The sequence below is a fragment of the Ctenopharyngodon idella genome, chromosome 1, assembly GCF_019924925.1.
Source record: "Ctenopharyngodon idella isolate HZGC_01 chromosome 1, HZGC01, whole genome shotgun sequence".
NCBI lineage: Eukaryota > Metazoa > Chordata > Actinopteri > Cypriniformes > Xenocyprididae > Ctenopharyngodon > Ctenopharyngodon idella.
This window is the reverse complement of record NC_067220.1, coordinates 18,291,088-18,363,176: the sequence shown is the minus strand read 5'-3', so window position 1 is coordinate 18,363,176 and position 72,089 is coordinate 18,291,088. Positions and strand designations below refer to the sequence as shown.

Genomic DNA, 72,089 nt, shown 5'->3' with positions numbered 1-72,089 from the left:
TTATCTCTACAATAAGTAAATCCACTTCTACGACAGCAACGCCATAGAAATATACAGAGCTACCACAAAAATGGAAGTTCAAAGACAAAATTCTAAAGATAGCTGCACGCTTGTTTCTCAGGCGCATAAGGTCTATAGCTATGCAGAGAGAGAGAGCTGAATGATAGCAACACTTTAGGAAGAACCAAAAAAGCTTCTGGTGGCAGACAAGCAGTTCCGTTACCTTGACGCCAGGCTCGCAAACACACACACACACACACACACACACACCTGCTGGTGACAGTCCAGTCAAAATACCCCCACGAACAGCTCCCCTACAGTGCAGTTGCGTAAGAGGCTACATTTCACCATAATGGCTAACATGCCATACACTGGAGCCAAAAACAGTGAGCTGCTCAAAGCAGCGTCCCAGTAGCTGACTCAAAGCAATTTGATTTTGATAGAGGATATCTCACTTACCAATAGTTTTTTACTGAGATTGTGCTCTCTTTTGTCAGTCTGTCACACTCACTTATTGAAATGCCTTATTTTGGTAGCCAATTTAAAGCTCACTGAAATAAGAAAAGGAGTACCACACTAACACTAACATAATTGTACTGAATTAGTATGTAATTCATGGTCTAGATGTGAATGTGTGATTGTGTTTTTTGTTCCATAGTCATTTAAGTGTAGAAAAACCTGCCTTAAACTGAAATAAATATGTTAAAGGGATGGTTCACCCAAAAATGAAAATTCATTTACTCACCCTCAAGTTGTTCCAAACCTGTATAAATTTCTTTGTTCTGCTGTGCACAGAGTAATAGTATTTTTTTTTCCTACTATGGTATTAAATGGGGGGCAAGATCTGTTTGGTTAAACATTCTTCCAAATATCTTCCTTTGTGTACAGCAGAACAAAGAAATTTATACAGGTTTGGAAAAACTTGAGGGGGAGTAAATGATGACAGAATTTTCATTTTTGGGTGAACTATCCCTTTAACTTCTAAATTAAGCACTAAAATTACTAAAAGTAAAACTGAAATAAAAAGCTATATAAAAATATATATAGAAAAAATAAAATCCCACAACAAAAGGATTAAAACAAACTGAAACTGGAAATATAAAAATCAAAGCTAATTCAAAACATCAATAAATACGATAACAGTGTATAATACTAAAATAACACTCGTTCTGAAACAAACAATGTAAATTACTTGGGTATGAAAATCAGCTGAAAAAAATGGCTTGTGGGACATCAATGTCATGCAAGATCCTGTCCACTCCCAGAATCCTATCCCAATTCTTTAATACCTTAAAATGTAGCTTCATATTCGTGAACAGCTCTTTCTAACCAGTTAGCTTAATGCTAAGTTGTTAGCTTGCTAAACCAAGGCTAACAAACTAAAAAAGGGAAGTATAATAGGTAATAATGTGATATGCAATGCAAATATAATGTAATATGCAATATGTAATTTAAAAGACATTTATTAACACATTTTCATGATTAAGACTATAAAAAGTTTGCTTGAGAATTTGCCCCATGACATCATCATTAAGCCCCAACACACAACACAGACCAAAATAGCACTATACAGGCGCTATTCCTGCTTATAATCACCTAAGCAACAGCCTCAGCAGCAGAAAGCAGGGCTACTCTCACTGAGGCAGAAACAGACAAGGGATGATGTCTCTCAGGACATACTGTCTTAAAATACATCTGAAAATAGGCCACCTGACTAGGGCTGTTTGAAATAGACAACTCCAACTCATCCGTCCAGACAACGACACACACAGGATTAAAAAGCACTCTCTCTCTCTCTCAGCACTACTCTGGCAAAATTAAAAGCTGTAAAAGAACAACGGATAATATGTGGGCAAAAGCGGATTTAAAAATGTTATGCTCTTTTATCCATTTGCTCATTGGAATCTGACCCTCACCAGATTTTGCGAGTGAAAATTATTGTGTGCCAATGTGCAAAAGTACTGATCAAAACTTAAATATATTGAAATAAAAACACTAATAACTCAAACTTCATATGCAGATTACCTTTCACACTAATATTGGCTGCTTGTTAATGCTTTCCATCAAGCTGTATGAAACCTAGTGCTGCTCGCGTGACGGTCAAAAATGACAGAATTTTAAGGTTTTAAATTTTATATGAAATATATATTTTCCAAAACATGTTTTACTTTAAAACTGTGTTAAAATCAAAGCCATAAATCTAAACATGTTGTGCTCCAAATTTGAGGTTTGACATCTCAAAGATTTTGTTTGGGCGCAGTACCAAACGTTTCCACTAGATGAAATTCGTCTCCCATTCATTTCCAATGCGGTAGCTTTTGACCGTAAAAAATACAAGTGTGACTATTTTTTTCAGGACTATTTAACCTTATACCTGAACTAAACGAGGGAACTAATGAGTTAATTAACGAGGAACAGGTGAATAGGATGAATCAATGTAACACATGGGGAAACTGGGTCAAAGGAAAACAGGCAAACAGAAACTGAACACAATAAAAGCATAAACAGAACATAATCCTTACACCTTCATTTAATCAGTTAACTTATAGTCATGATAAATATTCATCAGCCATACAAGAATTAGTTAATTCACCATCTTATTAATGCCCAGTAACAACACCTGCCTTTCTTTTAGCCAATAAGCTTCTGCTACTGGGTGAATGTCATAAAATGTAATTAATATTCATGAGCAGGGTTAACTGATAATAGGCTTGTTCGAGATGCATCGGCGTCTCGAGCAAGTCTTATATGAAACAAAATGCTCCACAGACATTTTGTATTGTTGTTAGACATGTTTGGAGAATTAATATCAAAATATATGTTCACATTAATTAGGAAAAAACCTTTTTTGACTTTGCTAGGGGCAAAAATTAGTGCTCCTAAAGAAAAATGTAAATGTCAATCTCTGCTTAGAGAGAAGGACACATAAACAGGGAACTGGAAGTGTGTAAAGTTAGCCAAGGTTGTCAATGTCAGGACAGTCATTTACAGAGGGATGGACACATACAGACACACAAACACACACACACACACAAGTATTAAAAAGAACTGAACAGCTGTAGTTAGCCTATATTTAGATGGACAGAATGTGGGTGACTGGAGCATTTTAAAATAACCAAGCAAATGACATGTGTATGTGGGACAGGGGCAGAGGCACCAAACACCCACAAATCAGCACAATGCTATGTGAATAAGAGAAAATTCATCCCTTCACATTAATTCCATGAATTTATTATGTTCTGTAGGAACTATTATTCACACAAGTATGTGTTGGGACTGTTTAGTCAGAAAAAATGTTTTCTATAATCCATCCCACAACCGCATGGCAACCATAGTTTCTACCAAAATACCACAGTTACTGCAATTACTGTTACTAGGTCTACAGAAAAACATTGAATTCATTCTGTTAAAACCTTCCAGAATACATTTTCATTGTGGTGAATACCAGGTTACCACAGTTTTATTGTAGGAGCAATAACTGTAGCAACTATGGTATTTTTGGCAGAAACTATGGTTAGCTAAGTACAATTTTGTAAGGGTAACAGGAAACACAGCTCAAAACATCACATTAAGCAATATTTCATTCCAGTACAAGCTGGATGTATTATCAGTTTAAACATTTTTTATCATCTACTCTCGCTAATGTTCATGTTCAGATGTTAAGTTTTAATTAAAATGTTCATTTTTAAATCTGTGAAAGAACAATGATACCTTTAAGAATTTATTTAATGATACAGAGTAAAGAAATTATCTGATAACATTTTGGATAAAATGTCTTATGGGTTGTGGGCCAAGAAAATTTTAATAACTCCTGATTTATAACAGCCACCGGCAGAAGCTCAATTTTCACTGAAAGATATTTTCCACCGCTCTACCTTATTCTCAGAGCATCTTTCCCTCAGATCCTAGAAGTGCGTGTATGTGCACGTGTTTTTCTATGTCAGCCAATCTCTCACTGTTTGTGTGTTCATTCACATGTTAATAATCACTCGGCTAATTGGTTGCTTAGACACTATGCGATAACCACCTCAAGACTAGCTGAAGTGCGTGAAAATACATGCACATCAATATACACACACTTCTTTTGTTAATATAGACTCGTTCCTCTCTGGAAGACTGAGGTGTTGTGATTCATTTCTCTATTAATCCATCTCAGTGCAGTTTTGTTGTCGAGTCATAATGTAGACGTAGGGCTCTGGGGATGGGGAGTGCTTTAAAATGATAATATTGCATATTTTTCTGCCATAAAGATGCATTTGGCAGTAAAACATGTCATGACTTTACATTGGGATGCGGATATACATTTACTGATATTAAACAAAACATATGTAAAATGTTTATACAGCTGGAAAAAAAATATTCTGATAGTGGGACTGAGTTTCTTTCATAAAACTCTTGCAAACAAAAAACATAAATACAGTTTGTGCTACTACAGTAAATGTGTGGATCGAAAAGCCTCCTAATTTAAGTCTGCTCATGGTACAGCTTTCTCCTGTTGTTTACAATGTTTAACATTGTTAAAGCAATTTTGAGTATGCACTGAGGTCTGAAATAAAGAATTCTGTGTTGAATTCAAATGGATCACGCTGTGCAATACTCATTGGTCAATTTGGCAAACAAACCCGCTTTGCGATATAACAGTGGCTTGTGCCACATTGTCCACACTGGGAAGCCCAGTTTTGTTTTGTTTAGCTTTTGGTGTTTCCCATAAAAATATAACTTATCAGTGCATAAAGAAAAAGACCCAGACCAATACAACTGCTATCAAAATTTAGCCACACCAGCAGAAAAAAACCTTTTGAGGTCAGAAGCCAAAACTACCACACACATACTCACACACAAAGACAGACAGCCACACATACTGTCTGTGGCCAAATTCAGAATAGCATAAAACTCATCCTATTCCTGCTATATCATTATATATCTCTTCTCCTCTCCTATATAGAGCAGCATTGAATTATGGGAGTTATGCTAAATGTTCCATGGACTCTTGCAGATTGAAGACTGCTTTTTCCAAGATGAGTAAAAGCAGTGTTATATAACACTGCGTTTAAATGATTGCAAAATACATGAGGATTGTGTTTGCTCTCAAGGGTGGGTGGTGAAGCTGGAAAGCTTTTGATGCTGGAAAGAACTGAATTTCTTTACATAAGCTAAAAGACTCGTTTACACAACATGAGCAATTGTGTTAGAGATGAGATATAAGAGCATTGGATTAATGGGTCTTCATCAAAAGCTAATCAGAAGCCAGTACAAACCAGAAACAATCCTGGTAAGGTACCGTAACACAAACATGACCAGAGTTACAGCTGAATTTGTGACTAAAATGCTCATAAATGCATCAAAAATTAAACAATGGGTGACAATAATTTAATATTTAACACTATTTTGTCAGATATCAAGTTGTTATACAGTCAATGTCAAAAAGATTCATGAAACAGACTCGAACTTGTTTGAGTTAGCATTTTGAATCACTGACTCACTCGGTCAGTGAATTGTTTATAGAGAGCTGTTACTGAGTTTCCAATTGACTCCCTCGCTGAACCATGAATCATTTTTCGGGTATTTCTGATTCTGCTTTGTGTGGGTGACATGTTGGAACCATAATCAACACTTTTTTTTTTTTTTACCAACGAAACAGACGTAAATATTCTTTTTACCAACGAAACAGATGTAAATATTCTTATGACACAAATACCAGTAACAGCATCAAATTGGAAGACTGCAAATTAATACTAAATAAAACTACATCTAAAATGTAATTTATGTGATGGCAAAGCTGGATTTTCAGCAGCCATTGCTCCAGTCAAATCAGAAATCATTCTAATATGCTGATTTGATGCTCAGAAAACATTTCTTATTATTGTCAATGTTAAAAACATTGCTGCTTAACATTTTTGTTGAAACCATGATAGATTATTTTTTTAGGATTCTTTGATAGGAAAAAAAGAACACCATTTATTTGAAATAGAAATCTTTTGTGACATTATAAATGTCTTCATAATGTTTAGAATTTTACTGACCCCAAACTTTTGAACAGTATATATTAAATGTCTTTTCATCATGGCAAGCACTTCAGAACAACTACCTTTAGTGATCTAAACTTTACCAACCAAACAATTCATTTGGTTCCAAACTGTATCATTTTAGGAGCCAATGGCGCCCTCATAATGTTTTGCCTTGAGCCCTGTATAACTATAGAAGCGTCACACCAAGTGATGTCATCTCAAGGCAGTTCAGTTACAATTAGATAGTTTATTTTGTCAAAGGGGATCAATTATGCAAAATTCACTTTGGTGTTTGAACACTGATGTGTGTCAGCAGTGTGTGAGAACGACCAGCATATAATGGTAAAAATCTGCTCACTCATTTTTTTTATAATTCCCATAAATTCCCTTCAAACGAGCTGATTCAGATTCCCCCCTACAATGACCGCCCACAGCCAGTTACGATCTGTCCCAATAGCATAGACACAACCCTGAGCGAGAAGCACAGAGTCTGCCATTTCTGTATCCTCGCTGTAACAGCTGGAGTTGTACAATGTCTTTTCACCTTTATTGCAATACAGTATGAAAAACAAATTCAATAGCATATCATAAAAATAAGATGAAAACATAAGTTATAACCATAATTAAACTAAACTATACCTGTTCTATCTCCATGCAGCATATATTCTCTGGCTCTGTAGGCATCTTACAACAGCTCCTACACAAGCACCTGTACAGCGGTTTATAGATTATCACAATGGAACATGCTACTTGATGACTTAAAGATAGTTAACTCCACATCAGCTACAAAAATTCATCAAGTAACCATTCAGAAACGAACTGTTGCATTCTACATGTTGTCACTTCTTGAATCTCTCCATCATTGTCCAACTCCGGTTCGAACATATAAGACTGAAGACCGCTACTGACAGTTTCTGACATTTTCAGTGCGTGAGATTGTCCTGTTTTGTTGTTGTTGGTATGCCAGAGAATAGGGCTGCACGATTATGACAAAAAACATAATTGTCAATTATTCCCTTGAAATTGTAATTACAATTATCACAATTTACATTGAATGATGTATTGAATAGCTTTATACCATTGTTTGAAGCAAATGCATGCCATATTTTTATGTAAATTTTTTTATTGTTTTTCTATAGCATTAAACCTTAAACGTCAACTATATATTGGTTTGGTTTCTACTTTAAATAAAAAAATGTCAACATATGCATTGTATAATAATAGGGGCTTTTGCCACCAGTGTGGTTTCCCGAGAACTAATGTTCCCCTAGGGCCTGAAGTGACGTAAACTGCGCTTGTTGTTGTTACTTTTATTTTGACGGCTGAGAACAGTTCAGACACAGATCCTAGGCACACAGTGCTCGCATTCTCAAGGATGTCTTATTTAAGAAAAGTAACCATAATAAAATTTGTGGTTATTCTTCGTGAGGTGTAAAATACTGTATTTTCTTTCTTACTTTGCAATCCAACGGTTATTTTTCTTAAATGAGCCTCAATGACGTATGCAGCCTTCAAATGCGACCTCCGGAGGATGCAGCCTTCGTAATGAGACACGGCTTCAGTCTTCATTAGTTTACAATCTGTTTCACAGTCCTGTCTAATACGTCATTAGATAGAACTGTTATACAAAGAAAGTAGACAGTATATGAAAAAGTATTAGCTTTTGCCATGTGGTTGATGCCCAATGTCGCTAGCTTAGCAGAAATACATAATCATGTTTTGCTTTGTCTGCTCAAAGTCGCCCTGGATTTTCTCCTTAGTGTAACGGTTGAGAGGTCCATCTTTCACTATTTTCCATGTTTGTAGAGTTAGTTCGTGGAGTAAATATATAGGCTGTGTACACGGCTTTTTAAAAATGCCGGGTGCTGGTGTTTCGCGTGCGTTCGACATGTCAGCGTACACCTACATCACTGGTAGCTCCTTTTATGCTGGGTTAGACCTTTTACATTCTGAAGTAGTCGTGATTCACCTCTCACAACGTGACATGCTTATAACACACCTCTTAAACACGCAGAATAATGTAAGTGGATATTTTTCCTTGTAATCGTGCCTTTGAACGATTACGAAATTGTGGCATCCGTAATCGTAATCGCGATTAGAAATTTGATTAATTGCGCAGCCCTACCAGAGAATGAACACTTGAAGCTCTGCCCTCTTCTTGAAAGGGGGCAGTGAGCACCATCTCATTTGCATTTAAAGGGACACACACAAAAACTGTGTGTTTTTGCTCACCCCCAAAAGTGGCAATTTTAACATGCTATAAAAATGATCTGTGGGGTGTTTTGAACTAAAACCTCACATAGACACTTTGGGGACATCAGAGACTTATTTTACATCTTGTAAAAAAAAAAAAAAAAAAAAAGGGGGTATAATAGGTCCCCTTTAATAGTGCTGCAAAGCACAGAACTGATTCTGAACAGCTCCCAGTCTTTGTGAGTAGAGTGGATTTTACCAGGGCTGCAAAATCTCACACATTCAGTCACGCAATTGACACTGTTCTCATGCCACACATCCATATTCTCACGCTGTGAAAAAACATCACGGAGCAAAGAGGACACGGACAATTCACTGACAAACAAGACAGAGCAGATTACGTCTGATATGAAACAAAGCCTTAACTTTCAAATTTTGTAAGTTTTGTTAAGAAATGCCAACAATAAATACAAACCCGATTCCAAAAAAGTTGGGACACTGTACAAATTGTGAATAAAAAAGGAATGCAATGATGTGGAAGTTAAAAATTTCAATATTTTATTCAGAATACAACATAGATGACATATCAAATGTTTAAACTGAGAAAATGTATCATTTTAAGGGAAAAACAAGTTGATTTTAAATTTTATGGCATCAACACATCTCAAAAAAGTTGGGACAAGGCCATGTTTACCACTGTGTGGTATCCCCTCTTCTTTTTATAACAGTCTGCAAACGTCTGGGGACTGAGGAGACAAGTTGCTCAAGTTTAGGAATAGGAATGTTGTCCCATTCTTGTCTAATACAGGCTTCTAGTTGCTCAACATATAACACCTGATGTACTCGTTACATCAGAAGAAGAATGGCATCTACGCTAATATTAGTCTTTCTGGTTATCCCGAGGTTCACCGTAGTCAACCGGATCCGGGCCGTATCCAGGTGAGACCAAGGACCTGCGCCTTGACACGACCACAACGCAGCCCTGAAGTATCAGCAGAGATTGAGTCAACTAGATCATCCACTCTGAGGGCCTCATCGACACGACAGCCACGACACAGTTCCTCAACAGCCGTGATGAATACAATCCTCAATTGGATGGAACTGGAATAAATACTTTGAATGTTGCGATCCTGTCGGACTTATGATAGCTACCTGAATCGTAACAAAGCACTGTTGGCCAGAGGAGAACTGGCCCCCCGACTAAGCCTGGTTTCTCCCAAGGTTTTTTTTTTCTCCATTTAAACATCTATTTGCCACTTGTCTGCCACCTGATGTCACCTGATGGAGTTTGGGTTCCTTGCCGCTGTCGCCTTTGGCTTGCTTAGTTGGGGACACTTGACATTTGACTTGACATTTGATATTCAACAGTGCTTTGATCTGCCTGCATTGACACTATTCTTTTAAGAGCTGCTGTGCAGCCAAATAATGTACCAGTTATCAATGTAAAGCTGCTTTGACACAATCTACATTGTAAAAAGCGCTATATAAATAAAGGTGACTTGACTTGACTTGACTCAACTGTCTTAGGTCTTCTTTGTCGCATCTTCCTCTTTATGATGCGCCAAATGTTTTCTACGGGTGAAAGATCTGGACTGCAGGCTGGCCATTTCAGTACCCGGATCCTTCTTCTACGCAGCCATGATGTTGTAATTGATGCAGTATGTGGTCTGGCATTGTAATGTTGGAAAATGCAAGGTCTTCCCTAAGAGATGACGTCTGGATGGGAGCAAATGTTGCTCTAGAACTTGGATATACCTTTCAGCATTGATGGTGCCTTTCCAGATGTGTAAGCTGCCCATGCCACACGCACTCATGCAACCCCATACCATCAGAGATGCAGGCTTCTGAACTGAGCGCTGATAACAACTTGGGTTGTCCTTGTCCTCTTTAGTCCGGATGACATGGCGTCCCAGTTTTCCAAAAAGAACTTCAAATTTTGATTCGTCTGACCAAAGAACAGTTTTCCACTTTGCCACAGTCCATTTTAAATGAGCCTTGGCCCAGAGAAAACATCTGCGCTTCTGGATCTTGTTTAGATATGGCTTCTTTTTTGACCTAGAGTTTTAGCCGGCAACGGCGAATGGCACGGTGGATTGTGTTCACCGACAATGTTTTCTGGAAGTATTCCTGAGCCCATGTTGTGATTTCATTACAGTAGAATTCCTGTATGTGATGCAGTGCCGTCTAAGGGCCCGAAGATCACGGGCATCCAGTATGGTTTTCCGGCCTTGACCCTTACGCACAGAGATTGTTCCAGATTCTCTGAATCTTTGGATGATATTATGCACTGTAGATGATGATAACTTCAAAACTCTTTGCAATTTTTCTCTGAGAAACTCCTTTCTGATATTGCTCCGCTATTTTTCGCCGCAGCATTGGGGGAATTGGTGATCCTCTGCCCATCTTGACTTCCTAGAGACACTGCCACTCTGAGAGGCACTTTTTATACCCAATCATGTTGCCAATTGACCTAATAAGTTGCAAACTGGTCCTCCAGCTGTTCCTGATATGTACATTTAACTTTTCCGGCCTCTTATTGCTACCTGTCCCAACTTTTTTGGAATGTGTAGCTCTCATGAAATCCAAAATGAGCCAATATTTGGCATGACATTTCAAAATGTCTCACTTTCAACATCTGATATGTTATCTATATTCTATTGTGAATAAAAATATAAGTTTATGAGATTTGTAAATTATTGCATTCCTTTTTTATTCACAATTTGTACAGTGTCCCAACTTTTTTGGAATCGGGTTTGTACCATTTGGGCGTTCTTAATGTGGCGTGACAGGTCGCTGTAGCACCTCAGTTCAAGCGAAGCAGGAGCGCATGTGAACTGATCCTTACTTTCTCTTTATTACTAGTTAGTTATCCATTTATCTATCCATCTATCTATCCATCCATCCATCTAAATTAATTGATACGAAGATCGAAATCGAACTGCAAACTTGTGAATCAAATCATGTACTTTGTGTTAATACACCCCCCTCCCTAATACTCACTCCAAGCTGAACTCAAAGGTTGGCAACCCTGATTTTACTCACAGAAACAGTTGGACTGAAGGTCATTTGGCTTATAGTGTGGTGATCCTGAATACTTGAAAGCAAACCATAGCCAATGGAATCATGGAGAGCTCATATTTAGTCTGTGATTTCAGTCCCTGTGTTCCTGAGAGGACTGTATTAAATGAATGTGAATTGTGTAGACAGCCTACGTCTGCCTCCCAAATCTCTCTCACTGTGTAAGCTGTATCATTTAATCCGTATGTCTGTGTGTGACTGCACAGCTGTGACAGCTGGCTTTATGAGGTCATATGACAGAGCCATCTGTACTCAAATGTAGCAGCTCTTTCACTCACACACACTTGGCCTCATACTCTTGATCTGCCAGAAAGATGCTCTAAATGCACTCAAAGTGGACCACAAGTTGAAAAACATTCAACAAGACATGGACTATATGGTCTCCATGGTGACTCTATGACAGTGGCGCTCCAGTGGTAGGATGGAAAGAAACAGGCAGAGAAAGACAGAAGTGCTCTGAAACCTGATAGCCAAAGGGAGAGGAACTCTAGGGTTCTTGAAATATGATAGGCCAAGGCAGAGAAGGACTTTCTGTAATGTGATGTGGTTGCTGCTGTCCGTCTCTAGCCACTGACAGGTGCACTGGGAGTGTTTCCTCATACAATTTCCGTTGTGTCACGTGGCCCATCCAGCACACACCTATGAGCCCTATGAGAGTTACTATCTCCTCAAAACAAAGACTGCAGGACATACAATACTCTGACTGAAAACAATCCTAACATACTCATAAGAAGTGTCAAATTACTATAAATTATTTAATAATAATAAACTATTACGGAAAACATTTAGCCACCAAATCAAAGTCATGTGGTGCAACCAACATGCAGGGGGGAAAAAAACAGAAAATTATATCATTAAGAGGAACACACTGAAAACCCTCTTGACTGTTTGTCATGGTCATTAAGTTTTTAATAAATCTTTTAAATAATTTTTATAAATCACATAATAATACTTTCCATTTGAAAAATATACTTCAATTCACATTAATTAACATTTGAATAAATAAATCCATACATACATACATGGGTCATTGACAAATAAGGTTTTTAAAAGTGTAAAAAAACATAATGGAGACATAATTTCGAAGTTTTATTAAGTGTTAACAATGAGATTATGTGGTCAATTAATACTGCTTTTGTCATGTTTTACAAGATGGACAAAATTTGTCACCAAAAAAGTCATTCTGTTTAACCAAAATTTCGGTTTTACCGAATGACGATATTTTCAAACAATGCTAACAGGCTGATATCTAGCTAGCTAGCTAGTTACTACACTTTAAAATATTACAACATTTTCCATGTTTTATAGCGGCTGTACTGAATGATCTGATGTTTCAGGACATGTGTATGAGCAAGTGAAAACATGGATTTTTCAAATACTTAAAAGAGAGTTAGTTACTTTGCTTCATGACCATGTGGTCCTGTGCAGGTGTCTGAATGATGTCACATCCTGTCACATGATATTGACCGCACGACTTGATCCAAAATGATCCCTTTACATTAGGCTTGTTCGACTTGATGCAGCGCCGCACAGACCGATCGGCGGCTGACTTGAAGCAGTGCATGCCGGTAAGAAATTTTGTCCGACTTGAGACAGCGCCGATGCCATGTGACTGTGACATATGGCTTCAAAGTACCGCGAGAGCAATTCGAGATCAGCCGCCTGAGTCAGCCAGTGCAGTTTCTCAAGAGGAGCTGCACGAGCTCTGATGACGACACAGCTGTTTCATGATTGGCCGGATCCACCGCATGACAACAATCACGTGTGTTTCGTGTTTATTGTCACGCCTTCAGTTCCACTAATGCTCTCAAATCTGAATTTTTATAACAGCTAAAGCTCTTTTCATGTAGTTGCGATGTTATATTGTGTCATGTTTATCAAAATAAAACTGATAAAAAACGTAAACCCCACTACATTGGTATTTAAATAATATATATGCTTATGTTTAACTTTATTCTTGTAAAAACAGACGCTGTCAGCAGTACATAAAGTATTGAATAAAAATGTCACATCAGTGTATTAGTCAAATATTGCATTTATTTCACTTCAGCTGTGATAAAGTATGCAAACGCAGCGTGAGCGTCACTACGAGAAGCAGAAAGTGTCCGACTTCACGTCTCCGTTTTCAGCTCCTCTCCGCCTGCACGCGGCTACTCTCACCGATCGGTTGCATCCAGCCGCAGCCGATGTCGAACACACCTATTGGTTACTCTGAATGACAATGAAATTCATTTTTCAGGACATTCTTTCTCATAACAAAGCAACAACTTCTACACATAATTCACTTTTATTGCTTGTTACATTGGTTACACCGCATGACAGAGTTAAATTTAAAATTTTGGGGGTATAAAAGTTAAACAAAACCATATGAAACCCACATGAATAGAAAGATTACATTTCTAAGAACTTGGAAAATACATTATAAACCTAAATTTTAAAATGTTTGATTTATCTATGACTTTCTTATTTCTTACGGATCATCAATATTTTTGTGAATATTGTACAAAATAAATGTTCGCTTGATTTAAGTGATCTTTGTCTTGTGGCATGATTATATTATGTAGCCTATACATCAATATTATTTTGTCCATCAGCCAACATGCTTTCTAAATACTGACACCGACCATCAAGAACCCAATCTCAGTTGACCAATAAATAAAGGCTCAATCTATGAATGTGCCTCAAGAGAGCTCCATGTCTGTATCTTTGTACTGCAGTCTGCTGTTCATGTTTCAGTCTGCCATATGCTTTGGTCTGTAATGTTCTAGCTCTTTCAATGACTCACTAAGGAAAAAGCATTTTTAGCAGGAGTCAGAAGAAGCATGTCTCTCTCTGTGCCAATTCAGTTAAAACTATTTGCGAGCAGCAGGGTGCTAGGCTATTTCAGCCTGTCTATTTATACTGATCGTCCTAAAACTTGTGAATGACAAAGGCCTACCAGTGAAACACATGAACAGAAAGACAGACAGATAAATAGACACAGATAGCAAAGCAAAGTAGAGAAAGTGTGAATGGATTATGGCATGACCAGTTTTGGTGGGATTTGTGAAATCACACACACTCCACACACAAAAAACACGTAAATTCCATTATAATAATGAAATACTGATGGTTCCAATTTTTTTAGCAAAAATAAGGGCATAAGGAAGTGTATAGAGAAAACCAATGTATGAAAAATGTAAAAATAAAAATCTGATAAAAATAACATTACAATAAATAAATAATAAATAAAAAATAAGATTAAAATAAACAAATAAAATTGAGTAAAAATGCAATAATGTACCTCAAAAGAAACTAAATATTTCCAAAATAATATCTATCTATCTATCTATCTATATATCTATATATATATATATACTCTTGAAAAAAATGTCTTGAATGTATGCAAATTGTATAATATTCAAGGTACACATTTCTAGCAATTGTGCAGATAATTCTCATATTGTACTTTTAGAAAGTTTTGGAATATTATTCCTCTCCCCAAATTTGTTACTACCGAAACACAATAATAAATAATTTAATAAGAAGGGTTACATTGACCTATTAAGATTTTATTTACATCTACCTTGTAAATATATTTTTTGCTATTTTTTTAAAAAAAAATTCACAGGTAAATCAATAACAATTACAATTTTAACAATATTTCAAGTGTAATTTATGAGATTTGTTATATTTTGAATCCAATCTTTCTTTGTAAAAGGCATAAAGTTTATCATACTGATTTCAAAGTTAAGGATTCATTAGTTTGAATATACAAAACATCCCATGTTTCGGTCGTGACTGCACATTTTCGGTAGTGACAGTAATGTGTTGGTAGCCACTACATCATCACATTACAGAATTTTAGCTCACATTATTTGCATAACTGTACTAAAATTTTGTTTATTTCCCCCAAATAAATGATTATGTGTTCCCTTTTGTCACTACCAAAACAATGATGACATGTTTCAGTCATGACTGTTTCGGTAGTGACAATTTTAGATACTTTTGAGCTCAAAGATGCTAATCAGCTTATGGTTAGCTAGCACACTTCTGAACAGTTGTACACAGAAAAAAAAATTATCGAATAACACTCAAAAAAAACCAATGATGTCACAACCAAAACTTCACCACATGTTTCGGTAGTGACAATTTAAGAAACTTTTGAGCCTAGGTCAAAGATGATAATCAGCACATGGTTACCTAGCACAGTTCTGAACAGTTGAAACAGTGAAAACTAAATTTTATGGAATAACACCCTATTAAAATTAATAAAATTATTTTAATATTTTCACAAGTTGAAATTTAGGGGTTAGGGTTTGGGAGAGCCACCTCCCAGTTGAAAGTACCCAATAAATTTAGATGATTTATATATATTAAGCTTACTAATATTTTAAATATTATTGTGGGATTCAATAGATAATAGAAGGATCTTAGTAAACATCTAAAATTTGAATACTTAAATGCTTTTTAAATGTGTTTTGGTTGTGGGCCAGCAGTTTGCCCACATATGTATATATATATATATTATATATATTATATATATATATATATATATATATATATATATATATATATATATATATATATATATACACACATATACCCTAACCCCTAAATATATATATATATATATATATATATATATATATATATATATATATCACAGTATAAACAGGGTCTATATACAAGAAATTGTAAAGATTCCTTTTAAATTTTAGGATAATCATATTTGGGGGTCAATGGCATCTAAAAAGATTGAAAACCCCTGATCTAATGCACACGACTCAAACTCAAATCTAGATCAGTGACGCGAGGATGCTCCCTATCCAATCCACGACCCCTAAAATAGGTCATAATATTAATACCAAGACCTACATCTAAAACCTTTAACATCTCTGGGGATGAAGTAGTTCTGCATTCACATGTTACACTTGACAGTGAATCAGGTCAAATAAAACGAAGGCCACATAAATGCTGTATGCCACAAAAGCTCTGTAAACAAGCTGATTGCGCCTATGTGCTGCCTTGACGACTGCCTTCGCTTAGGAAAGGGGCGTGGTCTATAGAGGACAAGGGGGCGTGTCTTTTGGCTCCCACAACAACTGGAATCGCTTAGCGAAAGGGGGCGTGTCCGCTCGCAGAATATGAGTGTATCCTTCTGTTTCTGCACATCTTTATAATGAATCCTGCTTTGTTTGGAAAAGAGTCCACTGGATAGGCAACCTACAGTATAAAATCTGGCAACAAATTTAAACAGGCTGATGGTTGTCATGTGAGTGAAAAATTCGGTGAGCCATCAAAGCCTCGCTAGTCCGATTACAGCACCCGAATCCCGCGCACATGATCCCCGCGCTGTTGGGCTCCATTGCCCGCTGTTGTAACCAAACACGATACACACGCTCGCGCACTCACAACAGGTGACGGTGCAATATTTATAAGCTGTTCAGAGCGTAATGTAACCTCTCTATATGAGTGTCGAAGCAAATGTTAAAATTGATGCGAAAGAAATGTTTACTTTTACTTCTGTGAGCATATATGTGCAGCAGACTCACCTCGATCCATTTCTGAGCTTCTTGAAACGCTGGTTCAGGGGTAGCGTCTGCAGATTCACCCTGATCCAGCTGGGCATTTGAAGCCGAATCGTTTCCAGGACTGGCCATTTCCAAAAAAAGCGTCTTAACAAGAGGGCCACTGAAAGCCTAGATGAGATATCCAGCGCTCCGCAAACAGACCTGTGTGTTTACTTCAGATCATTCGCAGTATTAGCGGACACGTTCAATATGCTGAGCTCGAGCGTTCACAGCGCAACACACTGCGGTTCTTCAGCGCTCATCAGCACTGCAGATGAACTGCACTTTTACCACGCGCGATGCAATACGAGTCCGACCTCCGATGCTAAAAATATAAAGTAAAAAAACACCAGAGATCTACGTTCAGCCAATGCGTAAGGGGCAGCAAGGCGAACGCATCAGCCTCCCTGTCTCTTCTCCTACAGAACGGGAGACTGGCATGCGCGAGAGCGCGGGGGAAAGGAATTTAACGAGAACAATAGAGCAGTTCCGTTACCGCTCCAGTTACGGCCAGATATCTCTCTCGCGCTCTATCTAAATGTATATCATATTATATTATATTATATTATATTATATTATATTATAAACAACTCTCTCTCTTGCCTGCCTGTCTCCCTCGCAATTTAGTATATTATAATACTTCATTAATATTATGTAAGTCTAGAGTTGCATTTCCTGAAGAAAATAACAGCGCATGGCGGCACAAGTTTTAGGTAAATTCATGATTGGAAAAGTTTCAAAACCAATGGATAGAGGGAGAGAGACAGAGACTGATAGCAAATATGCAATTGCTACAAAACCAGTCATAAGGGTCAATGTTTTGAAATTGAGATTTATACACCATCTGAAAGCTGAATAAATAAGCTTTCCATTGATGTATGGTTTGTTTGGACAATATTTGGTCAAGATACAACTATTCGAAAATCTGGAAACTCAGGGTGCAAAAAATCTAAATATTGAGAAAATCACCTTTAATGTTGTCCAAATGAAGTCCTTAGCAATGCATACCCACTCACAAAAATATTTTTTTGATATATTTACAGTAGGAAATTTACAAAATACCTTCATGGAACATGATCTTTACTTATTATCCTTATGATTTTTGGCATAAAAGAGAAATCAATCATTTTGACCCATACAATGTATTGTTGGCTATTGCTACAAATATACCCGTGCGACTTATGACTTATGGTCCAGGGTCACATATGTCCCCTGGAATTGAGTAATTTTTACCTTAATGAGGATGTATATAACCATATAAATCTGTCAAATACTTGACCCTTAATCATTTAACAGAAATAAATACACAGACTGAACAATTATGGCTGATACATAAAAAAAATCAAATCATCACACATCACAGTAGCCATAAATAATGTATGATGTATCATAAGACAAACTCTCTGCTAGAATAGGCCTACATTTAATACATAAGTATATCTATTTAGGCCTACAAAGTATTATGAAATATACTTAATTACATAGCAGGTTTAAAAAAAATCTACAAAATGCAGTGCACTGGCTAAATTTGGCATTTTTTCTCCCCCCACATTACAAATGTCTGTGGTATTTTTGCCCCAAGCCCTGGTTCATTTCTGACCCTGCTCCAGTGTGCCACTTTTGGAGTTGCACTTTTGTCAGGCAAAAAATGTCCATGTCTATTGTCAACAGTGTAGCAATGTAGAAGCACAGCTCACACTGAAGCCACTTTCAAACCAAGCAGCTTTCTGTTAGTTAACATGTCAAATCTATGTGACCAACCTGAACCCCGCTGCAACTCATTTCATATGTTTAATACTTTACATTAGGGGTTTGTTCAGAATCAGTTACAGCCTGACAACCAAATAAACATATCAGAAAATGGGACGATTCGATTTTAGGTCAAGAAGTTCAAAGGTCGACTTAACCATTTTTTTTTTAAACTTACGACCATTCGTGGTGCTGTTCAATCAACTCAGGGAAAGCAGAAGAAATAATGCTAGACCACTGGGTTCAAGAGTTTTTAAGCCGGATAAAAGTGGCCCACAGGCTGACAAGGTCCTGGCTACATATAAATCCATCCCTAACTCTAACCATACTGAGCTTGTAAATCAGATCAGTTTATCAGACACAAATCGGAGAAGAAAAGTCCATTTTTGAGCTAATGTTGGTCAAGAGGGTTTGAAACCCTCTGCCATAAATTTTTATGATAAAAGAATTATTGTTGAAAGACCCAATAAAATCAGCACAGTGTTCTTTCTAATGTTGACATAATTCTTGAATCAGTCAGGACAAAAGATTTTTGAAAGTGCATCCTTTTTCAGCTAATGTTGCCCACAGCCACTTCTGCAATAAAAGAGGAGTTTGTGGTGGTTCTTTCCACTTTTTCAAGTGGTATACAATACATCTTAATAAGGTAATGAACTTAGCTAGATGCTAAGTGTTACAACGGTACATTTAGCCTATATAAACAGTATATTTAGCCTTTTCTAGTGAATTTTTGTTGCTGTTATTTATTTATTTGCATGAAACAAATGAAGCAACTGCCATTGAGAGGAATAAGACTGCTGACGGATAGCTTTCTTCAGGTATTAATAGATAGGCTAAGTGCTTTTCAGTCGTCTTGGGGTCCTACAGCACTGCATACGTTGCATGTCTCCCTTATTTAACAACACACCTGATACAGATAATGCTTCTCCATGAACTGAACTGAGTGTGTCAGATAGTAGATGCGTACAAAATGTGCAGTGCTGTGTGTCCCCAGGATCAGGACTGAAATATGATGTTCTTGTATTGCATGACCAATGGGTGTCATTACACTCCAGCTTTGATTGCCTGGTCTGAGTTTTTTTTTTCTCTTAGTCGCCATACGCCCCCTGCAGGAAAGACAATTTACTGTATGTTCTGAATATTGTATTGCCAAAGTAGGCCGGATAAATTCTAGGATACCCAGTTTTACAAATTAATTTGATTCAATATTTTATACGAACAAGCACAGTCACAGATGTTTTATGATAGAATTAATTGTATGAAACATATTTTAATGATAAGCAATCGTGTTTCTATCAAGCAGGTGTGTTATTCTTCCAGGAGAAATTTAAGCTACAGTGACCCAGGTCAGCTAACTTTCTCAGAACTTTGTTAACATCCTGGCAAAGTTCTCTCAAAGTAATGAACAAACGTTCTTCCAGTAATGTTGATAGAATGTTTGTTCACAGTTCTCTGGTCTTTAATAAACTTTATCAAAATGTTAGCATAACATGTTATTAATACATACTTCACGGAACGTTTTTCTGAGAAAAAAAAAAAAAAAAAGTTCGACGTTCATATGTTTTGTTAACGTTACTAGGCTAACGTAATCGCTTCAGATTCAAAGAACATTCAAAAATAACGTTCCAATAATGTTAGAAAAAGGATAAAGTTGAACTTCTCCTTAATATTTTCTCTAATGTCCACACAACCAAGAAAAAAAGTTTTTAAAAATGTTTTGAACGTTCTGAGAACATTCAGAAATAAATTGGTCAGCAAAACACGTAATTAGCTTGGTATAGTTATAGTGTACGCTAACATTTCTTTGTAAAATATTTTATATTCCACTATATTTCATACATTTAAAGCCAAAGTTTACCTGCTAGTACCTCAAAATTCCTTCCTTCCTTGCTCAGCATCATGATAATATGATTCCAGGCTTACTGGGGTGTAATATTAAAGATGAAGATGAGATGCACAGGAGAGAACAAGGACAACACTTACATACAGAGACAAGCCCTGAGCACATTGCAATAAGAAGAAGAAAAAAAAGCGGTAAGCTACTATAAACAGCTGGGTTTTTTTTTGTTTTTTGTTTTTTATGATGAATCAGCCGTTTCTCATTTTTCTGCTGCCTGTAATTGAGCTGTAGATCCTTCCTTACCTAACTGGACTTAAATTAGACTTCAACTTGGGGGATTTGTTCTGGCATCACAGGTTGCTACCACAGAGAATCAATCAATTGTTGCAAATCTCAAATTGTGGTGCAACTTCATACAGGGTTTAAGATGCACTCTTCCAAGCATAGAGCATCATATCAATGAGATTATAAAACTTGTTTTACAATTTAGAGCATATTCAGTATGATTAAGTGGTTACATATCATTCAGGTAACATACAATGCATGTGTGGATGACATGTTCTGTATTTTTTTTATATCTTTAGCTAATGGCTAATGCATGCAGGGAAGATGCAGTGGATTGGATTGCTGTCTAGACCCTGACATGTCAAGGTTTGACTAACTGTTGAGACTTCCCTTGAAGTTTCAAGTAGCAAAGTTGCAGACAAAACCAGATACTTTGGTTCGGTGTAAATTAAATGCTGCATCAAAGCCTAAATGCTGCATCAAAGCCGTCTTTAACAAGAATCAACAATCTTTTTGCAATCGTCACTTCTGCATAAATACATTTATGCTGGATTGAAATGTCTGTATAAAGCACCGTTTCAGCTTTTGTTGTCCAATCAAGCGAGTGAGTAAATTTAATCATCTACTGATGAGTGTGATATTTTAAAATATTATGGATGCATTGTTGCATGTATACATTACATCCCCATGACAAGTTAAAAGGATAATTCACCCAAAATGCAATGTTATCATTTACTCTCTACTTTTCTCTTCTGCGGAACAACAAAATTAGAACGTCTGAGCTGCTCTCTTTCATACAGTGAAATTGGACTGTAATCAGAAGGACAAAAAAAAAAAAAAAAAAAAAAAAAAAAAGAATTCCTGCACCATATTCCAAGTCTTTAAATCCAGCTTTCATCCTTATTGTATGGAAAACAGCAGCTTGGACATACTGCTATAAATGTTTCTTTTGTGTTCCTCAGTAGAAATTCATACAGGATTTGAAAAACATGAGGGTGAGAATAAATTATCATTTTCATTTTGAGGGGGTGAAATATTCATTTAACCCAGCTGCAAGACTTGAAAATGAGAATGAAGACAACAGAGATAAAGAGATGAGATAAGAATGGAAAAAAACAAAAGAACAGAAAAGTTCAAGGAAGAGAACATTATACATTTATTACTGAGCCACCCTTTGAAATCCAAAAGACTGGGAATAGGGGTCAGAGACAAAAAAGAAAAAAATATTTGCACTACTAAGTAAAGCATTACTAGTAATATCTCATAAAAAAATGTACAAATGTTTGTTAAAAATTTTTATATCAAGCCTTCAAATGATTTTGGTTACAGATATTATACATATGAAACTACAACATGTTAAATGATACAATTGTATTTTTAATGGTAAGAATTAAAACAACCAATAAACAAACGCAAGAGAATTCATAAGCTCTCTTATTGGTTTTGCAAAAGAATAAGGGGGAGAAAAAAAAAAAAAAAAAACATAAATAGTAAAACTGAGGTAACTGCTATTGTACCAAGCAGGGAAAAAATAAAACTCCTATAACACAGAATGACAATGGTTAAGTAAGGTAATGCACATTTGTTGTTTGAAAAGAAAAAAGAATTCATAATTTTCAGGTCATCATGAATTTGACTTATGACACTAAAGCGGACAACACTGGAGAATGGTTTAAAGGCATCTCTCATTAAGACACTGCAGGCTCTGAGACTACATCACAGAATTCATATGACACTTTCTACACCAGTCATAGAGCCTACATAATGCACGACAGAGGCAGTTATATCCATTCATATTGATGATAACAATGCATGACATAAAATGATCATACACACACAAAACACCCCTCTAGGTCATAACGCATCTCAGGCATTCATTATAAAGTAACGCACATGGCTATGAATGGCTATAACAGCCTTATGGAGGCTGTATGAGTGGGTGCACTGGAAGGCTGTTTTCAAAAAGAACAGCTAACTGTATAGAGAGGGCAGTGAGAGAGCAAAACGACAAATGAAAAGACAAAAGACGTTAACCGTTTTCTAAGACCAGAAGCCTTTTGGGGATGAAGGGAAGATAATACGCAATTCACAAAGGGTTTGTGTGTGTTTCCCTCCCCTTTGTCCTGCAGAATCTGTGCATTTCCTTTTTTAAAGCAGCGCAAATGCTACGATATAACCTCGGGCCTCTTCGAACAGGCATGTACACGCACATACCCATGAGTCCCCGATTAATGAATTAAGGCATATGAAACCGAATAATGACCCAAATTCAAAATTAGAGCTAATTTTGGTAAACTCGAGAGTACTGTGGGTAACACTGCTACAGGGTTAACTGGCATACAACTAATTTCCTAGGCAAAAAAAATTAAACTTAAGATGGAGAATCATCATTTTAAGAGATGCTAGACTTAAGGCGAATACCGGCGTCTACGCAGCCACTAAACAATAATAAACGACACTATGGTGCCTTAAGTGCTAAATGAGAAAAGTGGTGATGTGTCTACACAATCAATCTGCAGGACTGGCTATGGATTAGGAGTACATATTTAATGGTTTAAAACGGTTATTTTTGTTTTGCAGACGGCAATATTATTGAAAAATGTGACGGGCGGCAAAAAAACTGAAGAAAAAAAAAATAAAAAATTGCAGCAGGATACATCTATTAAGAACTTTGAGAATATTCCACTGCCCCTCCAAACCAATCACGTCATGTCAGTGCGCATCCTCAGCCAATCCCAGACGAGAATAAAAGTGAGAGTGACAAGCCAGTGTTCTGTACCACACATTTGGGATAAATAACAAACAACTGATTCTCTAATACACACACACACACACTCTTTCACACAAAAGCACACACACCTCACAGTTTTCCAATTCTATAAAGACTGCTAAATCATAATTGAGCAAGACCCACCCAAAAGCCCCTCTTTATGTATAGATATAATTTGAATCTTACGCAATCTTTTGTTCCATTTTTTGAAGACAATTTTCTTTTTTTTTCTATTAAAAAAAAAAAAAAAAAAAAATGAATTTTGTAATTTGTCCCTCTATATTGATACATACATATTTATATATAGCTATATTTGTTGGTAAAATATAAAAGCCCATGCTCACAACATTAACCTTCGTAAAGACCACCACACCACGGTGTGCTCACATAGCCGGGAATGTTAGTGCACATACACACACACACTCATTCACACGAGACTGCAACATACCAACACCCATCCCCAAAGGGGAGAACTAAACTATATATATTTATATATTAAAAAAAACAAACAAAAAAAAAAAAATATCAGAACCAGAACATAACCAGAATGATAATATGAACCATAATCTTTGGACTTCCACTCAAAGAATTAGTGATCAAACAACCAAAGGGACGTGTGTGTGTGTGTGTGTGTGTTTGTGTGTGTGTGTCTCAGTTAGTTGGATATTCATAGATGAATATCAAACAATGATTTTGTTTTCACAAATCGTTTGCAGCAGTCATCTGTGTGTGAGGAGTAATTTTGCATGTGGAAGTTAATTGAATGTAACAGGGTAGGAGAATGACAGAAGTGTTTAGTGGTGTGCATGTATGTGTGTGTGTGTTCGGTGAGCAGCGTCACTCAGAATCCCGCTGGACTTCAGAAGCATCTGCTCGGCAAATAGGACAGGTTCTGTTAGCCTAGAAGACAGAAGAGGACAGATTGTCAAATTGGTCCAAAATAACATATAGATCATAACTGGGGAGAAGCTGTAGTTAGGCAAGTCTATCTCTGCCTGAGGGTGCGGTCACACTAGCAAAATCCCATGGGCAAAATCTGCGTTTTTGGCGGGGTTCCCTTGGTAAAATTCCCATTCCAGGGGCTGAATATCATGTTATTTGGGGTCGCTTCAACCCGTGTACAAGAAAAACAACCCGTGGCAACGGTGTTAAAGTAGCCCAATTCCAAGACTTGGCAACACTGGGGGCTGGGAGATGACAATTTTCATTTTTGGGTGAACTATCCCTTTAAGACAGTGTTCTCAACCAGAGAGCCTCAGCAAACCCCTAAGGAGGCTTAGAGATGACTAAAAAGTATTTAAATTATTATCAATATATTAAAATAATCTAACCTAACTCTGATCTAAATTACAATGCTAAAAACAATCAAAATTCAATTAAATTTAAAAATACATATATTTCCCCCCCCCCTCAATAGCTAATGTGTTTTTAAATTACAGTTCTTGAAACTTTTAAAATCACAAAATGCATCTTGGTTAAATTACTTAATATGTCAGTATCCCTAGTTTCCATTAATAGAAAGAGCAGCTTAGTCATAATTACATAAGAAATACTGGAAACAGCCTATATCGGGGAGACTTTGAATATTGTCCTGGACAATGCGGGCCTTTGAGTTAAAAAGGTTGAAATCCACTGAAATCCTTTACATAATTTAAAGATATAACAACAATAACACCATTATTATATGAATAAATGAATAAAATTAAAGTAATTAGAATGCTTGCTTACCTTGAGCCATTTATCGACACACTTGGCATGGAATTCGTGATTACAGGGCAGTACTCTCAACAGCTGACGAGACTCGAAATCACACATGCACACTACACACCTGTAGGGAAAGAGGGAAGACAATGTTATTAATTAACTTTATCCAACATCACAATTTTGGTAAAATGCATTCTAAAATAATCAAAGGAGAAGTGTCTATTTTAGGTGTTGTAATAGGCTTCTTTTCTTTTAGGAGTACAAATATTCCATGTAGGTCACAAAGTAGTTATAACAGTCAGTAAGTTTTAAAGTTTGTTCATTGTACTCACAAAGTCTGCTCAGACTGATGGTTGCTGGGGTTGAATCTGTAGGAAGGCAGCTGTTCGATATCGGCTTTCGTCAAACCTCTAGGCTTTGCTTCTCCGAGACGCTCGGCGAGGTTTAACAGAGCCTAGTCAAACATAAGAACAAATACACATGTAAAATAGAATACCAAAGTATTCCTAAAATGTGATCGGTCTTTGAAAGGATTATTAAAATACATGGATAAAAATAAATAAAAGGATTATTATGTTTCCCGAAATAATTATAGACTCTCACCTCATAATTCTCAACCTCTCCATCATCTACATCCAGCTCTAGGCTAATGGCGGGACCCACTGCTGTCGGCTGGACTGGAAGAACAGATCTGTACCACCAAAAAAAACAAAGAAAAAAAACAGAATTATTCTACAGCTCAGTGGCTCTCTAACACAACACTTATTTATATTTGCATTTGTAACTCACAAGAAGTAGGGCAGCAGACTTGGGTGGTACGGAGGTGGAGGTACGGCCTGCTGAGAGCGATAGCGTCTGCCTGTGATTCGCCGAGGCATGAAGTGGGGATACGGCTGGAGAGAACACAAACACGAAACCATTTTTAGATTGTTTAGATTGCATTAGCAGCGTTTCCACTGTCAGGCCAAAAGAGTGCATGCCAGGGCCAGTCGAGTTTCCACTGTCACCTCTAGGGCTTGATCGGGCCTCTTCGGGGCTTCCTCTGGGCCAACGGCCAGGGTTTTTTGGCCCGCCAAATACCTCGGACCAAAAGCGGGCCAACTAGGGCTTGAGGAGTGGTCATGAACAAAGGAGGAGTTTACCTGAATCAGCAGAGGGTCAACACTGCTGCTCATTTCCCATGCTTTCATATCAGGCTACCAGCTAACCTCAACATTTTTTTTTTCAGCTCAAAACTCACTTTCAGACACCAGCGAGTATGTGGAAAAAAACAAATATATTTATATGCGATGCTAAAGACTAATGATGACCATTGTCATAATAAATACATGTATAAAGAACTTAGACAAAGCATATAAGATTATAATCGTGTATTTATTTGGTTTCATTTCTTTCTTTCCTGTGCCTTTGTTGATACCGGACTTCTTCATCTGCAAACTTCATATATTACATATGCTCCAGTTAACTCATATTACTTATTAAAATTAATAGAAATGCTCATTCTTTCTAAAGAAATGTGATGTAAACATGATATTTTATCAATATTTTTCTATACGTTTTAGCCTTTGGACTTAAAAAAGCCTTAAATGGAGTTGTTTTATGCATTCCTTTGATCACAAACAAATGGAAGAAGGCGCGGCTGAATAAGTAGGCTTTAAACGCAGCTTGATTTTGGCCTCACGCCTCGAGGTCTGAGGCTATTGGCCCCGCAAGGCACATTGTTAGCCCTGGCTCGCACTGGCCCAACATTGGAAAAGTGGCTACTGTACTGATCAAAGGTGATAAAGCTTGAAGATCACTCACCACTCCAAAGAGCTCCTGGGGCAGGGGTTCATGAGAGAGGAACTGCAGTGGGGTAGAAGGGGGCAGAGGACTAGGATGGCCAGAGTGAGGATAGTTAAACCCTCCACCTACCGACAGATGATCCCCCAACAACTCCACCTCATTCTCTATCCTCTGCAGTGGCTAAAAAAAAAAAAAAAAAAAAAAAGGTTTCGATTGTCAGCATGTGTGCTGTAAACATTACTACTAATAATTTAAATGCTTTAAATGTATTTATTGTATATATAGTTTGGGGTCAGTCAATTTTTTTTTTAAATAAATGATACTTTTATTCAGCAAGGATGCATTAAATTGATCGAAAATGACACTAAAGACATTTATAATGTTACAAAAACGTTCTATTTTAAATAAATGCTGTTCTTTTGAACTTTCTATATTGATCAAAGAATCCTGGAAAATAAATTATCATGGTTTCCACAAAATTATTAAGCAGCACAACTGTTTTCAACATTGATAATAATAAAGTGTGTTTCTTAAGCACCAAATCATTCTATCATACTAGAATGATTTCTGAAGGATCATGTGACACTGAAGACTGGAGTAATGGCTGCTGAAAATTCAGCTTTCCCATCACAGGGATGAATTACATTTTAAAATATATTAAAATAGAAAGCATCTATTTTAGGTTGTAATAATATTTCACAATATTACTGTAATTTTAAACAAATAAATGTAGCTTTGGTGAGCATGAGAATTTTTTTCGAAAAATTATAAATAAATAAATAAATAAATATATATATATATATATATATATATATATATATATATATATATATATATATATATATATATATACACACAAACCCCACACTTTTGAATAACATAAATGCATAAAAACATTATAAATATTGTGTGGGCATGTGATTGTATACTCACAGATCGAGACTGTTGCGTCTGGAAGGGTAAGAACTGTCCAGGAGTGGGGAGGTGGGGCGGATGATGTGACAGATGCGGAGGATGAAGCAGGAAGGGTGGATCACTGGAGAGAAGAGATGGAAATGCGTACGGCACTGGCAAATGCTGCACTGAACATGCCGGCAACATCTGCAGGTCAAACAGACAAATTATTTCAGACCATTACAAATCAGACATTTCACCATCAGAGATTAAAACATGAATGTAACAACTTCCTACCACTGGGGGGCAGCATATCCAAACAAAACAAATGAGCTCAAAAAAATAATTGATGCTATGTCTGTTTTGTATGTACTTACTGGAGGTGGTACGCTACAGATTGGATAGTGTTGCTGTCCGCTGAAGACCACAGAACAGGCAGGCACCTGCTGCTGAGAAGAGCATGCTGGGAGATGCTGTCCCGTACAGAGGGGAGCAGGTAGACCATGGGGCGGCACTGGAGAAACTGTATATGATACCGGCACCGTACCCTGAGGAAGCTAACACACATGTAAAAACAATATATTATATATATATATATATATATATATATATATATATATATATATATATATATATATATATAAATAACAAAGAGTCATTACTTTTGTTAAACATCCCAAATATGTTTGAATTATAAATCAACCATCATAAAAATGGCTACTTCAATAATGGTAATGTAAGATGATATTTAGTATCTGCTTAAGTTGGTTCCGACCCTTTACTTGTTTCAATTGAGAATCTTAACAGCTGTTTATGAGCACTATTTATACATATGACACATTTAAGCTTTTAAAAACTCAGTGTACGCTACAGTCTCTAGGCTCACTGTGTCCCAGCCACCAATATTAACGATTCATAAAACATGAATCACTGTCTGGCCATCTAAGATATCAGTATAGAGATAAAGGTTAGGATCATAATTTTTTGGTAGTGCTACATCATACCGTCAGTGTATATTAGCACCATTTGTTGTTTGCTTTTGACATCTGATAGAGCGTTTGGACCCGGAAACAGAGACAAGTAGCATCAGACTTAAACGGATAAGATTAAAAACAACAACAACATTTCTAGAGATGTGGGGATACGTGTCACACACAAAAAAAAGTTATGATATAGGACATCACAGTCTGCTTAATATTCTCAGATGGAAACCACATTAGGGCACCTCTGGGCCCTGTTATGATCTCACCGAGACACTGAGCTTCTGCCCCAACCCTCTAACCTGCTCATGAAGGTCCATCACCATGGCACCCTGCTGCGGCGGGTGCAATAACCGTGGCGAGAGCGTGGGAGGGTGAAAGGCCCGGGGCTCATCAAGGCCAGGTGGAGGGTGGGATGGTGGCTGGCCGTAGGGATGAAGAGAATGTGGGTGAGGAGGGTGGCGGTAGTTTTCATCCTGCCCCCCACCCGGGGAACCATGAGGGGGATGGTGCCGTGACAGACGCTCTCGACGGCCACGCTGACGCCGCACTGGAGGACTGCACAGAAAGAGTCACATTTATTTATGTCTGCACTGAATGCTTATATAAAAGACCTAAAATTATGTAAAGTTTAAAAAAAAAAAAAAAAAAAAAAAAAAAAAGCCTTTATTAATATTACGTAATGTAATACATAACATACGTAACATATTAACATTCACTAAATATTATATATTATATTATATTATATTATATTATATTGACCATTCCATTGGCTGTATTTAATGTTTATTTATAGATTTAATAAAAACTATTTGTAAAAAGAAAATAGCCTTCTTTAGCATTCACTAAATGTAAAAAAACTAAATTATATTATATTATATTATAGATCAATTAGCTGTATTATTTAAATAGATAAAAAAAAAAAATAGTCTGAATTTTCACTGAATATAATAGGTTTATTTTATTTAACATGAATAATAATAATAATAATAATAATGTCAGTTGGTTGCACTAAATGTATATATATATATATATATATATAAAAAATTCTTTAAAAACAGCCTTCATTAACATTCACTAAATATTATATTATATTGACCATTCCATTGGCTGTATTTAATATTTACAGATTTAATAAAAAAAAAGCCTTCTTTAGCATGCACTAAAAAAAAAAAACGATAAAAAAAAAAAAAAAAAAAAAGATATCATCATCATCATCATCATCATCTTATCTAGTTCTATTTACCAGCTCTATTAATATTGCTCAATGAGGGACTAAAGAACTAGAGACCAGAATTATAGGCTTTCACCCCAAAATTACCAATTTTCTAGCACAGTAATACAATTCACAATACAGTAATCCAATGTGTTACACTGTATCATACAAACAAACAAACCTGACAAACGTCACAGCACAGCATGAGCTGACATCTAATCATGACAGCAATTAGTACTAGCAGTCAAAACACATTAGCATACCTGCGTCTGTGCCGTGCAGGTGTATGGCAGCGCTCGGGGTGGTAGTGTGGGTGGGGATAGGGGTGTGGCCTGCGACTGGGCGGAAGCTCCCATGGTCTGATTGGTGGTGAGGGTGTGGAAGGAGGGGCCGAGGTAAACTCCAATACAGACTGCTGGGAAAGACGCTGTCTCTTCGGACTAGGAGAATCCTCTGTCTGAGGGACCAAAAAAAAAAAAAAAAAAAAAAAAAAAGTAAATCACTCAACTCATTTACAATTACAAACCACACATAATCAAACTGCATCACTGCACTTGGTGCACTTAAAGGAACAGTTCACCCAAAAATTTGTTAAAATGTCATGCTAAGTTTGAATATTTGGAAGTGCAAATGAGCTTTGAAAGCTAAGCTACAGTGGACTTTGTGAATTTCAGACTGTTCTTCACATAAAGCTATCATCTGAAGATTAACTATCGTTCAGAAGACTTTAAACATGAGTTGTGAACTACTTTTATGGTACTTTTTTTCCATTGGATTCCAAGCAGCTTGAACATTCTGCTAAATATTTTCTTTTGTGCTTCACAAAAGTCAGTCACACAGGTTTTTTTTTTACAAATCAATTCCTTTCCCATAATATGATGATAAGCCTTGTTTGTTTATTGTGCAAAAAGATAAAGAAAAAAATAATATTGTTATAATATTGTTATAATAAATACTGCTCACTGCTGCACGTAAGGACAAAATAAATTACACCACAAAAGTCATTTTGTACCACAGAAATTTCCCACTAAATGATAATCCACGATTGCGAACATTAAGTGCAAAAAGAAAAAAAAAATGTTTTGTACATATGCCAGTTGATTTTGCCCATTGAGAGCACAAGCAGCTATTGTGACTGGCGGCATTAGTGGCATTTCCTGTCAATGATATCACTGCCTCTGTTGCCTAAGGCAGTGTGAGGTCACTTCCCGAAAGTTTGAGGAAACCCATGGGTTGTTTCTCAACACACGCACACTTGCTCAGCCGGTGTTACTCAAACACATTCATCTCCCAGTCAGCCGTCTCCTCTAAGACATGGAGAAACATGCAGCGACACATGAGTCAGTATGTGTAACAAAGGCGGCTTGAACATGCAGGAATATCTGAACACATCATATCAGCTTCATCGAACACTCGCCTTTTACTGGAAGTCAACACATACACGTGATTACTCATGACTGAACACACACACACACAAACACACACACACACACACACACACACACACTTTATTGCCTGATGTGCTTGTCAAAACCTGGGCCTACTCAGTTTGGAAGAGTCATAGTTTAACAAGGGGCGAGATCAGGAAAGGGACAACTGACTTTCTAAAGAACTTTAGGGGTGACTAACAAGTTACTCAGACAAACTTGCAAACACAAACCCACACACATCTCTGTAAGGCTTTCAAGATGCAAACTAGAGGAACGTCTTAAAAGATCACACGTGTGACTTTGGCGAGAACCACATGGGACATGCAAACAAACGGACAGTACACACACACACACACACACACACACACACACACACACACACAGAGCGAGAGAGAGAGAGAGAGAGAGAGAGAGAGAGAGAGAGAGAGAGAGAGAGAGAGAGAGAGAGAGAGAGAGAGAGAGAGAGAGAGAGAGAGAGAGAGAGAGAGAGAGAGAGAGAGAGAGAGAGAGAGAGAGAGAGACAGAGAGAGGACTCGTTGTGGGTGGTAAAGTGAGCTCACAAAACAGGGTTAAGCCAAGTGTGGAGATAGATACAGAGAGCAGCCGTTGACACTGGGGAAGTCGTGTGTGTGTGTGTGTGTGTGTGTGTGTGTGTGTGTGTGTGTGTGTGTGTGTGTGTGTGTGTGTGTGTGTGTGTGTGAGTGAGAGACAGAGAGAGAAATCAGTAACAGGAAACAGCTGGGGAGTAGGCTAGTCTTATCTGCTTTTGGATTTGAGTCAGGTTTGTTTGAATGTCTCTTGAAACAGATACACCATATATTCCCCCCCCCCCCCCCCCCCATTTTCCATGAAGTAAAATTGTCACTTCGATCTGCGTAGACCTCCAGCAGACACTCCTTTACATCTCTCCGTGTAAGAGGTGAGACCTTGTAAAGCAACGTCTGAATCAGCTGCCTGATCCCGTTCAAAACAATGACATCAACCTAGAGTATGCAGTGTACACACACACTCTCACACACAAAATTTGACTATATACCTGTTTAAAATTAACATGGTCTTTTGCAACTTCATTTCCCATCTAATCTATACTATCCCAGAAATGACGTGCCACGAGTACCAGAACTGCTAAGCCATGTCTCTGACAATATTAAATAAAAGGTAAATATTAAAAGATTAATGAGGGATATCTTTTTTTATTATTGATCATGCTTCATTAGGTTGCGTACAAAAAAATAAAATAAAACATAATAATAATATAAAGATGGCGATATTTTGTACATTCTGTTTTTTTTAAGAAATTAACAATTTTATTCAGCAAAGATGCATTAAATTAATCAAAGGTGACAGGTAAAGACATTTATAATGTTACAAAAAAAAAAAAAAAAATGTATATTTTAAATAAATGCTGTTCTTTTGAAGTATATATCAAAGAATCCTGAAAAAAGGATCACAGATTCCACCAAAATATTAAGCAGCTGTTTCAACCTTGATAATAATAAGAAATGTTTCTTGAGCATCAAATTTTGGTAATGGCTGTTAAAAATTCACTGAAAATGTACTGTATTTTTGATCAAATAAATGCATCCTCTAAAATCTTATTGACCACATATTTTTGAATGGTAGAATATAAATCAAGTTTTTATTTAAAAATTTTTTTTTAATTTATAAATAAATTAGATGTCAAATAGAACTTTATTCATCACTGACTGATAAACAAGAGTCTGGGTGTTTTAATAGTGTTGATATTTAAATCTCACAAGTTATACTTTAACTTTGTTAGCTTAATTATTTTAAATTATCAACTAAAAATGAATAACCATTGAATAGTGGACAAGAAACATAAACTGTTTTCTCACCACATTCATACTACAAACAGAAATAATCAAAACTGCCTTCCAAAAACTTTACTAGATTCCGATGGTACTGTACAATACACCCAGAACGATCAAATCACTGAAACCAAAAAACAAGCCAACCATCCCGCCGTTCTGAATTCTTCATGGGAAATTCATTTTATATACGGACACAGTGATTTACTAGACCAGGGCCTTGGAAAGTTGAAGATGTCATTTTCAGCACAGCTATGGAAGTTTTAACAGCCTTGTTCTAAAATTGGATATTAAAACTACAAGCGTGTTGAAATGCCTCTCCTGTTCTGACGGCCATATGGTCACACTGTCGGCCTGTATGACAACTTTATAATGAACATTCTGGTTCTTTCCACTGTGGTGTGACTACACTTAAAATGACTTCATAAGAAACAGTCGCAACAATTACACAGCTGGCCATTACTTTTATGAAAGTGTGATTCTCGGACTTGAGGATTTTGTACATGGAATATAGTTCTTCAAAAGACAATAAATAAATAAATAAATAAATAAAATAAATAAACAAATAAATATAGTACCATGTTATGCATGTATGTCAGGGCTGTCAATTAACTTTTTTCATAGCTAATGCATTCAGTTCATTTCACACATATGAGTTCAGACAAAACTCCTACTAGTCTTCCCTCAGACCTTCAGTTTCTTCAGAGCCATGAGAGGAGGTCAAGGGAGAGGAAGGTGAAGGGAAGGATGAGAAACTGGAACTGGAGGAGGAGGGGGGGGGGAGTGGATGGATGGACGGGAGGCAGAGATGGGGGGAGGACAGGAGTGATGCCTCAGGGGGCAGCAGGGTGGGGCTGAGAGGGGGAAAGTGCAGGACTGAAAATGATGAACTATGAACAGCGCCTGGAACACAGCCTCAGGACATTTAAACAACCACCCGAAAACAGTAACTGTCAGCACACACGGATGGACACTATACTCAAACTATCCTAAACCAGTCATTTAAATGTTAAATATTCAACATATAATGTGTTATATATTATTGCTGGTATGATAATACAAAGACCATGGAACATTTTAACATATAGGGAACAGGGATCATATATAAATACAATAAAATAAATGTTATTTTGATATTATTATTAAAACAGTCTCATTTACATAATAATAATAATAATAATAATAATAATAATAGTGTTATTATAGATTAACCCTAATATAACTTAAATAATATTACACTGTAGTTACAATTAAACATTATAATTATTATATATATTAAAAGTGTATTATATATATCATATATTATATGAACTTATTATAATTAGTCATAATTACTATAGACTAACCCTAATATTATAATTATTATATATAGCATTACATTTATTGCATTATATAACTTGTTATAATTATAACTAGTCATACACACGTATGTATGTGTGTGTGTGTGATATATTTTGATGACAATGTAGATTTATTTAAAAAAAAAAAAAAAAAAAAAAATCCCAAATAAGGAAATTTGTCAAGTGACCCTAAAGGCTGTTTGTCCTCAACTTACAGCTAAGTAAACACACCTACATACATACGCAAATTACAAAGCATTTAAGGAAAAACAAAAATGCACAAATGCACGTAAAGGCACAGGATCACACCAGTACTTCAGGACAAAGCCAGACCGCAACCAAGATGCATGACACAAACACATACAGACACACACATCTGTCCAAAACCCAGTCAGACAGGTCCATTAGTATGAAACATTAATGGGGTCGTACATCCGTGTTCGGTGGAGACGGTTGGGTGAGGGGTACGGAGAACAAAATCTGAACATGCATGCGGATTAACATGTTAGGAGAAGATTAGCAAAAACTTTTAACATACTCAGTGGTCTCACATTTTGACATTATTCATTGTAGCAGAGCATAAAATAGTCCTTAGTGCCACACGAGTACGAGAGAGCTCAACATCCTGCTTAAAAACTACAGCTCCAGGACCCGCCATCACATGCTCAACAAATACCAAGCCCTCTCTGCCTGGGGGGCCACACTATCTACAGGGAATAACCACTGCTATTGTGAGGGAGCTTGGCAAAGTGCTGAACACCCAGCCACTATATCCGTGCGATCTGAGAGCAGTCAGCACTACAGTGGATAACTAGGGCTGGGAATCATAAGGGATTTACAGATTCTGGTTCTGATACCAATACCAATTCAACTTAACAATTCTATGTTTGAGGAGCATTTATGTAAAAGCTGATTAACTCAACGGCCAGCTAACTCGACTACGCCACTAAAAATGAACATGTATGATTGGACAATAGCTTATACTAGTAGTACTGAACGATTTGGAGAAAATGATTTGACTTCAGATTTGAAATGCCGAGTTGAAAAACTCCAGGGCTCCGTCTGAAAGCTTTGGGAGCTGACTTGTTGCCTTGTCAGACAGTGACTTAGCAGGCAGCACGAAGGTACCTCAGGAAAATGATTTTAGATAGGCTTCTAAGGCAGCGTAACTGTTTAATTATCTACAACAAAGAGTGAGCTTTGGTGATAATCAAGCACTATAATAGTAATTACATGCTAGAAATAACATCAAAAGTGGAAAACGTTGGTCAAAAATGTACCGCAGCTTTCAGACGCCATCTTTATTTTTTAGCTCAAATTGCACGGAATGGAACGCACAGGATTGTGGGATATCAAAGGCAGTGAAGGTTACATGTATGCTGCCTTCAAAAATTGACCAGATGAAGGTATCTCAGGAGACAGGAAGTGAAGCTACCTTGGAATGCATCCTCCGAAGACAGCATTTTTCAGCTTTCGGATGCAGCCCAAGTTTACTTTGCTAGTTTGTAGTGCTCAAATTTGGCCCAACATTTTGTGGTATTTTTATTATTATTTTATAGTCCACATGACATAATTTATGATGCTGATTTCTACTCCTACTACTACTACTCCTACTCCTACTCCTACTCCTACTGGAATTATTAATTATGATCTGTGACAGGATACTTAAGGAAGGCCACCAAGAAGTGTGATTGAAATAATATTCATTAGCCAAGCCTTTATCATAATAGAGGTTGGACATTTACATCCAGAATTCCACAGAAATCTTCTGAAGGACAGAATCCAAGTGATATGGAACAAATTTTCTGTGGACCGATGTGAACAAGAATAAAGCAAGCTAACAGTTTGTGTGTTGCAAGCATAGGGAACTCCCTCTCTCGGATGACAACATTAACTATGGCATCAACTAAGTGTCACAATTCATAAAGTTGCTATAAAGCAAGATGACCACCAAGTGCAAGTGAAAGAAAAACAATATATAAACTAAAAGTTGGTACTTCTCAGTCTTAAGGTACTGATGTGTCCCTAGTGATTTTAACCAAAGTGACAAACAGTACACTTAGAAATCTGGGGTTAAATGCCTTGCAGAAGGGTACAATGGTGGTTATTCAGGGACTTCTCTTTTACCAGCTCAGATCTTTAACCACTACACTAAACCCCATCTGAATGCAATGTTTTTAGTCACAAAACTGCTACAATACAAATTCAGTACTATTTCCCTTAACTGGTAAATACCGTTTTTAACCGCTAAAAATTCCCAAGGTTTAATCAAATAAAAAATTGTTGGACAATGTCCAGTAAAAATATGAACACATACAATTGGGCAGGGGTGGGTCACAATGGTTGACTAGTCATCAACAGCTGACTAAATAAAAAAAAATATATATATATATTTTTATTGTTATTATTATTGTTGTTGTTGTTGTTGTTGTTGTTGTTGTTATTAAGGTTAAGCCATTGGGACCCATCCCATCCCATTAACAATACTAGTATAATAGTGGTGCAATCATAGATAGAACATTTACATGCTCTCAAATAACAGATGCATCTGGAAGGGAAATATGAAAGTACTGATCTGCACTACTTTGCTAGGCATCACGAGATGCCACATTTTCCAACCTCCCGAAACAACAATCAGCAGGAGATTCCACATCCTCACATGCCTAACCGAAGCACTGCTTTGATGTGAGAATCCACAATGTGCTTCTGTTTCAGTGTAATACTTTAATATTTAATAGGCTGAGTCTATAGAGTCCTTGCGCTGGGTGACTGCTCTTCAAACGCTGGGACTTTATGAAAGTGCTCAGAATAAGCGGGTCCCCCTCATCTCCTCCTCCGTCTCATTATTTTCCAGCCTTTCATTTCTCCTCCCTCTTTTCCTCCCTCTGACAGGCAAACCCATTTGAGGCCGCCTCTACATTCTACACCATAGAGAGCTTGTTTCTGCCTGTGCGGAAGCCTAGGAATGGACACACACACTCTCACACACGTCTCAGTTTCAGCACTCTATATTCAGGACCTCCCAAGAGCCAACACGTCCCGTTCTGCTGTTCATATAGACGGCCAGCAGCGAGCACAAAGCTTTCAAAACGGCTCCACACACCCCAAATATGCTTTGTTTAGTTCTGAACAGTCAGCACACACAGGATGAGACGCAGTTACCCACGGGCCCAAACACTCTATTCTGTTCTGTTGTGTGTGTGCGCGCGTGTGTGTGGTTGTGCTGTGTCTCTCTCTCTCACACACACACACACATTTGTCAAAAAACAGGAAACAGTAAGGGCTGTTGGCCTGGTTTCTTTTCTGCCACTAAGAGCTAAAGCAGCAAAAGCATTAAAGTTTTTTTATGGGGCAAAATCCTCTCAGAAAAAACAGACTACATTCCCTTAGTTTCATTCGGCCATAACTCAGTCTCTCGCTCGCACCAACATAGCCCCATCGGTCTTTTTCCACTCCCTTCATTTCGACAGCCATCCATTTCGACAGCCACTGTTCCCCTCTCTCCGTGTCCCACAGCTGGAGGTGAAATCATTAGTGCCCCCGCTCCCCCTTTCCATGCTTTCCTCTTCCTCCCTCTCTCACATCATCCCTTCTTCCTCTCCCGCCGCCCGCTCGCATTCCTCCCCCTCCCCCTTTCCCTCCCTCACAGGGCCGGGTCCGCCCCCAGAGGCCATTTCGGCCAATCACAGAGCTGCAGTCAGCTAGCCCTCCTCCTCCCTTTGACTGTAAACACCGTGGAGTAAAAACTGAGCAGGAACTGCCTTTTGTTTTTTTGCACCGTCTACCCTCCCTCTCGCTCTTGATTTTAAAAGGCCAGCAATGACAGAACACCATATTTCCCAAACACATGTACCAGAACAGTTCTTTGAATGTGTATGTTGGTTACAGATTTATGATATTGAGTTTCTGAAGATGAAAAACCAGCAATAGTCTTGGTACAAAATAAGCCACATACAGTGACCCCAAAATGTATTTGGACACTCAAAGCAAGTGTATAATGACAAAAATATTAGCAATATTTAGTCCATAAGCAATCCATTTTTAAGTTGATTTCCCCAAAAAATAGTTCTGTGCCATCAAAACAATGCACTGTTTTTTGAAATTGTTCACTGTTCATATTCATTCATAATATATCAATAATTCTTTATATTACACTACCATTCAAACGTTTAGGGTCAGTAAGATCAAAAATACAGTACATATTCCATTTCATTGCAATTTACTTAAGGTTGAAACTTTCAGCAGCCATTACTCCAGTCAGAAATCATTCTAACATGCTGATTTGGTCCTCAAACATTTCTTATCAATGCTAAAACAGATGTGCTGCTAAATATTTTTGTAGAAACCATGATACATTTTTTCAGGATTCTTTATTGAACAGAACAAAAGCATTTACAACCTTTTGTATTAAAAACTTGTATTATTTATTGACACTTTTGATCAATTTAAAAGATTCATGCTGAATAAAAGTAATAAGAAAAAAAAAAAAAGAAAAAAAAATGTACTGACCCCAAACTTTTGAATGGAATATGTAGAAATTAATGCAATCCAATAGCTGGACTTAAAAGGGATAATTCACCGAGAAAAAAAAAAAAAAAAAAAAAAAAAAATGAAAAAAATGAAAATTTTGTTATCACTTGCTCACCATTATGTTGTTCTAAACCTGTATGAGTTTCTTTCTTCTGTTGAACACAAAAGAAGATATTTTGATGAATGTTGGTAATCAAACAGTTGATGGTACCCATTGACTTCCATAATAAAAAAAATAAAAATAAAAAAATACTATGGAAGTCAATGGTTACCATCAACTGTTTGATTACCAACATTCTTCTTTTGATACTCATACAGGTTTGGAACAACATAAGGGTGTGTAAGTGATGACACAATTTTAATTTTTGGGTGAACTATCCCTTTAAGGTTATTTTTAAAAACCAATTCTAAAGAAACATTTCTCTCATTTTTTATAAAATACTACTGACAAAAATTTAACTACACATTGTTTTATGAACAGTTACCAGTAAGGAACTACGCTGATTTAAATCTCATAAGCAATAAGCTAGAAGCAGTATGTGTTTGAACCACTAAATAGAACTGACTCAAAAGAGTCACTAGTTGGAGAATCAGAGTACACCAGTTGTGTACAGCTTGCAATCCTCTGCAAAAGTCAATTTGGCTGATTGTTAGTCTACATTAGTAACCGGCTATAAGTAGTGATGCCTTACCTTGTCAGTGGGGTCTGCACATGCATGCTCTGAATGATAGTGGTATACTCCTCCCATTGCACCTAGAGACAGCACAAGAACAGTTAACTCAACAGCCAAGTGTATTGAAGCAGCTATAATACTATAATCATGCGATGCAGCAAAATTATTTACAACTTGTATGCCATGTTTGGCAGTCAACATTTTCAACAGGTCCAAAAACAGACTCTTGATCCAGCAGCTTTACAGGATATCGGCAGCATGTTGAGACATCTGGGCACTACTTTAATCTTGCCTGGTGTGTTATTACAATAAATGTAATCACAATCACCATCATATAATCACATTCACACACCCCAAATGATCTCTATACCGTTTAATGCTGTAGTATAAGCTCCTGTAATACTGTATTAGAATTGTTGTTTAAAGGATAAATCGTATTTACTTGAGTCAATCTTGCTAATTAACGATAAATGTGCTCTAGATGTTTCTACAGTAAATGTTTGTCCATTGATGATGACGACATGTTATTGTTGTGATGGAATGAGAGAGAGAGAGTGAGAGAGAGACGATAAATACATTAATCCTAGATTATAGTATGGTGCTTTCATGACAACACATCCAAAGCCTTTTGTTTTCTTTGGGTCTTTGTTTTTGTGTTTCGAATTTTTTTTTTCCCTGTCTGTGTTTGTTTGCGTGTTTCCAGTGTCTCTGTGAACGTTTCATCAGACGAGCACAGGATTACCCTTGAACACTCCAAAAAAAAAAAAAAAAAAAAAAACTCTCCAAGGACAAGGACGCTTGTGTGTATGAGCGAGGAGTGTGTGAAGTGCCCACAAAAAAAGCTTTTTATTTGAACTCATGCTTCTATTTTTTTCTGTCACCATAAGTTCTTTTTAGTCTCTTTTCTCTCAATGACAGAGAGCGAGTGAGTGAAGCAAGGAGTGACTGACGACTCCGAGATAACAGGGAGAGAGAGGGAGCGAGAGAGAGAGAGAGAGGAGCGAGAGAGAGAGAGAGAGAGAGAGAGAGCGAGAGAGAGAGAGAGAGAGAGCGAGAGAGAGAGAGAGCGCGAGAGAGAGAGAGAGCGCGAGAGAGAGAGAGCGAGAGAGAGAGAGAGAGAGAGAGAGAAACCTGGGTATGAGGAGGATATTGACAGCGCACAAGCGAACACAAACCATATCATTCACAACCAACTACTCAACAACCATCTCAAACAACCGATTAATCCATCCAAATTGAGACGGACTAGTTTATCAAGAGTTTAAATTTTGAATATTTTTAGCAATGGTGCATTAAAGGGAATTAATTAACTACTGAAAGGGTTTTAGTATCCCGGACAGCATGATGCACACTTTAGTGTGATACAAGTCTTAAAGTAACTGGAGGCATGCTTAAAAGTTGTGTCGAGCAAACGCAAACATTTTGATAATGAACGCAAAGTTTCTCAGGAATACGCAAACATCTTGCGAGCAAACGCAAAGTTTCTCGAGAGAACGCAAACATTTTATTAATGAACGCAAAGTTTCTCAGGGGAACGTAAATATTTTGAGAATGAAGGCAAAGTTTCTCGGGGGAACAAATATTTTGAGAATGAATGCAAAGTTTCTCAGGGGAATGCCAACATCTTGCGAATGAATGCAAAGTTTCTCGGGGGAATGCAAACATTGAGAATGAAGGCAAAGTTTCTCAGAAAAACGCAAACATTTTGAGAACGAACAAAGTTTCTCAGGGGAACGCAAACATCTTGCGAGTGAACGCAAAGTTTCTCAGGGGAACGCAAATATTTTGATAATGAACGCAAAGTTTCTCAGGAAAACGCAAACATCTTGCGGGCAAACGTAAAATTTCTCAGAGAAACGCAAACATTTTGAGAACGAACGCAAAGTTTCTCAGGGGAACGCAAACATTTTATTAATGAACCGTTTCTCAGGGGAACGCAAACATCTTGCGAGCGAACGCAAAGTTTCTCAGGGGAACGCAAATATTTTATTAATGAACGCAAAGTTTCTCAGGGGAACGCAAATATTTTGCGAGCGAACGCAAAGTTTCTCAGAGAAACACAAACATTTTAATAATGAACGCAAAGTTTCTCAGGGGAACGCAAACATCTTGCGAGCGAACGCAAAGTTTCTCAGGGGAACGCAAACATTTTATTAATGAACGCAAAGTTTCTCAGGGGAACGCAAATATTTTGAGAACGAACGCAAAGTTTCTCAGGGGAACGCAAACATTTTGAGAACGAATGCAAAGTTTCTCAGGGGAACGCAAACATTTTATTAATGAACCAATTCTCAGGGGAACGCAAACATTTTGAGAATGATCGCAAAGTTTCTCAGGGGAATGCAAACATCTTGTGAGCAAAAGCAAAGTTTCTCAGAGAAACGCAAATATTTTGAGAACGAACGCAAAGTTTCTCAGGGGAACACAAATATTTTGACAATGAACGCAAAGTTTCTCAGGGGAACGCAAATATTTTAACAATGAACGCAAAGTTTCTCAGGAAAACGCAAACATCTTGCGAGCAAACGCAAACATCTTGCGAGCAAACGCAAAGTTTCAAAGAGAAACGCAAATGTTTTGAGAATGATCGCAAAGTTTCTCAGGGGAACACAAACATCTTGCAAGAGAACACAAAGTTTCTGGGGGAAATGTAAAACATTTACAAGAGAACGCAAAAGCATTGACACATTTTTCCTCCCATCTCATATTTTTTCCATTACCATGTTCCTTTAGGGGCTTTGTACACTGCAGAATAATAATAATAATAATAATAATAAAAGACCAAGCAAATAGAAAACATTAAGAAAATCTGAAAACATTCTTAATACGGAAATTAGGTGTGTTTTTGAAATAACCCAAAGAAGGATATAATGTAAATCTGGTTGTCACTCCCGAACTTTGTGTGTACAAAAAAAAAAAAAAAAAAAAAAAAAAAAATTGCACTCAGAAGAGGAGTGAGACTCATATTTAGCCTCATATTTAGTGTGTATGTGGCCTGTCTCTGTGCCTGACTGTTACTAATTAAACCATTGTTAATCTACCAGACAGACGAGTCTCATCAACTAGAGATGTCTTTGCACTAAAAGGTACATTTTCATGCTGACAGAATCATGTTTCTAGTGACAGAAACATAATAAAATATCTGACAGACTAACAAATTTCTTGCAGAGTAATGTTGATTTCAGTTTCTCAATATTTAAAGCCTTCTGTAGTCATGCCAGCCGTTACTATGGGCAACTAAATATCTGAGAAAAAAAAAAGCAATAAACTGTGCGGCATTTACAAAGTTTGTAGCACAGCATCTCACTGCTCCAGTTTGACAGATTTTGTAAATAAATAAATCAGAACATCTAATAAATTTTATTTTCTTTGCATATACATAGCTAAAATAGATCTTAATATTTTGCGCTGGCCAGTCAAAATGTTAAGCCCTATTATAAAAGGTCGCTAAATAAAACTGGACAGATAAAGACAGTTTCAGTCAGAATCATTCATAACCTTCCTTCTGAAGTCTGGCTGCGCCATTTGTGTGTAAGTTTTCCTGTGGTTGTTCTGTTCAACTGTGGCAACACTGACGCATTTTCAGTCCACAGTAACAGGACAAACTCATCGATGACATGTTGTGAAGGATACAAGGGGTACATGATGTAAGAGACACCAAATGACCGGTACACACACATTTGCGATGATAATGAAGGAAAAGGCTAGAAGGGGGAAGGAGGGAGAGAGGAAGAGAAAGAGGCCCACAGAGGGAAAGAACAAGAATAAACCTTGAATTGAACTGCAAGCAAGACACACTCTGCAGAAGACAGTGACACACTGACTGGGACAGAGAGTCATCTATTCATTTTTAAAAGAACAGTCAATAGAGGGAACAACAAACGTTATACACCTCTGACTAATACACAATACAGTCACAGGTCTCTATCGTGCATTTGCCACAAATTCAGTCACAATCATCACTATACTGATGCATCCTGATGCACTTGAATCGTGATATATAACTATGTGAGGTACTTGGTGATACCCATAAATATTTCTTATTGATTATTAAATTGTATTTTAATAAATGTAACTAAATTAAAAATTATTACATTTATTTACATAAATATATTGCTGATTTGCTCATTATGCTGATTTGGTGCTCAAGAAACATTTCTTATTCTTAACAATGTTGAAAATGTTTGTGCTACTTGATATTTTTGTGAAAACCATGCTATTTTTTCAGGATTCATTGATTAACAAAGTTCAAAAGAATAGCAGAAAAAGAAATAGAAACTTTTATCAATTTAACGCATCCTTGCCGAATATTTTTAAATTACTGACAAATTACAAAATTAATGGCAAACTTTTTAACAGTGGTGTAAATTACATTAAAATACAGTTTACAGTTATTGTGAAACTGCACCTGTCACAACAACTAAGAAAACAGTGATTTTGTAATCATAAAATATAGAATATATATTCTCACGAGTGTCATGGTGGACGAGCAAACCCACCATATTTTTTATAGATACTATTGTTATTTTGTAACAGAATGTAGTTTTAAGAGTTTCTTGAATGTAGTCATTTAGACCTCAGATGTGCGATTTATATGTAAACATAGCACCTATTTGAAAATCTGTTTAGACGCTTTTGGAAATATGAGCTCCAGGCCATCAGCGGCCATTCAGTGCTCAAGTACCCGCAGAGAACAGTTTCATCTCGTCCAGTCCTTCGGGAATTTTATATTTATATTATTCAGACATCTTGAACATTTCATTCATTAATACAGTTTATTCACTATAGTTAAAAAAAAAAAAAAAAAATAGTAATAAAATATGACAAGATCTCTTAAACTGTGTCAGAAAAAGTGAATCTTAATTATGTCAGATAACACTTAAGCAAAACATGGTAAGGTCAAAGTGTCTGAATAATTTTTGGTTCCAAATTTTTATCAATTTTACTGGTAGTCCACTGTATGAAGAATTTTTGGGTATAATATGTCACAGTTTACTTTATTTTGCTATCCTCACTTACAAAAATGAACTATAGTTTCCTGCACCCACTAGTAAAAATATATCAAAAATATCTGAATAATTTTTGGTTTGACTGTAATAAATATATATATATATATATATATATATTACACACACACACACATATATTCAACAGCTACAATGCATGCTAGATGATGGTAAATTTACCACTGAAGCCAAGACAAACGTCTTCTTTATTTTGATGGTTTCAATTTGGATTGTGCATGTCACTGCCATCTGCGAGGGTCAGATGATCATACAGTTCAACTTAATCAGCAGATGGCCAGTAACTTGATGCAATTGCAACATGGTTTATTTATTTGTCAAAGCCAATTTTTACCTTCATCTGGTGCAGACAGATCATTTATTCTGGAATTCATTTCTCCACAAACCATCGAGAGGAGAGAAGAGGGGACCCTTGTGTCATTATGGGGGAAGGGGCCAATGAGAGGTGTCCTGAGTAATGTTATGGGAAGGAAAGAGATCCAGGAAAAATGAAGAGAAAGAGAGAGAGAGATACAGGGGACTGAGGCTTCCCCTCTCGGCTACTATTGATTTTTCTCTGAGCTTCAGAGTGCATCAGCTTTATCTGTCCATTCCTGCTCCTTTCCCTCCCGAGCCCATCTATCCATCGTTGGCTTCTACTGTCACACGATTCCAGGATCCTCTCACACTCCCCCCACACAGTACAAAAACAGACATATCTCTTCTTCTACATTATGGAGAATATTATGGAGAGAACAACAACAACAAAAAAAAAAAAAAAAAAAAAAAAGGGCAGTGACATTACTCTCCAGAAAACATTGACATTCATGAAGTTCTTCTGCCGTAGCACTTTGCATAAGAAATTTAAAAAGGGGCACAAACAGACAAAGGAAAATAAAGCAAAAGAGAGAGGGTGACAGCACTAATGTTGCCTTATTAATTTTAATATCTGCTATCAATTTAAAAATGAAAATTATTACATTGCAATGGTGTAAATAACAGTTATTTCAGTAATATTTATACACTATATATACACACAATATTATTTATATTATTCAGTTAAAAATATCTTAACTGAATAATTTTAAGGGTTTTTTTCCATCTAAAACTGATATTTTATTTTGTTTTATTTCAACTTTTTCAATTAATAAAAATGTTTTAATATTATTTAATTGTTATTTAATATTTAATTAATTATTTGTGATTATTCATTTTAATTATAATTATTATTATTATTTATTTTTTTATTGGGAGGAAAAAGGACAGATGGAGAGCTACAGTCTGTCTTTCAAAACAGCCAGGAAAAAAAAAAAAAAAAAAAAAAAAAAAAAGGAGGAAGGAAGGTCAGAGTTGGAAAAGTTGAGCCAACAGAGCGAGAGAGAGAGCGAGAGAGCGAGAGAGAGAGAGAGAGAGAGGGAGGAAGTAAGAGGAGTTTAAATGAGCGAGTTCAAGAGTGTGACAGAACATGAGCGAGAGAGAGAAAGATTTGGCTAATGTTTCTCAGCTTGGTTCAGCTTTCCCTCTCACCCCTCTCAGTTCTCCAACACACAAAGAAAGGGACGCCAGAAAGACGCACACATCTACTCCCTCTCTTTCTCTCACTCTCTCTTAATATGTAGTCTACCTCTCTCAACCTCTCAACAAATCTTCCACAGGCCACTTAAACACGCTTTGCTTTGGTCTGTCTTTTCCCAGTCTTTCTCTTCTTCAGACATGCATACAGAGATGGCTGAAGCTTGCCCGACAGTGACAAAACTGGTATTATAAGCCCCAATCTGTTCCCCTGCACTGAGCCTCTCAGTTAACCTGGGAAAAGATAGCATCTAGCAAATTTAACTCTTTGGCTGGCTCAAATCCCATTTACAGTAATAGGCTCTATAGAGTGACGCTGGGCTGGGACTAAAGTTGAATCTTGGTAAAGACTGACGTCAGATGTGAGATTTACACATAGACGAGAGGTCAATGCGGTTTGAGGGAAGCCACACTTATGCTTTGGTCTCCAACAAACACAAAGACCCAAGCACAGGATGGAGCTCCTATAAAGACAGGCACGGGAATGGAGTGTACCACAATGCCATTTGCTCCCAAGTGGATTCTACTCTGATGAACACTGGGCAAATCGAGTATGGAGTCAAGTCCTGATTTGCACCTATTCAGTAATGACAATGGATCAAAAGTCAGGATTGACTTTATTTACAGACAACGGACACAGAAACTATGCAGCGCAAGGACTTCTGGTGTTACTTTCAATTTTATAAAAAAAAAAAAAAAAAAAAAAGTCTCAAAGTCTTGAAGAAACCATCACAACCAAAAAAAATAATAATTATACACCGATCAGGCATAACATTATGACCACTGACAGGTAAAGTGAATATCACTGAATATCTCTTCATCATGGCACCTGTTAGTGGGTAGGATATATTAGGCAGCAAGTGGGTCAGAGCATCTTCAAAACCGCAGCTCTTGTGGGGTGTTTCCGGTCTGCAGTGGTCAGTATCTATCAAAAGTGGTCCAAGGAAGGAACAGTGGCGAACCAGCGACATAGGTCATGGGCGGCCAAGGCTCATTGATGCACGTGGGGATCGAAGGCTGGCCCGTGTGGTCCGATCCAACAGACGAGCTAATGTAGCTCAGATTGCTCAAGAAGTTAATGCTGGTTCTGGCATCTCAGTTTGTTGCGTATGGGGCTGCATAGCCGCAGACCAGTCAGGGTGCCCATGCTGACCCCTGTCCACCTCCGAAAGCGCCAACAGTGGGCACATGAGCATCAGAACTAGACCACAGAGCAATGGAAGAAGGTGGCCTGGTCTGATGAATCAAATTTTTTACATCACATGGATGGCTGGGTGCGTGTGCGTCGCTTACCTGGGGAACACATGGCACCAGGATGCACTATGGGAAAAACGCAAGCCAGCAGAGGCAGTGTGATGCTTTGGACAATGTTCTGCTGGGAAACCTTGGGTCCTGCCATCCATGTGGATGTTACTTTGACACGTACCTATTACCTAAGCATTGCTGCAGACCATGTACACCCTTTCATGGAAATGCTATTCCCTGGTGGTTGTGGTCTCTTTCAGCAGGATAATGCGCCCTGCAACAAAGCAAAAATGTTTCAGGAATGGTTTGTGGAGCACAACAAGTCTGAGGTGTTGACTTGGCCTCCAAATTCCCCTCAGTCATCTCAGTCCAATAGATCATCTGTGGGATGAGCTGAACAAACAAGTCCGATCCATGGAGGCTCCACCTCGCAACTTACAGGACTTAAAAGATCTGCTGCTAACATCTTGGAGCCAGATACCACAGCGCACCTTCAGGGGTCCAGTGGAGTCCATGCCTCGACAGGGTCAGGGCTGTTTTGGCAGCAAAAGGGGGACCAACACAATATTAGGAAGGTAATCATAATGTTATGCCTGATCGGTATGTATATAGTTAATGACCATAAGAATATACCGCAGTAGAGGAAACATTGGTTGATCATTGGCAAACTTCAGATAACTCCAGTTAAGCTGGTCAGCTTAAGACAATGCTGCATTTGGCTCATGACCCAAATCAAGCAGGTGTTTACTTTTTTGGTGAATTTTCTTCCAAAGAAATTTTAGAATTCAGTCCACTTTAAATGACAATATTTAAGAAAAAAAAAAAAAGGCAATTTCTAGAAAAATGCTGGCAGTCCAAAAGTTCAGAAAAAGTCGTAATTTAAGTGTGACCATTTTAACCCACTCTTTGACTTTGATTAAACAAGCCATTTTTTCCTACTGTACCTTTAACATCTGCTACATGCGAATAGGTCTTATGATTGGGTAACCTGTGCATGCTGCTGTAATTCATGCTGAACTTGCTCAATATTAATTGCTAAATGCGCCTTGATGCTAATGGTTGCGACTGATGACTTTTCAATGACCCATTTCTGCAGTTTATGTGCAGAAACCATCTGGGTGGACTAGAGCGGGATCTTATGCATAGTTCATCAAACTTATTTCAAAAGAGCAAGGGAAATGCTGTTCTTATTCACAAACAATTTGACTAAATGATTCGTTAACAGAATCATTAAGTAAAGTCAAAATTCTCATCTCTAGCATTAACTGACTATAGGTTTGCTGACCGGTCAGTTAGCACAGGCCTGCCGGTCGATACTCACGTCCAGATACAAAGTGGCGAGTAGAGTACTCAAAACGGAACTGTTGGAGAGGTTGCCTGGAGACGGACAAAAGCAGCCAAAACAAACAGACTCTTTTGTTATGAAAATGGAGTGTGAGAGTAAGTTTTTCAAAGAGTAACACAATAAGAATGTGTATGAGAGCTTTATGGCCCTGACCAGGTTCAGTCATTCATCTTTCCCTACCCCATGGGTTCCCTCATATCCATCTGACTACACATGTGATGAAGAAAACACAACTCCTGTCCATCTATAGCTCAAAGCTTGAGACGCTACTGATTGCATGAATGGACAGTAGTACCATTCATTCAAGCAAGAGACTATCATTTTACTTCTGACTATAATATGCAAAATTATAAAAACATCAAACTGTAAAAAACACCAAACTGAGCAAATCTTAAACCAATTATCCAATATTTTGAAATATATTGCTAGTAGTGCTGTCAAAAGGAAATTTGAAAAATCTGAGTGCTGTTGAGTGGATTCGTAAACACCTCTAACTGGCAATTGTGTTCATGCGCTCAACATAAATGTCTGTGATTGGCTACAATGATCAACGCACAGGAGCATTTGATTTTGGAAGCATTTTGAAAGCGGGACCAGTTCGTTGATAGACGCCTGCTTTCAAAAGCTCCTGTGTGTGTCTGTGTAAGCGTTCGGTGAAGAGCGTCATTGATGCCTATTTACAACATGTTTTTGAAGCGCTGATCATTGTAGCCAATCACATACATATCTGATGAGCGTGTGAACACAATGGCCAATCAGAGGTGTTTACGAATCCGCTCAACAGCACTCAAAGCGTCACATTTTTAAAATTTCAGTACCAACATGGTATCGAAGTCGGTACCTTTGACAACACTAACTGCAAAAAAAAAAAAATTTATTTATATATAAAAAAAAAAAAAAAAAATATATATATATATATATATATATATATATATATATATATATATATATATATATATATATTATGTGTGTGTGTGTGTGTGTGTGTGTGTGTGTGTGTGTGTGTGTGTGTGTGTGTGTGTGTGTGTGTGTAGTCCTTGACACATCAATATTCATTGTCCTTGTCTTGGTGGTTCACTAATGTATTTTCACGCAACTGGAACCCTGTAATGACCAATAACCATTTAGGACCAGTTTTATAACATCTAGCTGAGTTTTGACTTCAAGAAAATAAGTGAATGCTCTCACATACAAAATGCTTGGCTTTCTGACAGCTGGCTGTCTGTACAGCCTAAATCCAGCCAAATTCCAGCTGAATTCACACCCATATTTCATAGAAGTGATGAAACAAGCTTCTTACTGCTGTGGTGAGGACAGTATGTGTGTGTGTGTAGTCACACACGTCATCATATAAAGGCTAATATCATAAATTACAGTCTAAAAGGGGCTTATAATATTCAATCATGTGATTTATTTCAACCGCAAACCCATCCTCTCCCTCTTTCCACCTTCATCCTTTTCTCTTTCAACACACCTGGCACCTGTAAGCACTTCTGAGCGTCTGTTCTGCTTTTTTGTCCGCTCTCACTTCTCTCTGAAGATGGTGCCAGGTCAGTGCAGTAGAGGAGAGGAGAAAACCTCCAGCCTTCCTTTTAACACTCGTCCCTGTTCCTCTGTTCCTGGGCTGAAAGGAAATGGCCGTGCTTTCTGAATGGTTTATTGAGAGGTAGGGATGAGGGCTTGTGCTAATGCTCAAACTGCGCTACTGGTTTAAATAATGATCAGGAGCGTAGTCCAATTAAAACAGCTTACTGACACTACAAAGCCCAGCGCTCATCTCCCGTGCTGCACCTTGCCTGCTGAACAGCCCGCCTCGCGTATGTGTGCGCACGCGAGAGACGCAGATCTACTCAAGGTGAAAACTGAAGAGTCCTTCAGGGACACCGGCTTGATTTTGAGCACGCAGCAACAGTTGTCTTCATGTTAAGTGGAGTTCTGCAATGTTCTGATTTAGGCCCAAGTGTCTCATAGAGCCGAGTGTGCTAAAAGAGAGCTGTTGTTCTACTACAGATCAGACCACAAGCCTAAAACCTGGGAATGGACTCACAAAACAACCCACACTAGCCCTGGGGACCAGCTGGGCCCTCATAATACAAGCTTGGTCATCCTTAAATGAGAGTCATGAAGCCTGATAAACAAGGCACGACCATCTTAAGTGCATCCTTTGTATTCACAGAAGTTGAGACACTATAAGATTATGTCTAGCTCTAAAACACTGTGACACTCTCCAACTTCAACTTGGCAGATTCCCACGAACAATAGTCATCAACAGTTCAACCACTGCCACTGTAGGATAGCAAATAAAATAAAATAAAATAAGACTAAAAAATAAAGTAAAAAAGAACTAAAAATAATTTTAAAAACAACTTACAGTCTATATTCACACCCTTTAAACATGTTGGGAAGTCTGATTCATTGGAAAACTGCTTAAATTCACGTTAAAAAAAATTAATTAATTTGAATTATAACTTCAAAAATACATATAATATAGACATTTTTGTTTAATTGTTTTTTTTTTAACTCAAGTTACATAAATTACAGTGGTTTTGGTATTTTGCTTGGTTTTTTGGGGGGTGGAAATATGTGTTCATATTAAGAGTAAGTTCACCTTATGTTTTGTTTTTTTTCCACACAAGTTCATTTGGAGCATTTGATTCAAAAGCTGGTGCAATATCTTTTTACGTTTGTCATGTTCATATATGCTTAAATGAACCGACTGCACTCGGATCTGCACTGAAACAACCAGAATGAGACCGCCTTGAAGGTTGAAAAATGTCTGAGGTTGAAATGTGTTGATAAGTTGATGGACATTTGGAGACCAAATCTGTGGGGCAGCACACAGTTTCACAGTGAGTTAGGCCCCATTTTAAAACAAAGCAAACAAACTATAGAACTGAAAACACCCTAATACACCAATTGTGCCAGTTTAATTTTTCTACCCATTTAAAAAGATTGAGTCAAATGCCATGTTATGACTCTAATGTCACCTCACATCACTTTCCCACCCAAGTTCTCCCTCCCTTTGAACAATTTACAAGACTTCGCTCATGTTCAAGCTGGACATGTAAATTCACTATGCTGACCAACAGAAAGCTGCTTGATTTGAAAGTGACTTTTGTGTGCTTCATACATCTGTATGCTACTGACAATAGTTTTTTTTCCCTCCTCAAAAAATCTTGCTGAAATCTTGCTATTAAGAGAACGATTTAAGAAAAAAGTGGTTCTTGTAAGAACTGTTCACTCAAAGGCTATTTTGTGGGAACCCAAAATGATGGTTCTATGGCATTGCAGCAAACACTAATTTGAATGAATGACAGACACCCCAATTCTGTGGAAACCAAATTGTGTGCGTCTGTTCTTCAACATTAGAAAATAAGAAACATTAATCTTCAATTGGAAGAGGTTGAAAGAACAGCTTTAGGGCATGTTTCCACGACAACGATGTACTAAAAACAGATTTTTTTTTGCATTTTTCGCATACAGATGACAACTTTGTCAGAACGGTCCCCATTCACACAGATCCGCAAAACGATTAAAAACACTGTATTACGCATGCCAGGCCAGTAGTTGGCGGTGTCACTTTGTAAAGAAACACTACACGCCTACAGACTGAACACGTAATGTGCATGACGTCACCATTTTCACAATTTCCCAAATTTTGTAGTTTACACGGAGACGTCGTTTTTCAAAAACTTGCACTTTGAAACCAGTTTTCAAAAGTTTGCATTTTCAGGCCCCCAAAACGCCTTTGTCGTGTAAATGAACAGCAAAAAACACATTTTTTAGTGTCGTGTAAACGATCCCTTATATCCTTAATCCATTTGATCACCTCTAACACATTCTCTGCATTTCTGTTAAGAGTCAGCAGAACTGAGCTTGGTCTGGACCGGCCCCAGGGGGGATTCTACACCCTTGAAATGATCTTGAACTGTCCACATGTACACACACACGAGTGCATTCTCAAACACAGACGCTCACGAGCACACAGGCCCACCAGAAATCCGTTTCTCTATTGATTTTATGGGACCTGATAGCCCTTTTTCTCCCTCTCCGCACAGTGCTGAGGATAATACCAAACACCAACAGCAGAAAAAGCCTCAGGAGGTCTAACATGGTTCCTCCTTCTATGCATACATGTGCATTTACAGGCAAATATGAGTTCGATGAGAGGATGAAATATGCAGGAGGGTAAATGGACAGGGAAAGTCAGTGTGAGAAAATGAAAGGGGGATCGGGTGGACAAAAGAGATAAAGGGATGAGGAATGAGAGCGGGAGAGGCAAAGAGAGAGAGGGCGCTTCTGTATTGAGAGCAGATGGTGTTGAACTCAAGGGATTTCAGTGTGCCGAGCTTCTCTCATTATCAAAGCGGCCTATCTGATCTCAGTCAATATCACACACACACACAGCTACTGTATATCCCACTAGTCAATATCACATATACACTCTCAGGTAAAGCACCTCTGATTATTCATCCACTCAATATCACATGCTCACCTCGAGATGCATTTAAATATCAGGATAAATCATAGGACAGAAAAAGAGCAAAGTCTTGCCTAATGACAAACGGCCCCAAACAAAGCTCAGACACACACACGCTGGTCTAGTTGGTGCAGTGGCGGCAGCAGGCAGGCAAAGCAGGTTGCTTGACGCTCACTCCATCAGACAGGTATTTCCAGTCTGGGCTTTTTAGTAAAGTGTGTGTGTAGCACAGCTCAGCCACAAAAAGCAACTGCCAGTAGGCAAACACACCTGAGCTTAAAGCGCAACACCTGAGATACTACATCCCCCCCCCCCTCCGCACATGCACGCATGGTCATAGAGGCCATGTGTTCATTTTTTTATATATTTATTTTTGGGATGCACGATATATCAGCCACCATATCGGTATCGGCCGATATTTGTTAAATTTTAATGTTATCATTATCGGCCCAATGAATAATGGATTATTTCCCTCAGCTGAGACACTTCAGATGCGTACTGTCCACCATTATGGTTTAGAATTGCTTGAAATATGATTGAAATCACTTCAAAAAGGAAAATATAGTTAAGTACGGTGCAAGTCTGTCATATAAACTACATAATATTATAATGACAACATTTTAACTGTGTGCTTGGGACATGGCTTTTAATGATTATTTTGTAATCAAATTATATTAGATTTATCGGCCGATATATATCCATTATCAGCTTTCGAATATAAAGAATTATCAGTTATCGGTATCGGCCAAAATTTTCATATCGGTGCATCCTTAATTTATTTTTTACGTGTATGTCATCAAAGCCCCACTCCTGTCTCGTAACAGTATACGAGCGGTGGCTACATTAACTCTAGGTGCGTGAACACATGGGCACGTGTGCATTTGCTCCCACCAGCTTGATGTCTATGTCAAAAAGGAAGTGCTGTGGCTGATTAAGGCCATCATGTAGCAGGAAATAAGGATGCCGGAGGCTTGAACACATATTTTGGAATTTCCATTTGGCTAAACAGGAATCATAAAGCACCGCGATGCCGTTGGACAGACGGGGCGATCGGGTCAATTATTAACTTAAACCCTAAAGTCGGTGGGAACAATTGTCCCATGCTGTGGAGTGAAGCGCTGTGCTATTTTGGACCAGAGAATAACAACATTAGACATCTAAAACAGAGGAGAAGAGTCACAGCTTGGGTAATTGAATGAATGCATGTTTTGCACATATTTGTTACGCCCTAGTATCAAATCTGCCGCTTAAGATGGACCATGAAGTGCTAAGAGTCAATAGGAATGCTTAGATCGGTGTGTTGCTCATCAGAACTTGTGCAAACATTAACGAGGAAATAAGGAGCACAATTTGCAATTTGGTCTGTCTTTAGGAAAGACGCCCAATTGTTACCCTTAAGAGCACAAAGTCTGTCGAGTTCTTCACATACCTGCTGACAAAGCTTTTAACTCTATTTATGAAGAGATCAGAGCTCACATGAAGCCTGCTTGCAACTTTCCATTTTTAAAAAAGAAACTGTGGCATAACACCTCTAGTTTTAGACGGAAATGCCCTGCCTTACTGCATTACAGTATGCAAAAGTAAAAGAGATCCATTTCATATTCAACCCATTCAGCTATTTAAAAAAATATATACATTTTAAAAAGTGTTGATTATCACAACATGAATAAAGGAAGGAAGGAAGGAATAAATACATGTTTTATAAGGTTTGCTACATCCCTGATAAAATTATACTAGTAATTGTGTTAGGTAGTATTGAGAGGGTGTCATACAAGTGTGCACATACACTGTATATATCATATAAAATGCAATTCTGAAAACCCCATAAACAAGTGTTGAACCAGTCCAACAGAATCCCATACAACAACACTACACTAATTGAATGTGGTAGAGCCTATAGCTTCATATCTTCACCCTCATATCCTGTCAGATGGGTCAAATACAACTACAGTTGGATAGTTACAACCCTGTTACAACCAAATATTGGATAACATGATAGTGTTAGAAGAAAACTCATGTTTATTGTGCACCTCCAAGATGAAATGAGATCCATAACCCAAATTTAGACTGGTGGTTTAAGACCGTCTTACCTGCTCCGGAGTTTCTGTGCATTCCAGGCCCTGCATGTCTGTGGGCGCCTGGGGAAAGCATGCTCCCGGGTGGGCGCAGGTTTTCCGTGTGTCCATGAGCAGCTCCGAACTGCTGCTGCTGCTGTTGGTGGTGGCTTATTCCTCCAGCTGGACTTAGCGCACCACCGCCACTCCCAGCATTACCGTTCGAGTTAGATAATCCACCGTGGTAAAATCCAGACCGCGAGCGAGATCGAGTCCTGGGGGGCTCCATAGTCACTGGATGGGGGTGATGATGATGATGATGGTGGTGGTGGTGGTGGAAAGGGGAAGTGGGAGGGGAATGAGACACCGCAGAGGAGCTCTCAAGCGCTCCAGAAAGTCTAGTGCTGCCCAGGCTGTGGCCCCCCTCCGAACCCCTGTATTCTGCTGGCTGGGCCCCTGCGTCCTCGCATAAATCAGCACGCTTGGGAACGGGGTCCGGGGAACAGACACGGGGCTCTCGAGACGTTGAATGACCAGTAGTGGCGATTGGCATTTCCTTCTGGCTTATATGATTCCCCCTCTCTCACTTCCTCCTCTTCGATTCCACGCCACAAAACACTTACAGATTAAAACACTGTTTCAAAAAAAAACAGTTCAGTCATTAAAATGCTTACAAACATTAAGTTCAAAAATACTGTTCAAATATACAGCACGAGTCTTTAAAACCTTCAAAAATCTAAAAAAAGTTATTAAAATACACTAAAACACCAGTTAGTTGACATTTGAACAAACCAAAAACTGTTTAAAAACATATTGGACTCATGAAACTTAAAAAAGAAAAATACATTTACAGTAAATATTAAGACAGTATTTATATAAAAAAAAAAAAAAAAAAAAAAAAAAAAAAAAACCTTTAAGGAATTAAGACGAATTAAATTATGAATAACAAATAATCAAAAGTGAAATAGTTCATTTGCTTTTTTAGCTTTAAAACCTTAATACATTACAGTAATATTACATGTATTACCCTTTTAAAACAGTATTTTTCACAGTTTATAGTAAGGTAATGGGACAATGACGATCCAAATCTGAAGAACTAGAGATTAATAAAACTGGTTTACAAACAAGATGATGAGGTTTAAAGCCTCTTTTTTGTTCTAGTAACTTCATTCCTTCTAGGCGTGTCCTACTTACTAAATGCAAAAATATTATAAGAATATTAACAAAATTCTTCGTTGTCCCTTTAGTGATATTTAAAACATTTCTAAAACATTTTAAACGCCAAACTTCCGAACACAAAACAAGTCATATCAAAGGAGAAATAAGAAATAAAAACAACACAAAAACTAGCTGCGACGCGCTACACAACACAGCACGCACGTGCGTTATGTTTATAATTAATAAAGTAAATAAATAAAAGTACATAAGACAGTAAGTGGGAGCAGCTGGTTATCAGACACTTCCGTGAAGCGCTAGCGTTAGCTCCCAGCTACACAAAAACACACATATAAACATAATATTGCCTGTCTACCGCTCTTTTAACACACCTAACACACAACTATACTCTATCACAACACGCCTTACTCATCCACACAGTGTTTAACTGATTTAAATCACATTTAGAGTGAAACCATGTAGATGTATTAGCTTATGTTAGCAGTGAATGTCGCGCTGGCTTTAGTCCACCATCTGCCTTTAGTCTCACAAAACTACCACAAATAAAGCCCTGGTCGTCCTTTAAAACCTCTGGGCCACATGTCCTGTCCTGAACACCAGCTCATCGCTAATGAATCTGCCTGGGTTATGAAAAACATTGATATTTATAAACTGTTTTGTGGCGATCAGTGAGAGGCGAAGCGTTCTAAAGTCCCTAATTATATTTACATCAGTGGAAAAAACGATGAAAAAAAGCTCTTTTTTCCACTCCTCCCACTCAAACAAACGCATTTATATATCAGCTATTAAATAAAAAGCGGAACTCACCCGGAGCTGAGTGGAGCTGTGTGTTATGAAGTGTTTTTGAGCTGATCTTTTGGCGTGGTGCTCCTGCGCTCAGACGGTGTCAGTGAGAAATAATGTGACAGACCATCAGCGCGATTTCACAGCTCCAGTACAGCAGACCACAAAAGCCGAGCACAGAGCGACTGTGAAGAGTCCACGAACAAAATGAAGTAGAAACTGAATTTCACTTACTGCTCTCAAACCCAAATCATTCACAAGTGAGGCCCATTTAACAATCCACCATTTTCAACTGAAATCAAATACAAACTCTCATACCTATTGAGTGAAACCCTTTCAGAAAACAATGAAAATGTCGAATGGTAAGTGCTGCCATTTCTACAGAACTTGCAACAAAGCTTATAAACACGCGTTTCTATGATAAAACTTAAAACGTATGCGTGGATGGATTATTAGAGCTTTAAAAAGACAGAGTATAACTGCACACTAACTTAGGCTAAGTATTATTATACGTTTCGGCCGATGAGCAGGCTTTGTCAGGGTACAAAAAGTGTGCGTTTGCTTCAGCGCTATTTATTGATCATTAGAGCTAACATATTTTAGCAATGTGTGTCTGCGACTTGGATAATATATTCCCATATGTATATGCAAATTAAATTAGTTTAGAAATATATTACTTATTTAGGCTATCCTCTAAGTGTCTAAGACGAACTTTCCTCACAACATTTTATTTGAAGTTAATAATAGTGGTTTCTAACTAGGTAAACTGATGCCTAATTACTTATTATTAATGGCATAAAGTTCAAATGAAAATAAAGTTCTAAAAAATAAATGTATTTTATTGTTATTTTTATTTATTATTAATGATTATTATTATTATTGACAATAATAATAATAATTATTATTATTATTATTAAATAGGTGGTGCCTATGAAATCGATCGTGTTTCTATTGCTCTGGTCTAGTTGGAGCACTGAAGGGAATGCAAACTAGAGAGATGCGCCGCTGAAGGGGAAACGCGTGAATAATTTACAAATGTTAGATGCTTCTCCAATTTATCGTGACAACACGTATAAACTGCCTCCATTTACTTAAATATCCCCTGCACTTTTTCGATTTATGCAAACGTTTGATTTGCTTCGTCTGTAGTTGTTAACATGGGCCATTCTCTAAGGCTTGTTGGACATTTAAACCTGATCACGCCTCTTTTTGGCCAGTAGCAATAGTGTGGACATCGATGGAAGTCGACCAAGGCAAAACAAAGATTTAATGAAACTGACAAAAATATGTTGTTTACTTTTAAGTGACATGATTCTAGATTCACTTCCCTTATTCTTGGATTAATATATTTTAGTCTAAGTATCAAATGTATATGTGAACATGTAGTAGTAGGCTAATTTATGTCCTGAGATGTAGCCTATAAAGGGGGGCTGGTTTTTAATTTAGCTCTTTTTTTCCATTTAACTGATTTAACCCAGAAATAAATGTGTTCTGGGTTAAATAAAATGTTTAATGAGTTAACAGATCTGCATTTTTCTTCAAGAAGTCTTCAATGAGTCACATAGGAGCTGTGATGTGTGGGTGTGCGAGTCCCATTTTATAATCCCACCTTGACACACAGTTTTTATCTCACTTTCTTTTGAAAGTCACATGCATGTCATATGCTTCCCAGAATGCGTTTATGATATACTGTTTATTCATGTCCTGTTATCTCTTTATGTGTAAGCTCTGAGCCCAAAGTAAGATCTTTTCTGGTAACATTGAAACGCATAGGATAGATACTACACTTACAGTAGGCGTGTTCTGTAGTGATAATTTAAAGATTGGGCGAGAGATGGCAGCAAGAGGGGCTGCTTTGAAAGGAAATATGGGGGAGTGATAGAGAGAGGGATAGGGGGATGGGGAGAGAGAGGATGGGGGTAGGGAGGTGTGTGAGAGTGTGTGTAAGGGGGGGGCTCGGCTGATATGCCCTCTTATTGGTTTGTTCAAATGGTGGGGGAGGGGCACCCAGCATTCACCAGCTGTATGAGGAGAGAGAGGAGAAACAAAGGGTGAGATGGGGGGGGGGGGTATAGCGTACATTTCCTCACTAATATTCAGGGATAATTAAAATTCAGGCAGGGCAGATGATTTAAAATGCTGATACGCTCAAATTAAAAATGAACATGCACCCAGATTCTGATCTGTTTCAATATTAAACACCAAAAAACTAGTGGAAAAACTTGCTTTTAAGTATATAACTCTTTTATTAATACTTAATGAATATTTTACAGTAGTTTCATGTTTTCAATTGTTACGTGTTTTTTTTATTTTTTTTTTATCCAGTGCCCATTCTCAGCACTCTTTGACCAGGCAGATTTTATTCATCAAGAGATCTTTGTAATGCAGTGAAATGCATATACGTACATAAGCCAGAGGAAGCTGTGCTTTGCATTATTTATTTAAAGGACAAAGGAATTACTGGAACCCTCTAAAACCAGTGTGACTAGTCTCAAAAAAGAGAGAGCGCGCAAGACAGAGAGAGGAAGAGAGCAGACTGGGTGAGAATGAGCGAGAGAAAGAAGGGAAAAAAAAAAACAGGAAATGAGAGAGGGAGAAGGGAGGAGAGCACCCGGCCTCCTTGTGTTTAAGCCAAACCAAATCTGAGGGAATTGGCATTGGCCGCTTCGCATGAGAACCGAGAGGAAAAAACTATAAGACAGAAAAAGGTTGAAGAGAAATGCCAAGAATGCAAAGGCAAGAATCAACACATTTAAGAGTCTTTCGTTCTGCTGGCTGACTCGCTCTCTTTTCTGAATGCAATTATAAACTACCACATTTTCACACTGTAAGCTGAAAGCCGGTTTTGATTAAGACGCGTCGACTTGGGTGTTGGTAGTCGGCATTAATTAGTGGAAGACCTGGGTTTAATCACCTCTGTGGGCCTGTAAACATAAAAACATGTCTACTAAACCTAAAAGTTCTTCAAAAATGGTGCATTCTGGTAGGCAGCTGGGACGTCTTAAGCTGTCTTTGAATAGTTAGACATCACCATTTGGCTGGGACAGATGAGTTTACTGATTTGGGATCGCTGTGATGTCTTTTGGAGTAGAAATAGTGGGATTCTGGTCTAGGCATCCCGTGTAGCATCTTCCCTGTTAACATCAGAGGTTGAGTGTTTTTGCCAAGTTTTCTATAGTGCGTCAGGCGTAGATTCGCTGTCTGCTTTCAAGTCACATGGCCCATGGATGTCATGCCAAAACATAATGAGACTTACAACACACACATTTTAACACACACACACACTCATATATACATCACGTACATGCCAGCTTGTCTCAGGCCTGTGGCTCTGTGTGTTAACGTGCCACATACTGTTCACATAAACATGCTTTATGACATGTTACTAATGCCAAACCTGCATAATCAGGAATCAATTTGCTAACAAATAACTCTTATGAGTTGGTTCCTTTTAACGAAACTTTTAAAGAGACTCAAAAACTCAGGAGTTAGCATGTTTAATCAGTCTGACGAATTCTCAATGAATGAATTCACCAAATCAGTTAGAGCAGCTATAATCAACTATACAAGTTCCATCTTAAAAGAGTGCTGCAGGGAAGATGTATTTTTGTAGGTTAAAGTTAGTTGTAGTTAACATTTTCACACTTCTGGTTCCATAGTCTTGAAGTCAATGGGTTTATTTGAATAGGATTTTGGTTAAAGGCCTAAAATAAGGTCTATGTTTAACACAATCTCAAGATATTTTCATGATTTAATCTATGACAAAATAAATTCACCTTCCCCATTCATGATTATTTAAGCTTTTACATATCTTAACAAAAAGGGTAACAAGTGGCTAAATGGGACTACAGCAGTTGTCGGTGTAACCCCTCCTGTTCAAATGGCCCACTTTAAGCGGGACTCAAACCCAGGTCTGCCTGCGTGGGAGGCGGGCGCTCTAACAAGGAGGCTAAAGACCGCAGTCTCTAGCGACAGTAGTTAGAGCGCCTCTTGAGTTCAGGGGAGTGAGGTTTACACGCACAGCTCTTACTAGCCTACGTTTGTTACACTCAACCCCTAAAGCTTACCCCCATCCAGGTCACGTCACCAATGTAACCCTTCCTGTTCGAACTGCCCACTCTAAGCGGGACTCGAGCCTGGGTCCGCTGGCATGGGAGTCGGGTCCTCTAACAAGGAGGCTAAAGACCACAGTCTCTAGCGTCAGTCGTTAGAGCGCCTCTTAAGTTCAGGGGAGTGAGGTTTACATGCACAGTTCTTACTAGCCTACGTTTATTACACTCAACCCCTAAATCTCACCCCTATCTAGGGCTGTGACGGTAGGCATGACAACCGCGCCACCGCGGTGGTGAAGTTGCCACCGCAGTCGTGGCGTGTCACCGGCGGTAGTGTGACGAAATATATATATAATCTCAAAGGTCGCGTTAACCGAAAATTTTCCGTCATTTACAGAAATTTTTTTGCAGTGACGGAAAAAATCTGTCATTTTGACAGATTACTGAGGCTGATGTTGCTTGTAACTGTAATTCTCACCCCTGTCCAGTTGGTGGTGAGTGCGCTCCAGTGTGTCTGCAGAGCGCGAGTTCAGTCTCCAGAATAAAATGAAAACGATACACACAGACGAGCACCCAGTTTAAGTCCATTTTATAATAATAAAGTTATAATACTTATACTTACTTACATAATTAAGTTTCTAATCCAGTTTGTTTTGTTTTAAATGGTTCCTTTTGTTATTTTTCTTGCTGACTATAAGTTCATGGCCAACGACTGGCTTTTCTGAGGTTTAATGTTACGTGTTGCAACACTGATTGAACTGACGTGGTACAGATTTCGGTAAGCTACTGTATCTTTCAACATATTTTTTGATTTTCATTCATGTTTATTTGGTTCTGTACAGTAGTAAAGAGGAAAGGATGATCGCATTCACTCACGATCCTCGACAAGTGTTCAAAATGAAAAGTGACGCAGTCTTTGATCAACTCTCTTTTCATAATATAAATGAATGCATAGCCTATGCCTATTTGCTTATCCTGTAAGTTTGTGAATAAAAATGAAAATGTGGACGAAACCAGAAGCTATTAAATGTCTTATCATTAAAATATAAAAATTAAAATGACGGGTAATAATTGATTATGATGGATTTTTTTACGATCCTGTCCATCAAAATGATGGCGAAACGCAAGTCTAACACAACCTCTTCATATATATATTCCTAATATATATATATATATATATATATATATAAAACCAACCCGGACCGCAACACCGGCGGTTGTTGGTGATTTCCCACTGGGGTAGTGAAAAATTGCCACCGTCACAGCCCTACCCCCATCCAGGTCACGTCACCAATGTAACCCCTCCTGTTCGAACTGCCCGCTCTAAGCGGGACTCGAGCCTGGGTCCGCTGCCATGGGAGTCGGGTCCTCTAACAAGGAGGCTAAAGACCACAGTCTCTAGCGTCAGTCGCTAGAGCGCCTCTTGAGTTCAGGGGAGTGAAGTTTACATGCACAGCTCTTACTAAGCCTACATCTGTTACATCGGGAACATTAAACGTCATCACTCTGAATGGGAAAACTCACTAGTCTGCTTTTACAGCCTTCTTGTGTTTATAATCACACTCTTGCAAACTATACTCAAACTCAAGGAAAATGTTTTTTATATAAAGATAAAGGTAAATTGACAGTGGTATAGTTTGTTTATAGCCTGCGTTTAGCTTTTTAATTCGGTCGATTGTATTTAGGCTTCTAAGTTCAGAGTCTTATTTTACTGCATACTGTATATTGCCATTTTCATAAACCAACCAGGTCTAATACAAAAAAAAGGTTTATTATTCAGAATATTTGAATGTATAGTGAAACTGTTTTCAACATTTTGTAATCATATTTCCTACATTTGAAACAAAGCTTTCACTAAACTGAGACACTGACACAACTTACCCCAAAGCATCTGACTCACTTTATCCCACAGCTACCATTCAGGATGCTTCATTTAATAATTCATGGCTAATCTTTAGCAAAATAATTTACATGTTCATTGGCAATTCACCAACATGTATAATGTATATTTTCAGACCTGCATAAATTTGCTTTGACCTCAAATTAATTTAATGTGCCATGTGGAAAATGTACTTTGAAATGCAAACAACAGTTCTGAATAAAAAATGATTGTCACTTTTCTTGTGTTCATCTCCCAAACACTGGCAGCTGTGAATGGTGAGTACTTTCTAAATATGTATTCACAATCACATGGCAAAAATTGTGCACAGTTTGCTTGATTAAGAGGGCGACACAGCTTACCCCACTCTCCCCTACTCTTATTCTATCCCCTCTCCTCCATTTCTCAGCCAGAAAGAAGAGGATTTAGGCTAGTTTTTCAGAGCCAAACCAAACCAGCATGAAAAAAGGACAGAAAGAGAAGCCCTCCCTTCCTCTAACCCTGTTTTGCTCTTCTCTGTGTAGTTTGGCAGTAGACGGTAGTGTTGGTGTGTGTGTGTGCGGTCTGTGTGAACAAGCGCTCATGTGGACAGGGCTCTGACTCTGCTGTTTGGTGAAGTTCCCAGTTAGGCTTGATGGGAAATGCTTTTTTATCCCTCACTGAATGAAGTTGGTTCAGCATACACAAAACTGTAGAGTAACCATTGGACCAAATGCTGAGAAGAAACTCATGCCTGATGCTTACCTGTTCAACAGAAACCCACTATTCCATATACCATTCAACAGTTTGGGGTGGCATGATTATTTATTTATTTATTTATTTTTATGATTTTGAAAAAAGTATCTTATGCTCAGCAATTTGTTTGATCAGAAAAACAGTAAAAACAGTAATATTGTGAAATATTATTACAACTTAAAGTAACTCTTCTGTTTTAATATAATTTAAAATGTAATTTATTCTTGTAATGGCAAAGCTGAATTTTCAGTCGCAATTACTCCAGTCTTCAGTGTCACATGATCCTTCAGAAATCATTCTAATATGCTGAATTGGTGCTGAAGAATCATTTCTTATTATTATCAATGTTCAAAACAGCTGTGCTGCTTAATATCTTATAGAAACCATGATGCATATTTTTCAGGATTTTTTGGTGATAGAAAGTAAAAAAAAAACAGCATTAATTTGTTTTTAATAACAATGTACAATGTTTTGTAATTTTTACTTTCACTATTCTTCAGTTTAATGCATTCTTGCTTGATAAAAGTATTAATTTCTTCTGAAAAACAAAATCTAACCCTATACTTTTGAACGGTATTGTACAGTACCTGTCAAAAAGTTTGGAAACATTACAATTTTTTTATGTTTTTGAAAGAAAAAACAATCTTTTATGATTACCAAGGCTGTATTTATTTCATAAAAACTCCAACAATGCAAATGCTGTAGTTGTTTTCAATAGCAAGAAAGTGATGGCATATATTTAAAAAAAGAAAAAAAGCATTATAGTTAGAATGTGAATTTATAAAATCTACAAATCAGTTGCAGCTAAACACCCAGGTGAGCATATACCACTTATTAGCTATATAAAAGAAATCATATGCAGGAATTCCAGATCCCTGAACTGCTCAGACCATAACAAAGCTTGTCCTATTCAAATAAAGTCTATGTGTTTTCCCTGCCAGTGCACGCATTGTGGAAGAGCTGTGTGTATGTGTATAAATCATGCTAAACTGAGGGCAATAGTGCATTGCAACTCGAGCCAGACTCTTATTCATCCTTTATATCTCAACACACACATACACAAAACACACTCTCAGTCTCGGCTTCAATGATTCTCCTTCCCTTTCTGTGCTCATCCAATCAAACTCCTTTCGGTGATGTCAACGCTCTGTGTGCGCGCGTGTGTGTGTGTGCGCGGCAGCAGTTTTGGGTTTCTCCTAAACTCCCATCGTTCTCCCACACTGGAGCTTTTTAATCTCTCGGATGGAGAGAAAGAGGATGAAAAAGCGCGAGCGGACAGATCGAGGGGTTGAGAAGCGGCGACCATGACAACACATGAAATCTGAGCGGCTGACATCTGTGTCTCTCTCGTTCTCTCTGTCCCTCTCAATCTCCCTCTCTGTTGTTTCTTTGACTCGCATCCAGCAAACATCCCACAAGCTTTTATTTCATAACAGACTCCGACAAGTCTGATGACCTCACACGGCCCTTGACATCATCTTTGATTTTAAACCGCAATGACTGACCACAGCAGAAGTGTGAATGAAGTCTCTTTAAAACAGCAAGACTGACTTAAGTCCAACCCTGCTATGACAGACTCATCATATCACAACACCCACACACACTTCTGACCAACATTTTCCTCCTCTCTTTCTTCAGACTGTTCGAATTGAGCATATTTGTTTTTGAAATCATTTCTTGCTTCCTGTCACTGCACTCTTGCCACATCCTGAGAGGCTGTCACAGTTGACACGCTCACATGCATTTCCTGCATCTCAACATCTTGTGCATAAAACTATTAGAAGTTGGCTACAACCATGGTGAGCTTCTGTCCTATATGTGGGAAACCTGTTTATTTTGGTGAGTGACATCTGGGGTTGGAGGGATCCATCTTTAACATGCTTAAAACATACTGATTAAGATGATATTGAGGTATTATGTAGTTATCAATAGTGAGAAACATCAGTATAAAGCGCTGAGATGCTGCATGTAATGTGTTTAGCAGCAAACATTTCACATCAGGTTCTGTCTTGACTTAAAAGTGCTCATTTTGACTCGCTGCTGAAGTATTTCAATACTATATCGATTATATTGTGCCCAAGTTGTGTGTTCTCATGTTTAGTGGTGTGGTAACATTTTATATTAACAGTAGAGGGTTGTAAAAAGGGCATCGCAGAGCATGCTAAATGCTAATTTCAAAGTAGCTTTATAGGTTCCCTGATAGCACACGTACATCACCGAGACGTCTATTTGATGTCTGCAAGATGTATTTTTTAGTCTTTGCTAATCTGCAATATGTCTTTAAAACGTTTCCTGTCAGATGTTGTCTTTTAAGATGTTTATGATTTACAGTGTATGTAAAACTGCTTTTTCTAAGATGTTTATCAGATATTTGTACACAACAGATGTTTTCCAGTTTAAGTGCTCTTTAGCAGACATCTTAGAGATGTACCTGTGCTATATGGGTTCTGCCATTACTCTAGATGAAACAAACTAGTTGTGTAACTAAGTGGGTGTAGGCCTTTATCTATGCATTTGTGTAGAGTTAATCAGTCTGCAGTCTCCTAACCGCCATCAGCGCCTCACGACATGAGTCACATGAGCACAGGAAGTGTCTGCCTGTGGCAGGAAGTGGAATATGCCAGAGCAAGAGAGGCTTGACTGTTTAAATTGGCAGATAGCAATGCAGAAACCTATGGACACTTGAAGAAAGAGGAGAATTTGGACAGAAAAATCTTGTAGCTGCCAGTCAGCTTTCAGCGTCAAGACAAGAAAAAAAAGCTCCTTCAGTTATTGAGGTGGACTGCAGGCTGTTGTTGATTCTGCCAGGAAGAGAAAAGCTGAGCAAGATGTTTGTAGCTGAGGTTCAGTTTCAGTATGATCCTGGTTCAACCTAGAGGTTTCCTGTCCTATGGTTAAGGTCAGGGTTTCAGTAGGAGGGCTCGTGCTAGGCCCACATGAAAGAGTAATGAAAGGGTAATATATCTACATAGAACTGAGAATGTGAGTGCAATCCAAAATGAATGTGAAATCGATCCAAGATGGAAGAATTCGAAGAGTGGATTCCAAGTTCAGATTCACAGTCTCCTTATTAATTGAAGTGTGAGGTTAAAACTAATATAATTATTTTTTTTACAACAGAGAATAATTTTGATTCATCCTTTAGTATGTAAAAAAAAAAAGTATTTATAATATTGCACTTTTTTAATAGATATTGTATCTATGGGGCAAGTCTATACCACTACAAATAAACTTTACAAACTAAAGGCCAAATCATTCTTCTTTGAGTCATTTCAGAGGATGACCAAGAATAATCTGTTTCAAAATTACAAACACAAACCATTTTTTTCTTTGGAACAACATACACCAACAATGAGCCATGTATAATAAGACCAGAAAAATGCATTAAGGAAGTAAATAGGATAAACTTTGATGTCATGATCTCTGAAAAGAGATTAAAAAAGGAAATGATTATTGTGTTCAAATGTTGGCATGAAAAATATTTTCAAGTCAGTGTTGTTATTGTTAACTAAAACTATTAAAAACCCTTTTCTGTAAGGGGCTGAAAAAATATATAAATATTAGATGAAAAAAATGTAAATGTAAAGTTTAAGTTGAAGTACTAAAATAATTACTAAAACTTAAAAATAAATTTTAATAGATTAAAAAAACTAATATAAATCACGAAAGCACATAAAATTACTAAAACCAGTACATTATCTATATTTTATTTTACAGTGTAACTTACTCATTTGTTAGGGTGAATGAAAACATGCTTTATTTTTGTTTAATTCACGTAAACAAACCATCGCACACATTTATCCCATGATTTTAAACAGCTCCCCTTGACTCTTACTAAACTAACTTCAGCTTCAGTAAAGCACCTCAGATTGCTTAACCTTTGACCTTTGATTTATGCAGGTGAGAAGAGGAGGTCTTTGGGACGGGATTATCACCCATTATGCTTGAAGTGTCACAAGTGTAAAAGACAGCTAACACCTGGTCAGCATGCTGAGGTATACATATATTCACTTTATCATGCTGTATATGTTGTCTTTTAATGCATAAATAATAACAAGCTCTGTAAACTGATGATAACAGGGATGCATTGAAGTGTTACACTGATAATATGCAGAATGCAGTAAAGCGGAAGTTGACGAAAAGAGTACTAGATTCAGATTGTCAATTTTACATCTCTATGCAGCATGATGAGAAGCCATACTGCACTAACTGCTACATGAGAGATTTTGGACCCAGAGGTGAGAACAAATGACTGTATTTATTGTATTTTAAATATAATATAATATAATATAATAAAAAAAAATGTTTCTTTGTGCAGGTAGCCGAAACCCTGTTGCTCGGACCTTTAACACAGCTGCTTCTTAAGAGAGATCCTGCAATCTTGAGAAACACACAGCATCTAGATCTACAACACATCTACAGTATCTTTACACTGCCACGCACAGTAAACCATTGGAAAATACAGCCAAGTTGATCTCTTCTAACCACAGAATAAAATATAACTCCGCCCTTATGTTTCCATTCATCATAAACTCATAAAAATAGCCAGAACCTACCAAACCAACAGCCATCCACGTTGGCATTCTCTCAGGGAACTGAGCTACTTCATATGTTTATTCTAGAATGCCATGATTACAGAGTTATGGCATTTCATTGAACATAATTCTAGAATTAAGTTGTGTCTTTCCTGTTGCATAATTTCCTGGCCTTTAGAATGGGAGATGCAGACAAACTAGTTATGAAAAGTGTTGGCATGTAGCTCATCATGTGTTTTTGGTTTAAAAATACAAAGTCAACACTCTGTTGTACCATTAATTAATTGATTAACTTGAAACACAATGTAATTTTTTTGTGTGTTTTATTATTGTTTGTTTTTTTTTGTTTTTTTTTCTGGGATTTTGAGGATCAGAGACTATAAAACAAAGGGTTTTTTTCATGAGGCAGCAAATGTATCTACAAAGCAAAAATGACAATAATTAATCATTGTGTCTTTTTAATTGGAAGCAGAAGCTTGCGTCCCAAACCTCATGGCGCATATGTGATGGCTTTATCATTTTTGTTAGTTCAGGAAGAATACATATTTGATTTTATCTGGGTTTTTTTTTTCTCATTAGTTCGTTGAACAGAAGTGTCACTCAGAGAACTGCCAGCTATCGTATTGTCAACTCATTAAATCAGAAGTATAATTTCATGTCTCTTATCCTCAAATCCATAAAATAAACTGTAAAAAAATAATAATTTAATAACTATGTTTTTATTGAACGTTTTTTAATGAAAATTGGATTTGAATAAAGATTTATACCTCAAAATGCAACTGCCTACAATTTAATCGTTTATTATATCACACAATTTTCTTATTATATATAATTATATATAAATTATATAAATACATTTATATAGTTAATGTTGTTTATATGAATAAATATATATTATAAAAATGTATAAATTATATAAATATAATTATACATATAATTTGTATTAATAAAAATTATATATGTAATAAATATAATTATACATATATAATTTTTATTAATTAATAAAAGATTATATAAGTATAATTATATCTAATTTATATAATATATATATATATATATATTTTATTTATATATTATTATATATGTGTGTGTGTGTATATATATATATATATGAATAATTAATCATTGTCTTTTTAATGTCTTAATTAGTTTAAATTACTTATTTTAATTAATTTATTTTTTAATGTATATAATTAATTTATATAATATAAATATATATTATAAAAATTATATATGTGTATATATATATATATATATATATATATATATATATATATAGCTGCCTGTTAACGTATTGTCAACTCATTGATTTTATTAATGATTTAATAATTATTGTTTTATTGATCATGTCTTTTTTCTGATGAAAGTTGGATTTGAATAATTAAATATTTATACATCAAAATGTAACTTCCTATTGAAATATAGATAATTTAATAGTTGCATATTTTATAAAAAGATAGATTATATAAACATAATTATAAACATATGATTATTAATATTAATTATATATATATATATATATATATATATATATATATATATATACATATATATATATTCTTTTCTTTTCTTTTTTTTTTCTTTTTTTTTTATTGCCTGCTTGTCTTCATAAGCATCCACATGCATTAACACACTAAGTATGATTTACAAAAACACCCATCATCTGGAGCCAGAGAGAGAGAGAGGGAGAAGCCTGGCAAAAGGCTGTTTTCACAAGGCCAGGGCAGTCTGCTGGAATGTGTCTATGTGAGTGTGTGTGAGCTGGCAGCCTTTCTGTAGCAGACCTACTGCTGGATACCTGCTGTTGATCCTGTCAAACTCTCACATGCGCACACACACACACACACACACACACACACACACACACACACACACACACACACACACACACACACACACACAGGGCCTGTTTGTGCAGGCATATGTGCATGTGTGAGCATGGCCTTCAAGTGCACATATGTGATTACCTTCATGCATGAGCAAACATTTGCACTGAGGAAGAACATAAATCAGGTGAAGATCCTAGATTTAGTTCGGTTATCATTGCCACTTCTTTTTTTCTTTCCGATTAAGACAGTGAAAAAATGAAAGCACAAAAAGGTGGCATGGAGGAGGTGGAAGGATTATTCCAGGGAGCGAGTGAGGGAGGGTGCGTGCATGTGTGTAAAGAGGGTTCCCTGCTGCAGCGTGTCTTTGAACCCACCCCCACCTTGACAGGTCACATGGTTTGTGTGATGCCAGCTGTCTCATTTGCATGTGTTTTAACTACACCGCAAATCCATCAATTGGGAGAGAAAGCGAGAGAGAAAGAGAGAAGGGGCGGAGATACAAAAAAGGGGCTGTAGACACAGTAGAAGAACTGATTGATGAAGAAAGAGAAAGATGCCTTCATTCCTATGGGCTTCAGAGATGTGGAGGTTGTTAGATGCCCACCACACCCTCTGAAGGCTCATTTGATATGTGCATGGCAAAGAGCAGGGATCGCCCATGTTACTGCATGCAACGGGTACAGTTACTGTGGCTAATATGCCTATGGCTCTTTCTATAATTGGGGTACATTTCACATTAAGACAAAATACAAAAACAATATGCTAAATTACTATTGGTTTCAGTTTATATATTTCATCAGTGTAACATCTGCAGTTGCTAAGCTTTATCATTAAACATGATGTTAAAAGGATAGTTCACCCAAAAATGAAAATTCTGTCATTTACTCACCCTCTTGTTGTTCCAAACCTGTATGAGTTTCTTTCTTTTGTTGAACACAAAAGAAGGTAATTTAAAGAATGTTGGTAACCAGAAAGTTGATGGCACCCACTGACATCCATAGTAGGAAAAAAAATACTATGGAAGTCAATGGGTGCCGTCAACTGTCTGGTTCTTTAAAATATATTATTTTGTGTTCAACAGAAGAATGAAACTCATACAGGTTTGGAACAACGTAAGTGTGAGTAAACGAAGAAAAAAATGTTTTGGGTGAACTATCCCTTTAAGAGAGGTTTTTCCTTTGTGAATTTGTCAACTATGCTACAGACACTCTGATTAAGTGCTGCACTTCAAGTAACACATGTACTTAACAGTTATTTTATCTGTTTTGTATACAGTGATTGTAATTAAGAATCATATTTTTTGCAGATATCCATGTGATTTATTATTATAAATCTGCCTTTTTGTATAATATCTCATAAAATTACCAAAAATATCATTAAAGGGATAGTCCACCCAAAAATGAAAATTCTGTCATAATTTACTCGTGTTGTTCCAAACAGTTATATCTTTCTTTCTGATGTGAAATGTAAAAGAAGATATTTTGAAGTAAATTTTGGTAACAGAACAGTCACGGTTCCCCCTTGACTTCCACTGTACGGACAAA

General features: G+C 37.3%; 3 protein-coding genes across 12 annotated transcripts in view; 1 reads left to right on the top strand and 2 right to left on the bottom strand.

The window, feature by feature from the left end:
- limch1a (LIM and calponin homology domains 1a) overlaps positions 1–17,304 on the bottom strand; it is a 63,763-nt gene extending 46,459 nt beyond the window's left edge. For 3 of the 9 annotated variants that reach the window (XM_051898983.1, XM_051899015.1, XM_051898992.1), the window contains exon 1: positions 16,814–17,303. In XM_051898983.1, the coding sequence (XP_051754943.1) occupies positions 16,814–16,921 (108 nt within the window). In that variant the 5' untranslated portion in view covers positions 16,922–17,303. Of the gene's footprint in view, positions 1–16,813 lie in introns of all 9 variants that reach the window. The other 6 variants (XM_051898997.1, XM_051899023.1, XM_051899042.1 and 3 more) reach the window with 4 other exon arrangements.
- Positions 17,305–21,837: 4,533 nt separating this feature from the next.
- rnf38 (ring finger protein 38) lies at positions 21,838–57,877 on the bottom strand. 2 transcript variants are annotated; one of them, XM_051892039.1, is made up of 13 exons: positions 57,540–57,877; positions 55,593–56,190; positions 39,876–39,937; positions 30,318–30,511; positions 29,141–29,396; positions 28,236–28,415; positions 27,898–28,065; positions 26,983–27,144; positions 25,969–26,072; positions 25,783–25,879; positions 25,512–25,633; positions 25,204–25,303; positions 21,838–24,375 (listed from the first exon to the last, which is right to left on the bottom strand). In XM_051892039.1, exons 2-13 carry the CDS (start codon positions 56,107–56,109, stop codon positions 24,313–24,315), a joined length of 2,025 nt encoding a protein of 674 aa, XP_051747999.1. In that variant the 5' UTR covers positions 56,110–56,190; positions 57,540–57,877; the 3' UTR covers positions 21,838–24,312. The 2 variants fall into 2 exon arrangements, with proteins under 2 accessions (XP_051747999.1, XP_051748010.1); XM_051892050.1 differs by having other exon boundaries at positions 25,783–25,870.
- A 7,901-nt stretch (positions 57,878–65,778) lies between these two features.
- zgc:195282 (uncharacterized protein LOC100192223 homolog) lies at positions 65,779–69,495 on the top strand. The gene is made up of 4 exons (XM_051892063.1): positions 65,779–66,020; positions 68,082–68,176; positions 68,365–68,419; positions 68,500–69,495. The coding sequence occupies exons 1-4, from the start codon at positions 65,978–65,980 to the stop codon at positions 68,544–68,546; spliced, it is 240 nt and encodes a 79-aa protein (XP_051748023.1). The 5' UTR covers positions 65,779–65,977; the 3' UTR covers positions 68,547–69,495.
- The last annotated feature ends 2,594 nt before the right edge of the window (positions 69,496–72,089 follow it).

Excerpts from the sequence above, each read along its gene's own strand:
- zgc:195282 (XM_051892063.1), top strand. The coding sequence starts at position 65,978 with ATGGTGAGCTTCTGTCCTATATGTGGGAAACCTGTTTATTTTG. Across the intron at positions 68,177-68,364 it reads CACCTGGTCAGCATGCTGAG|CATGATGAGAAGCCATACTG; the intron begins GTATACATATAT and ends ATCTCTATGCAG. Across the intron at positions 68,420-68,499 it reads GAGAGATTTTGGACCCAGAG|GTAGCCGAAACCCTGTTGCT; the intron begins GTGAGAACAAAT and ends TTCTTTGTGCAG.
- rnf38 (XM_051892039.1), bottom strand. The coding sequence starts at position 56,109 with ATGCCAATCGCCACTACTGGTCATTCAACGTCTCGAGAGCCCCGTGTC. Across the intron at positions 29,397-30,317 it reads CCTGCACGGCACAGACGCAG|TCCTCCAGTGCGGCGTCAGC; the intron begins GTATGCTAATGT and ends CTTTCTGTGCAG. Across the intron at positions 28,066-28,235 it reads TCTGTAGCGTACCACCTCCA|ATGTTGCCGGCATGTTCAGT; the intron begins GTAAGTACATAC and ends TTTGACCTGCAG.